This window comes from Lissotriton vulgaris, chromosome 8 (genome assembly GCF_964263255.1).
Source record: "Lissotriton vulgaris chromosome 8, aLisVul1.2, whole genome shotgun sequence".
Lineage (NCBI taxonomy): Eukaryota > Metazoa > Chordata > Amphibia > Caudata > Salamandridae > Lissotriton > Lissotriton vulgaris.
Genome location: NC_141696.1, coordinates 1279277422 through 1279349510, shown reverse-complemented (window position 1 = coordinate 1279349510; position 72089 = coordinate 1279277422). Strand labels below are relative to the sequence as shown.

At 46.8% G+C, this 72089-nt stretch overlaps 1 protein-coding gene across 1 annotated transcript; it reads left to right on the top strand.

Moving 5' to 3' along the window:
• Positions 1-15142: 15142 nt before the first annotated feature.
• Positions 15143-64446, top strand: SAP18 (Sin3A associated protein 18). The gene is made up of 4 exons (XM_086935204.1): positions 15143-15372; positions 35566-35675; positions 63103-63225; positions 64018-64446. The coding sequence occupies exons 1-4, from the start codon at positions 15238-15240 to the stop codon at positions 64172-64174; spliced, it is 525 nt and encodes a 174-aa protein (XP_086791330.1). The 5' UTR covers positions 15143-15237; the 3' UTR covers positions 64175-64446.
• The last annotated feature ends 7643 nt before the right edge of the window (positions 64447-72089 follow it).

Below are 72089 nucleotides of genomic sequence, written 5' to 3'. Positions count from 1 at the left end.
GTCTACATACATGCTAAATTCCATCCTTAATTCTCAAACTATCGAGTGTTTTGTAAACCCTGGCACATACAGAGCTAGTACTGGTCACTCCTAATGCTCGTCGTGTCCCCTCCACCCCCCCTTTTTTCTCATATCTTCCAGCTTATCCAATGCTTGGGGCATTTTTTAATCGGCACTACATCCGGTCATCTCTATGAACCCCTACTGAAATATCTACACAAAACGATATTGGAGGTAACTTCCAGGACTTTTTTATGTCGAACCAACTAAGTACTTTAAGCCTTATGAGCTGCATCACTATGTTTTTCTTTGAAAAACAGATATGTAATAGAAACGATCTATGATCTATTTATATCTTTTTATGTATTTGCCCACAGTTATTCTTTCCATCCATTGAACACCAACATGAAGGCATTGTAAGCCAGTACTTCTATGCGGTAACATTAATAGGTAACTGTTTTTCTATCTGACAGTAAACCCATCTATCCACCTACTTAGGATATTACCCTTAGAGTAATGGGTTCTCTTTCAATATCACTATGGGCGAAAAAATCCCCCTGCCTTCTTTATATATGCTAAAACGGTTTGATTTACCGGCAACAATGTATCCAGATACGAGATTGGCTGTATTTAAGTGCTCAACAGAATGGTATATACAATCACCTAACATAGACACCCCATTCCCTTCTATACAAGACCACATTCGGTGACACTAAGTAACTGGCCTTTTTAACCTATTGTGAGCAAAGCGCTCTCCGCATTTTTTTAAACATGTAGCTTATCCCATCATAATATTCATTTATAATCAGGTACCAATCTTACCACCTGGCTCTCTGTACTGGTTGGCACTATCTGCGAGAATCAAAAGGAAGTTATCATCGATTACTTTGCCATGAGCACTATATGATATAACATCATCAATGTAAGTGAATTGACATATATGAACCCTATGTCTAGTTTATGCTCACAATATGTAAAGAATCTGTGAATTGAAATCAACATTGAGAAAGTGTATGTGAAATTTATTTATGACAATTACCTATATCTACAATGTAGCCAACTTATGTTGTTGGCCTTCTCTGTTTTAGCTGAAGTACTGCACTAAAGATGTAACTTGCATCAGTCTAGTAAAGGACACTAAGTGACTAATCAGTATGTCTGGACCTCGGCTAGATAAAGAGTTGTCATGGATTATGTAGTTTGTAAATATGCAAAGGGATATATAATCAGATAAGTGTGAAAATGTACAAGAATATATATGCACTGTTATGTATAACATCCTTTCTTTATAAAATTCTTTACAGAGTTCCACCAACGACTCCTGAGGAAGGCAGTTCTCCTACTGCCGAAACGCGCGTCGAGTCCTTTGTATAACTTTCTAATAAATGCAACTGTCGTCTTTGTATAATATTGTTAAAATCAGTCAGGGTCTACACTGTTTCTAAGATGTAATTGCTTTTTAATGAATGTATTTGATGTTTTTGCTTCAGTAATATATATGTAACTGTTTTACTGTATCATATAGTTTGACTTATTAGTTTGAGTCTCTATATGATTTTTATCTATGTTTAATTAAATTTATAATTTTTTAATATACACGTTATCTTTTGGCAATTCTTCTTCTCCATTGGTCTCAGCATGTATGGTCACTTATTGTGGATGGCCTAGGTTTTTGAATTCATATTGGTTTATACCCTGCCCTAGGAATCTGTGTATTATCGATACCCAGGGGGTCCTTGTTTTTCTCGCCAGTCCTCGCAGACACTCCACAGCCAGCCCTTCCCCGGGACAGCTGCTACCAGGCCAGATACCAAAAAAAGTACGACAGAAAACACTGATGACTTAAAAGACTGATCGGAACACACTCAAGAGTGAGTATACGTGTTTCTGGTACTCTACTGTGTGAAGGGGTTTGGCTGTGCGATTATGTCAGCGCTGGATTGGTCATGTGTGTGGCTTAGCTGTTAAGCTTCCACATACCAGGCGTGACTGCTTCAGACAGCTGAGGCTTTTTAAACTAACGGCATCTTGCATTCTGGGGATTGTAGTTTAACTTTTGTCGAAATACGTCTGAGCCTCAATTCCGGCCTGCCAAGTGTTGGTGAATGAACAGCTGCAGGTGTCACGCACGAGACCGACCATGTAACTTGTGGTGTTTGAGATAGTGTCTGCCATATAAGACAGTGCGAGTGTGTGCTCGACAGTATGAGACTGTGTGAATTTGTGTTTTAATATTGATAGTATCTCAGTGCGACTGTGTGTTAGGTTTTAACACTGTGAGTACACAAGATAGCGTGTATGTCAAAGAGACATGAGAGTGCATAGGACTGTTAAAGTGGCTTTGACAGTGAGTGTCACTGTAGTGCATGACCGTGTCTGGGGCAGTGTGCCCCAGGCAGAATGGAATCATCTTTTGACAGCGTTAGGTCCTGTGCTAAATTTGTGCCGGTGTTTGCAACTGGTGGGCATCGACTATGAGTTTTTAGGGCCCAAACTTAAATTTCATCATCAATGTTTGACCCAGAGCGACATGAAGAAAAAGGAGAAAAAATGAGGAAAAGAAGGGTAGGCAAACATCGACAAGTGGAGGAAGCAGGGAAGAAAAAAGAATGCAAGTGTGAGACAAAGTGTAGGGTAGAAATCAAAACTAGGCAAATCTTGCACTTGTATATTTTTTTTAATTTTAATAGATTAAGTTCTTGTGAGATAGTAATTGCATTTCAAAAGGACTCACTTAATACCCCTTGTATGGCGTTGAAGCACTTTACACAGTACTGCTCCCAAACTCAATATTATTAATTATTCCACTATTATTGATTATTGTTAGTTATTGATTGGAATTATTCTTGTGCGCTCAACAAACCATTCCATGTATTCATTCAAGTTTTTGGGTGAATATATCAATAAAAGTTAGGGTTGATCATTAGTTGGGGGTGGGCGTATGTGCGCTCATGCAGATAGTTGGTAGGATAAACAGATGGGATTGAGGAAACCTTAGATTACAGGGATACGACTGTCAACAAAGAAGAGGATGTAGGCTTTGATATGAGTTGTGAGCAGTTTTCAGAAATGCAATCCTAGAGGTTATGGAAACGTACATGTGACTTTGGGAAGGTTGTGCTCAGAGAGAGGGTGGAGGCAGGACAGGATGGAAGAGAAGGAGAGGGCCAGTTGAAAGAACAAGCATTGGCATAGCCAATAGGTCTTGCCTTTGGGACCATCCAAATCAGAATACTGGAGCCAGGTATGCTGTTTGACAATATCTTCAATACTTTCCTTTATTTCTATTTCCCCACCCTATTCCCATTATCTTTGTGTGCACGTGACTACCCCCGTCCTGTTCATTATGTTTTCGATAAACGTTCCATGAACGTGCAAGTTGTTATTTCTCCTGTGAATAAACTTGTTGCTGCGTCACCCTTGCATAAAGGCCAAGATTTTGGAAGAAGAAAGTGGGAGATTTTTAAAAAGTAATCAGGAGGTTGTATTTTCCCCATTGAATCAGAGACAATTTCAGCGGGAGACAGTCAAAGTAAAGCCATTTTTACCGTTACAAATTAGGAGTCGTCCTTCTGAATCGGGTCTTTTGGCATGTATGACTGTATCCCGTTTGCTAACATACTAGTATGGGCTTTCTATTTTCTAAAAATGGTTTTGCTGTGTCAGTGAGGTTTGTTGGTGTATAGTCCCACTAAACACGTTCCCTGTATTGGTATGGTTAATATTTGATAATAATTAATTAAATTGAACTATTTAAGCAGGGCTTTAAGTGGGCCGTGTCTCACCGGTGCTGAGCACCCCAGCACTTTTTTAAATGGGGCATCAAAACGGGTCTCTGCCAGGCTCTGTTTTGCGCCCCGGCACAGGCGGTCCGTTTTTTTCAGCAGGCACATCGATGTGTGCTGCTCGCAATGCTCACTTCTCACTAGTGGAGAAGCTATGGCATGATGTCATGCCAGGTGAGCGTTGTAGTGGAAGGGACATCCTTTAAAGAGAGTCATTTTCTCTCTGGATTTCCCTTCTCTTTTTGAAACTCAGCAGCAGCAACACTGTTGTGGCTTTAAGTAGAAGCTTTTTCAATAGTATATACAAGTCATAGTTGCTGCTTATTTATCTTCTGCAAGTAACAACCACTGACAAAGCCAATAATCTTACATCCTTGTAGGTATGATGTTACTTGTTGTATTATATATCTGGATCCAATGACAGAAACAGCAAAATACAAGTCTGGTGGCATATTATGCTAAGCACACATTTATAGTTTAAGCCACACCCTTAAGTACATTGGCCACTCCCCTTTGAGAGACCCCGAGTTTTTTAATCCCACTCAAAGCCATGTATTTAAGTATTTTTTTTTATTTATTTTGATTTTATGCGTTTTTTTTTGTTTTTTTGTTTTGTTTTTTGGAAAACCTTTATTTACAACACAGTAGTACACAGCTATTCAGCCATACATCCCGGAGGCTAGGCAGCAAGACTTTACGTAGTATAAATGGTGCACATAGAATACAGTACAGAATCACATGAGGTTTATTTTATAGTGTGAAAAGAAAAGAAACAGTGTAAAAAACGGAAAAGCACTTATAACGGTGCAAGAGGGCAAGGCAAAGGAAGTGAATACGGCATCGCCCCACTTCGGGGCAGGATGGACCTATATGCGGAATAGTATACATGAACAGGTCACATGCACGGATATCGGGGGGGGGGAGGAGACAGGACAATGTGTATTGTTAAGTCAGCTGGACTCAAGGGCTAAGGGGACAGTCGCTCCTCCAAGGGCGCTGTGTCCGGCGGGAGGCAAATATCACCTCTATACTCATTCCAGGGCCCCCAAATCTTATTCCATTGTTTGGGCCTACCTCTGGCAACATACACAGTTTTCTCCCGGAACATGCACCAATCCATGTTAGCCTTCCACATTTCTACTGTGGGGGGCAGAGCCGCTCCCCATTTCTGTGCAATGTCCCTTTTAGCCGCCATGGTGCCTAGGGTGACCCATTGAGTTTGTGAATTGGTGTAGTCTGTGGGGCCCCATACATTTAACAGACAGCGCCGGGCTTCAGCAGGCAAGTCAACTCCAGTCACTTCATCCATCACTATGTGTATACGCCTCCAATATGCAGCTACCGCCCTACATTCCCATATAATATGCATGAAGGTCGCTAGGGAACCACACCCCCGTCTACAGAGACCATCCTCCGAGTGACCCATGTGGACCAGTCGGGGGCCAGTGACATAGACCCTATGCAGGATTTTCAGTTGTACAAGTCGCAGTCTGGCCGGAATTGCCACCTCCTTCGGAGACGAGACCGCACACTGCCAATCCTCGTCGTCCAACTTAATCCCGTCACGGGTCCACTGATCTCGCACCCCTAGAAGAAGGTCTGTACGAACGTTAATGAGTTTCTTATAGGTCAGTGTGATAGCGCTGTCGGGCATGTAGCAGTCCAGCAACCTGTCCTCCAGCGGGGAAGATTCAGGGATCTTTTCACCTTCCGGCATAACTGCCAGGAGGGCGTGTTTTAACTGAGCATACCTGAAAAACTCCCTTTCCCCCAACAGAAATTCTCTCTGCAGTACCTCGAAGGGCTTGATCTGTCCCTTGGTAATCATGTCTTCCACCCTGGAGATGCCTATCAAGTCCCAGCGGTCGAACCCCTTTGTATGCCACAAGCTACCCAGCAGATCGGAGTCATAGAGTGGAGTCACCATTGTGAGTTTGCCTTTCCATCCCTGCGCCTTCGTCACCGCTCTCCAGATGTGGACCGATGTCTTAGTGGGACCCGTCATTCTTCCATCCAGAGACCTAGAGTACAGAGCCCTGTAATATTTCCCATCACCCAGGAGCCACCGGTCCATAGCAAAGCCCGGATTTACGGCTGGTCCATAGAAGCCGTGATTAATGGATACCACTTGAGACGCCCAATAATATCTGCGGATGTCAGGCAGCGCAATCCCTCCGTCATACCACGGGAGAGTCAGTTTAGTGATAGCAATGCGGGGCCTACCATCCCAAAGTAGGGCCCGCTGGAGGCCCTCAACCTCTCTGAAATATCCAGACGGGACCAGATCCTGGGTGTTCTGGAGCACGTATAGAAACCGGGGCAGGGATATCATTTTGAACAAAGCCGCCCGTCCGAGCAAGGAAAGCGGCAACTTCCGCCACCCCTCCACATCACGCCGAAGGCGCGCAAGAGGGGGAAGCAAGTTGTTTGCGTAACGTACCGTGGGATCAACAGAAATGTAGATGCCCAGGTATTTGAACCCCTGCCTCGCGACCTGTATGTTACAGTCCCGCGGGAGTCTCGGGACCTCACCCCTCAGGACATATAAATGAGACTTCGACCAATTAATGACGAGTCCAGAATGTCTACCGAAGGTACACAGAACATCACACACACAATAAGGGACATACACGGCGAGGTGAGGTACAGGAGAATGTCATCTGCTTACAGAGACACCCTATCCTCAAAGCCCGGGGACCACTTGATTCCCCTAATGTCCGGATGCCCTCTCAACCACGCCGCCAGTGGTTCCAGTGCCAATGCAAACAAAAGGGGGGACAGGGGGCATCCCTGCCTGGTGCCCCTGCCAAGGGCAAATGGAGCCGATGCGCGGCCGTTAACCGTCACCTTGGCAAGCGGGTTGGCGTATAGGAGCTTGACCCATCCTATGAACCTCGGACCAAACCCAAACTTCTCCAGCACCGCCCACAAATATGGCCACTCAAGGGAGTCGAAGGCCATCGTGGCATCCAGGGACGCCAAGATGGCCGGCTCCTGAAGGGTGCGGACCCTCGCGAGGGCTCCGTGAAGTCTTCTCAAATTGAGGGCGGTGTTACGATGTGGAATAAAACCAGACTGGTCCGGGTGCACCAAATCGCCAATCGCTCCAACCAGCCGGTTGGCTAGCACTTTAGCCAAGATCTTGGGCTCGGCATTCAGTAACGAGATGGAGCGGTACGACCGACACAAATCTCTGGGCTTCCCTTCCTTATGAATGACCACAATGGTGGACAGCCTCGGATCAGGCGAAGTGCACCCGACTCCCGCGCCTCAAGGAACATAGCCCGCAATGGCGAAGCAACGAGGTCCGGTTTAATCTTGTACAGCTCCATTGGGATACCGTTGGGGCCAGGAGCCTAGCCGGATCTCAGGGAGCGTATCGCCTGAGCGATCTCGTCCATCGCGATGTCCCTATCCATGTCCTCTCTCTCAGTCTCCGACAGGCATGGGACCTCTATGCCTTGCAGCAAGGTGCCAGAGTCTTCTTCCGACATCTCTGAGGCCGAAGCATAAACGGATGAAAAGTATTCAGCGAAGGTCAGAGCAATAGCGCTAGGGTCGGTGACAGCCGGGCCATCTTCCCCCAATACCTCCGGGACAACGCGGCTGGCCCTTTCCTTCTTATCAAGCCAGGCAATAAGCTTACCGGCTTTGTCTCCAACCTCATAGATTCGCCCCTGCTGCTCCCTACCCATGGCCTTCGCCGCCTCCGTAACTGTGGCGCGATACTCCAACTGTTTGAGTGAGAGAGCGTGTAGGAGATCCGGCATCGGGCCGGCCTCCAACTGGGTGTCTATCGCCGCTATATCGGACTCGATAGTCACCACGTCCACGTCTCTGCGTCTCCACACCTCAGCAATTAGTGAGAACGCCTCCCCCCTCAGGACAGTCTTGAATGCTTCCCATAAGGAGACAGTGGAGGCAACCGAGCCCGTGTTTTCGGAGAAGTAGAGCTCCATGGCTTTGGCCAGGAGTCCGCGGATCTCGGGATCACGAAAGTACCACGGGTTAATCGGTGCCACCCTCTCGGCCGCTCCAACATCAAAATCGAAGGACACCCAGACCGGAGAGTGGTCCGAGATGCCCCTCGCCATCAATCTGGCCTCCGAAACCGCCGATGCGTGGGCCGCTAATGTCAGGACATAGTCAATCCTGGAGAGGCTACCATGAGCCCCTGAGTGAAACGAGTATTGGCGCTGGGTAGGATGCAGAAGCCTCCAGCAGTCAACAAGTCCTAAGGTGTCAAGAAAGTCGGGAAGCCAGGTCTGCGCACCTCGTAGGTCTCTGGATGGGTATCGATCCAATATCCCTGAACCTACTGCGTTGAAGTCGCCTCCCATAAGAAGCAGCCCCTCGGGAAGACCTAAAATGGTGCCCCCAAGATCTTTGAAGGTATTTATGTATTTGTATCGCGCCTGAATCAGCCCCGAAGGGGTATCTCCGCCTGTAACCCAGGGGGGACGTAGATCGAAACTAGAGCCAGGTTACGCCCCTCCCATCTCCCTGTGACGGGGACGTAGCGTCCTCGCTCATCGACCACTTTCGAGTTAATCTCCAAGGGGTGGGTCGAGCGCACCATAATCCCCACCCCCCGGGACCCAGAGGAGAACCCCGAGTGTGCCACCATTTTGAAGCCCTTTCTATTAAGTGCGTGGCATGAGTTCCCCACCAAATGCGTTTCCTGCAACAGTATTACGTCCGGCACACACCTCTTAAACATTTGCAGTACAATACCCCTCTTGCTACGGTCCCCCAGCCCGTTGACATTCCAGCTTAAAACATTCAATTTCCTACCCCCCATCATCGAAATCCACACCCATCCCACCCTCGATGGGCACCGCCATTACATGAACAGAATAATACAACCAATTGCCTTGCCAAAAAGGGAACAAAGAATAAAGGAATTCAACCCAAGAACAAAAACAAAGAACCCGTCCGCCCCCCACCCTGCACCCCTGCATCAGACTAAAAAGCCCACCCAACTCGCAGTGTGCCTGTCGCCCCTAGAAAACTAGTCTACGAGAAGCCCCTGAGGAGAAAGGAGGTAACCCTATCCCCCCCCCATCCTCCAAATAGAAAAGTACAGGGGAAACCCCCTTATGAGTACAGGATTACCAAACCAAACAGCTGATGGTAGACCCATTGTCCAAAAAAAAGTCCTGTAGCCAGTCATCACTCCTGCCGGTCGTGGCCACCAGTAGCTTCTTCTGACCGTTCCTCGGTGTCGTCACGCCGCTGGGGCAAAGTGTCAAGCCAGTCCGATACCACCTCCGGCAAGTCAAAAAACAAAGCCCGACCGCCATGTTCGATCCTCAGTTTTGCAGGAAACAGCATAGCATATTTCATGCCCATATCCCGCAATCGCCGTTTCACTCCCATGAAGCTCTGTCTCCGTTTCTGCACGGACTGGGTGAAATCCGGAAAGAAGTTAATGGCCGCGTTCTGGAACTGCAGAGGCCCACCGCTCCTTGAGGCCTGTAGAATGGAGTCACGGTCCCTAAAGTTAAACACGCTGTAGGAGAGTAGGGTCTGCAATCCTATGATCACCCAGATTTTTTTGCTTTTGTTTCACTGGTTTACGACTTTCTCTGGCTGTGGGCCTGCCAATCAGACCCACAGCCTGGCTGTTCTCTCTCTAAATTACAACATGTACCCTAGGTGCATTTACCAATTGGTACTGGGCCACCTTATCAGACCCTGTAACTCAGGGCATAGGTGTACCCAGGGCCTACCAGGGGCTGAAGCATGTATTATGCCACCCCTGGCTGGTCTCCTAAATTTGACACAACTGGCTGCATGACAGCTGGGGCAAAGTCGTGTAATCACCCTTTGCTGTAGATATAGTATACCTATATCTAACCCTAAAAATGGACACACAGATTCCTATCAGTCACTCCTATGGCAGGCCTTGACAATCCTGAAGGCAGAGTGCTTGGAATCGTGTGAGATGGTGCTCTGGCATGAGCTGAGCCTGTCTGCAGCTTGCGGAACCAAGTCCTAATAGCTGTTCCATGATAACGCATACCATATACTCTTAAGTGCATTATAATCCTCGCGGTTAAATGCTATCTTTGGTATTGCTTTATCAAAACATGTAGAGTAAGGTGTCATACGAATTGGAATACTAACCCCTCGCCAATTCTGGCGACGGGGTTAGCATTCCACCCTTCTAGAGGGACACAACATGTATGTAACTGTGAACCCCGGTTAAAGTTAAACGAGGCCTCAGCTCCACAAAATGGATGCTGCCACCACAGACACGAGTCTGACCTCCTGCTGCTGGGAGTCCTTCCAGCGAGGAGAGCTGGGACAAAGGGTTTCCTGTCCGGGGCAGTGCTAGCACCATCCCAGACAGGGTTTTGTGTATCCTGGGTAGGCAGGGCTTTACAGGAAGGTGACTGCTGAGCGGCACCCCGGTGCTCACTACGCATAGGCCGGTCAGAACCAGTTCCAGGGGCACACCAGCCCCTGGCCTGGGGAAAGTCCGGCATGGGAGAGGGGTGTAACCACCCCCCTCCTAGTCCCACCCATAGGCAGGACCTAGTCACCGGGTCAGCCCCTTTTTTTTAGTATAAAGATAGGAGCGGGCCCCCTGTTCAAATTAGATCATCTTTGGAATCAAGACACGACTTTCTGCGAAAGGACTTCAAGATTTCTTCTTCAAGATTCTCCCTTGTGACTAAGGAGTAGTCACCCTGCATCCGCAGGCACCATCTTAAGAACACTGCGGTCTGCTGCAAGTCCTTCCTCAGGAATCCGACGACACAGCTCGACGAGACCCGGCTTCCCTGGCACCTCTGACCTCTACTCACCTCTACAGCCAAGCTGAGAACCGTGAGTGCGACGAGACCTCGAGGGACCGGCTATCGCCAAGACTGCACGACTTCTTTACAGCACGCCCGCCGAGCGACCCTCTGGTGAGTGCTTTGGGGTCCGAGAAGCCCCGACCCTGAGCAGCTCCAGCACCGAAGTTCAGCCTCCCAGCATCTCCACGATCTGCGTGGGGCCCTTCTGCTTTTTGCTGCTCACCGCGTTGTTTGGCTACTAGCCCGCTGGCTTGTGGCCTTCTGAACGACGCCCGACGACATCACTGCTGCTGGTCTGGTTGCTCCAGACTGGCCCTTGCTCCCTTCCAAGAGAGGAGCACCCCGGACCCTCCTGGTCCACTCCAGACGCCATTTTGAGTCCACCGTGTGGGCTTGAATTAGCCAAGGCTTTGTTGCCCAATCCTGGGTCCAGCGACGCCGACAGCTTCATCCATTGTGGGACAGCTCGCTCCTCCATCCTGGTCGCCAACAACGCCTCCTGGTCCGTGAGATCTGCAGAGCACAGCGTCGCCCACTCACCTAGTCGAGGTGACTACCATCCAGTGCCCTCCTGGTGCCACCTGACTACTGGCTAGTAGTCACGAACTTGGTCCCCTCTGCTTTCAGGTGTCATCTATCTTCAAGATCCAGGCTTGGATCACTTCGAACTCTCTTCACTGATCGCCTGCCAGCATCTTTCTTCCAGGCTCCTGGTCCGTCTACGAGGATTCCCGACGTCTTTTGAGACCTATGCAGCTGCAGCCCCTGGGCTAGGTAACTTCGGCATTTCGGTGCCCCAGCATAGCCTCACTATCCAAGGGTCAGATTCCACTTTAGTTTTCCTCCTACCAGGTTGGGTTCGCCCGAGAACACTAACTCTGTGAAATCTAGCTACCATAGACTTTGTCCCGCATCACGCGTGAGAGTGCACACTCTGCACCCGAGTCCCCTGGGTCTCCTAGAAGTAATCTAACGATTCTATAGTCAAGTCCTAGCGATTCCAAAGCCTATTAGTACTGTACTTACCTGCTAGTAATTTCGCATTCCACTTTCAGAGTATATGGTTTTCCATGCCCCTCGGGCATTTGTGTATACTGTGCTAACTTAAGTATTTTCGTAAGAGTTTTTGTTTTGTGCTTAGTACCCTGTCCTCATAAAGAGTACAGGGCTGTTGTGATTCTAATAAATACATTGTTTATTTTCATAACACTTGTGTGGTGTCCTTTCACTTGGTGTTCAAGGAGTATATGTGTGGTATAACAGCTGGCTTAACACGCCCTCTCGAGTCTTTAGCCTTAGACTGCTCGTATCCACGCTACTAGGATAGCTGGTCTATAAGGTTGACTTACAACCAATCATCAATAAGGGTTGCTGGACTGATACATAGTGTTCACTAGAATAGTGAGCACTGCATATCAGGCCACCTTCTCACACACGCGGGCGATGATAGGTCTTGGAGGGGCACCTTCCTTCGGCCGGCCCCCAGGCATCCTGTGCGCCCGTTCCACGGAGAAGAACTTACTAAGTCCTTTAGGGGCAAGATGGTTCTGGACCAGGTCTTCAACGAAGAGGTCCACAGCCGAGTCTTCGGCCCCCTCCGGCACACCAATAATGCGGACGTTCTGATGCCTGGCCCGACCCTCATAGTGCTCAAGCCTCCTAGCAAAAAGGTTGTTGGCCGACTTCAGGTTCCGGACCTCGGTTTGCAGGTCCGAGACGTCCGTAGTTAGGCTAGAAGTCTTGATGTCTAGCGACTTGACTCGCTCGTTCGTTTTGCCCAAGTCCGCTCTGGTCAGGTTGACGTCAATCGCCAGAGTGTCCACCTTGTGCGCCATCACTTCGTGTTGCTGGTGCATCTCGGCCTTCATGCCTTCAATGGCGCCCATTATGTCGCTGAGAGTGGGTTCTTGAACCTCAGGCGACACTTCCCGAGGCAGGTCCTTGGGCCTCGTGGAGGCACCAGGCGAGCCCCTCGGCTGAGTGTAGCGCTCCATGTTGTTTGACTGCGAGTACGTAGTCTTCCTGCTGACCCGAGGCTGCGTTTAACAGCGCCACCTTTGCCAGCCATAGTTGGTCCCCGGGCCACCTCGTCCGTCCACACAACGGGCCTCACCGATTCACCTGCATCAGGGATGAGTTATCCCGCACTTCGTCTGGTATGCGCTCACTCCGCCACTACGCTAGCTCCGTTGTGAGCCGGAGCAGCCAGATCCGTGCCTCGTCACCTCCGTCTGGCAGTGTCGCAATGACTGGCCCCGGCCTGAATATTGGTCCCACTGCAGTCCGCGAACTTCCACACGGTGTAACTGCGCCCAGGAATGTCGGATTTGAAATCGGACAACGGGATCCGTGTCAGCGTCGGTTCACCTTCAATATTTCACGAACATCGATGAGGATATGTGACAGGATTAATACGGAGGATCGGAGGGTCTTCGGAGCTCCGAGCTCACGCGGCCATCTTGGTTGCCCGCGAAGCTCCTCCCCCATTTTATGTGTTTTTATATAGCGCAGACTTTACCCGAAGGTGTCAGAGCGCTTCACAATAGGAACAGTAATGATACATAAGGTGAGAATTACATAAGAACAAATTACACAAAAGCAAACGTTAAGTTACATGAGGCAAAAGTGACAATTGTGAGCAAACAAAATACAAGAGGTAGCAAACGGTACATGACATGAGGAAAAAGTGACATGTGTGCAAGTTACAAAAGCGTACAAAGTACAAGTAGAGTTATAATACTGCAAAAAATGGCAGACACTCAAGCACATGAACAAACATTACGTAGGCAATAGTGGCACTTGTGCAAGTGTCTAAAGCAAACAAAATGTAAGGGGTAGCAACCAGTATGTTACACAGTGCTTTAAATGGGCCGGTACTCACTGGTACTGAGTACCGGCACTTCTTATATTTTCCAAGCTGAGTTACTCAGGGTTAGATTGAGGAGTTGGGCACAAGACTGGGGCATTCCCTTTTTTTGGCAGCATGTTGGCCGTTAGCCGTCTTTCTATATTATTCAGCTGTGGCAAGCGGCCCAATGGGGTTTGAACGGCCTACTGGAGGCCTGTCGCAGGGGGAAGAGGGCCTCTGCTCCGTTTCTAGCCAAATGCAAGCTCTTATTGTCCTCAGCCCCCCCCCCCCCGGTCCCCAGTCAGGCGTCGATTCTGGGTCGTTTTGTTAATTGTGGGTCATTGACGAGGGCCTGTGCCTGCATGTGGCCGGACGAGCCCAGGTAAAAAGGGCCATTTTCACACCTTGGCCCCCACTGAGTGTGACTGTCTTTCACCTGACTCACTTGGCCCTTCAAATCCACCCCCACCCGCCTGCTGGGACATTGAGTCCATGATGGGCGGGGATGAGGTGGTGAAGATAGCTTAAGCTGCCACCTTGGTGGGGAGATGAGGTGGGAGGAGGTCAACTGAACTTCCCATCGGAGGCCAGTATTGTTATTTACCTGCCCTCTACCCTGCTGGAATTTGCACGTGCTCAAGATCCAGCACAGTTCACTGTCTGCCAATGCCAGCTCTACGGCCTTGGGGCCTTCCGTCAAGCGGAGAGGAGGGAGAATGGTGGTGGAGGAGTGAAGGTGAAGAGTGAGGGGGAGGGAACAGAGAGTTTAAAGTAGGAAACGGTAGAGAGGCAGAAGGTGTAAACGCAGATAGAGATAGGGAAGAGATCCAGACGGCTATGGAAAGCAGAAGAGAGGTGCGGAGAGGGCAGATTACAAATAGAAAGAGTAATGAGAGAGAGTGATAGGATATAATTGGGGTAACGAGAGTGGGACAGATTTAGCTACAAACGGGAGAGCAGTGAGTGCGGGAGGGATCTTGTGCTTAGAGATGTGAAGACAGATCGAGAGTGTATGTTTGTTCGTGAGAGACAAACAAAACCAGATAGGAAGAGAATCAGCAGGTATTGGAAAAGAAATGTGTGGAAGGCTTTTTAGCGTGTGTGCACTCCTGAATATATAAGGATTCATTGCACCAAATGCAGGAAAGTAGTAAGTTTATAATGATTATGATATGAAGAAGCTGCAAATATTACAAAACAAAGAAACATGAACATTTGTTGTTTGGCCTTCATTTTGTGTAACAAGCACATTTTGTTGATACGGATACATTTCTCACATGTTTTGTTCTTGCCTGCAATCAGTGTAAGTGCCAGAGTGTCTCCAATCCTAGAAATCGATTATTAGCTTGAAAGTGCTAATAGTGCTGTTGATTGCTTGGCTCAATCGGGGTTTTAGCTGTTAATCTGGGCAAATCATAAATTTGAGACCACTATCCAGGGCAATGCAAGGTTAAAAGCCACGCCCCTAGCTGAATTTAATGAGTACCTGCACTTATTTGTTTCCCGTTTAAAGCGCTGATGTTACTAGAGAAAAGTGATGTGTGCATGTTACAATGGAATACCAAACAGAGGTACAAGGAGTTGCTGGATGTGCCTCCCCGACCGTCATCTTTTCAGCTCATCTCTCTTTTGTTTGGTTGCTGAACACGCCCACATTCGTGAGACCAACCAGCTAAACCCGGGAGAGGCGCGAGCAGTCCTGTGCGAACTCTCGCGTGTTTAACGGCCAGTCCCCGCAGTGACGTGTTTAATACGCTGCGGAGGCGACGCAGCTGCTTTTTGGTTCGGATTCTGTGTGATGGGAGGGAGCCGCTCCCCGGCGGCAGGCGCAGAGGTGGCGCTCGCGGCGCGAAGAGATAAGATGGCGGTGGAGTCCCGGGTCACCCAGGAGGAGATCAAGAAGGAGCCCGAGAAACCCATCGACCGCGAGAAGGTACCGTGTTCCCTGAGGGACGGACTGCAACGGGAGGAAAGACTCTCCACTGGCCGTGTACTCCTCTGTTTTTTGCGTAGCGCAGAGTATGCTAGACGCTTAATCCCATTCGTTGATCCGTTTATTGGGATAGAGCGAGAGTTGGTATATACTTCATTAGATTATCATGGTGCTATGGGCATGTTTAAAGTATATGTGTGTCTTGTTTGCTAAACATTCTTTTGTGGGCACATTCTAGATCGTAGGCCCCCAACCTTTTCTGTTTTATGAACTACTTATTTCCAATTAAAATCTTATTTTCAATTAAATAATCCTGAACCGCTATTACTCATATACTTGCAATAGCGGCCAAATCTGATTGCATTAGTGACCATCATAGTCCAGGTTACCAGCAGTGATCACCTTGGTCCAGCAGACACGGTAACCAGCAATAATGTAAACATATGCTATGTCAAAGTGGAACACCTCATGTGTAATATATAACAACCATAACTGCAAATTACCTATTCCCAGAGTTAGAACCGACGTTTTTTTTACTGATTAAGAGGCAAGCTTGTGGAATAAAGTGCCTGAATACTAAAGATATATCTCTGAGGAAGCTATATGCTAATGAATTGGTTACAATCCTATTTAGACTCTAGTAATCAGACCCCCCAGGATATAGTGGCATGGATTTGCAAATTTAGCGGCACAAATATGGAAATTTAGCGGCACAAATATGGAAATTTAGCGGCATTTTTGCGGCACTTTATTTTACCCCATAATCATTCCTTTTCTGCCATAAATCAATGGAAACTGTTTTAGCAGAGTATTCCACTTTGAATAGGCAACCTGGAATATGGAATAGAGGAAGCAGCCCACAGGTGAAGGCTGTTATCCCTTGGAATTGCAATTCTTCATCTGAAATCGCGTAATCCTAGAGGGTCTGCTGCCAATGCACTCCCTCCCTGAAACACTACACTGCCGCGTGGGTGCCCAGCACTGCCGTTAAAAGGCGTGCTGGCAGGACTGGGGGAGCAGTGATGGAGGCGTACCGGTACCTCAGTACTGGAACAGCAATGGCTGAGTATGTACACCCTCCTATGGCTGTGCTGCCACAGGCGCTGCAGAGGCACCGGGGCCTGCACCACCCCTGCTGATACCCAAGTGATTGATCCGCAGAGGTCATTATTAATAGATATCCTCCATTAATGCCCACAGTTGTCTACTACTGTTTAATCCACTACAAGGTCCCTGGATAAAAAGCATGAAAGGTCTCTTCGATACCGTTAGACTAATCCCCCTAACCAGTGGATTAACCACTAACATTGGGTCTGGAGTAGCGTGCTACTCGCCGCAAAGCGCTTCAATGCCTCGTCAGGGGTGTTAAGCACTATTTAAAGACAGTTATAATACAATATGTTTGCGTGTCTCTGCTAGAATTAAAACAGAAGCGGTGTTCATAGCCAGGACTGAAACACATCTGAAAAAGTACTCTAGTACTTAACAAGAGAACCTGGTAGAGTAAATACAGTCCCTGAGTTCACATGGCACCGAACATAGATAGTGAAATGACACTCGTGACCATCAGACTGCATGCAAATCCTCTCTTGCTGAATAACTAAAATGCATAGCATATTCACCTTACAAATCACAAAACAAAAAAAACGGAGAGGTGTGACTCCTAATAAACAAGAAAAGAGAATGAGCGATGACGGCCGATAGCTTTGCTTCTGTGAGAGAAATAAGATCTGAAGCTGAATAAATCGAATGTATTAGAGGGAAGTGAACGGTTAAAAAAGCAGTGATCTATCGACGGCCTCACCGAAGCAGCGACCAGTGTGAAATACATTTAACCTGCTACCTGAGCTATAAACCCAGAAACTGCGAGAAGCGACCTCTGTTTCACAACACCATTGAAATCCTGTGGTCTGTTCATCACAACACCATTGAAATCCTGTGGATTTCAATGGTGTTGTGATGAACAGAGGTAGTTTCTGGGTTTATAGCTCAGGTAGCAGGTTAAATTAATTTCACACTGGTCGCTGCTTCTTTTATTTGCCTATGAAAATTCTTCTAATGTTTCCATTTTATATATCACGGGGCCAATCACGAAGGAAGGCATGTAAGACGGCTTCAATACTATTATAGGCAAATTGCTTAATGAATAGGCCCCTATATGTGCAAGGTTACTCAACACTATTTCGTTCGTCCAAATAATGTTTTTTTTTTCTAGGTGCTTTCCGCTCTTACTTTATTGCTCCCTTGCTAATTTTGGCAAGGGGTGAAGTACTACTGCACGCTCACAACTTTTTTGTGATAACATTCATAGCTGAGATTTAGAGATTTTTTTATTTAAATACAGGTTGGCGTTCAGCCCGCGCACACCATGTCCTGAGAAGGCAGCACGTGTAACCTGACTCCTGTGTTCTCTCTACCGTCTGCGCGCGCCACCTGGTGATCTCTGCCCGAAGAAGAGGCGCCTCCTCCGTTGCGTCATTAAAGCTTAGAAAAGAAGCTCATGGCTGGACTGACTGGGAAACTAATTTTTATTATATAGTACTGGCTTCTCATTTTTTTTTAAACATCGAAAACAATTGTCCACATTTTCGTGCAGCTCACGACGAAGTGTCTACTGCTGTACGTAGAACTCTTACAGAGACAACAAAGGGGAATGTCCTTCTGTTCGTTGGGTTCTCTCGTGGCAAAGAACACCTTTCAGACCCCCAGGATATAGCGGCTTTTGTAAAAATGCCTCGATTTCTACAAAAGTGCAGATTTCGCGGCAAATCGCGAAATCCTGGAGGGTCTGTAGTAATGAGTTTGGGTGGACAACCTGGGTTCCATTATGTATTGCAGAACACATTCGACCCTGTACCGACCCACTATTTTAAAGAAATTAAAGGTCTCCAGAGGGACTTGTTGTGGGATGGCAAAGCTCGCATCGCCCTTTATAAGCTGACACTCACTTGGTACGACGAGGGCATTAGCCTCCCAGACATTAAAAAATACTACTGGGCTACACATTTAGCGGCCATCAATCATGGAATGTACAGCTGTATTGATGACCCTGGCTATGCCATGGATAGATGGCTATTTCCCGGAGGCAACTATAACAGGGCACTATATTCACATCCCAAAAGGAACACCTTGACAGGCCCCACCAACCATGCCGCCAACTTTTGGCACAACACCACTATTATTTATTTATTTATTTTGAAAGTTTTATATAGCGCGAACAAGATCTTCGCAGATATCAGAGCGCTTTACAGAGGAGGGGAGCAAATATACACAGATACATCAATCGTGTTAAAAGTACAGTGAAGTGATATCATAAACAATCAAGTAAGTCAATTTCAAAGTCAAATAAAAATGCAAAGGGTTCGAACAAGTAGTACAGATGAGTATCGAGTCTTTGAAGTTGATCCCCAGTAGTGGTTCAAGTGTATTTAGCCATGAGGATCGCCTTTACTTCTTTCTTGAAAAGTATGGTAGAGGGGATGAGCCTGGTTTCAGGGGGGAGTGAGTTCCAAATCCTGGGAGCCATTCCTGAGAGAGCGTTTATAGGTTTTTTCCTTGCGGAATCTTTTGGGCTTTAGCAAAAGATTGTTTGTGCCTCTAGTGTTTCTGGAGCCTCCAGAGATCGTCAGCTTCTGAGCGAGGTATCTAGGTGAGCTCAGGTGGACAGCCTTGTGCGTCAAACAAGCGATTTTCAGGTGTATTCTGGCTTCAAACGGCAGCCAGTTCAGGGATTTGAAGTCAGGGGAAATGTGTGAGTGTTTTTTTGTTCCAGTGATAAGTCTCGCTGCGGCGTTTAAAGAGGCTCTTATGGGTGCCGTAGTAGCTAGGGGGAGACCGCAGAGGGCGGTGCTGCCGTATTCTATTCGAGTTATGACTAGTGATTGTACCGCAGTTTGGAAGTCTTTGGCTGGAAGGAAAGGTTTAAGTTTCCTAAGGGTGTTGATTTGGTAGTTCGCTCCCCTAGTTGCTTTGTTGATGTGTTCCTGCATGCTGAGATTGGTGTCAAGTGTTATGCCCAAAGATTTCGCGGAGTCCACGATGGTGGGTTGAACATTGAGTGCCGTTAGGTGTTTAAGCCACATTTGTGCGGTAGTGATCTTCGCAGGAGGTGAGATCAGAAGGAACTCTGTTTTAAGGGCATTGAGTTTGAGATGATTAGCGGCCAGCCAGGATTGGGTGCTTCTGATTGTTGAGTTCAAGAGCGTGATGTCTTTGGGCGATTGTAGTTTGAGATAAAGTTGGGTGTCATCAGCATACATGTGGAAGTGAACATTGGATTCTTGCAGCAAGGTGGTGAGAGGTTCCATAACTAGGTTGAACAAAGTTGGGGATAGGGAGGATCCTTGTGGTACGCCTAGCGATACAGGTCTTGGCGCGGACATCAAGTTGTTGCTCTTGAATTTCTGCGACCTGTTATGCAGAAAGGACGTGAACCATTTGAGCACAGTTCCAGATAGGCCCATTCTTGTGTTTAATAGCTCGAGTAAATTCTCATGTTTGACGGTGTCAAATGCGGAGGAGAGATCAAGGAGGATGAGGAGGCAGGTATCGTTATGATCTAGGATTTGGAGGGCGTCGTCGATTATGTGAGTCATAGCAGTTTCAGTACTGTGATTTGCTCGGAAGCCTGATTGGTGAGAGTTGAGGAGATCAAACTGAGTAATGTGTTTAGTCAATTGTATTTGTGCGCATTTTTCCAGCAGTTTGGCAAGGGTCGGAATGTTGGTAATGGGACGGTAGTTGTTTAGGTCAGAGGGGTCGGCTGTAGGTTTCTTTAGCAAAGGTGTGACTTGTCCAACTTTGAGGGAGTCGGGAATGGTCCCTTGTTGAAGTGAGCTGTTAATGATTTTAGTCCAGAGTGGAAGTAGCGACGGGGTAAGGACTTTGACAGCGTTAGCATGAAGGGGGTCCGTGAGGTGATTGGATGGTTTCAGAGTGCTGAGCAGTCTGCCAATTTCTTCTTCCGTGTAGGTGACAAAAGTTGACCAGGTGGCATTGTTTTTTGGTTTAGTGGGTGCTATGCAGTGGGGTTTGGGATAGAGGCTTGCGTCCATGAGGAGATCATTCTTTATGTTGTCAGTTTTTTGGTTAAAGAAAGAGGCGAAGTCTTCGCAGGAGGGAGCTTCGCACATAGTGTTGAGAGGTTGGGGTTGTTCTTTGGATTGTGTTCGGATAAGCTCAAACAGCTTTCTCGGACGATTTTTGGCTTGGTCGAGCTGACGGCTGAAGAAGTCTGATTTTGATCGTTTTATTTTCCTGAAGTAGGCACTTCTCTTTTTCTTCAGGGTTTTTAGGTTCAGTGCAGAGGGAGCTGATCTCCAGGTGCGCTCTGCCAATCGCATGGCGCGTCTATCATCATTGAGACTCCCGTCGTACCAGGGATTGGAGATTTTTGCGGAGGCTTTTTTTTAGCTGCAAGGGTGCGACTTCATTAATTATTGAGGTCATAGTGTTAAGGTAATGATCAGTCAAGGATTGGACGTCCTTAACGCCAGCAGGAGGAAGTAGTAAGTTGCAGCTGTTGGGGGGCAGAGAGTTTGAGTTAAGTTTTTTCATGTCTCGTTTCCAGACTTTGGGTCTGGCGGATTGAACAGGGTTAAATTTAACTTTTTCATTGATGAAGAATGTGATAATATTATGATCCGACCAGTCACAGGGTTGGATAGATTCGAGTTGGATAGAGGCCTCTTTGGAGATGATAAGGTCGAGGATAGAGCCTTTCTCGTGTGTTGGACTGTTGCAAATTTGAGTGAGGTCAAGGGCGTTAAGGAAATTCTTCAGACTTTTTACCACCGCATCATTATGATCGTTCCAGTGGAGGTTGAAGTCACCAAGGTATATTTGTGTGAGTTGTCGCCCGGAGTTGGTTGAGATCATATCCATGATTTGTTGGGAGAAGGTAAGGCTGTCGCCGGGTGGGTGGTAAACGCCGTAAAGAGTGCAGATCGGTTTGCCTTCGCTGATAATATCGAGGCAGATGTATTCACAGGAGGTTGGGGAGGGTAGGGAAGGGGAAGTTACTTTCAAGACAGAGAGGTTGCTCCTGTATATACATGCGATTCCGTCACCTTTTTTATCGCCAGACCTGTCAAGTCTAGTGATGTGGTAGTTGGGGGGAACCAGAATGTCCATTATAGGTGTAGAAGATTCTGTTAGCCATGTTTCAGTCATGATGATTAAGTCAAGATCCAATTTTAGGATGAGATCGGCGATAGCGGAGGAGTGTCTAGCGGCTGATCTGCAGTTGAGGAGAGTGCATTTGAGACGGGGTGTGTCGAGGGTGGAAGGGGGTTCTAGAGCGAGGGGGACTTTACTCAGGTTACTATGGATAGCGATTCTGTTGTTCAGTGTGGGGGGTCTAAGGGGATTGGAGTGAATCGTAGGAATGGCAGCGAGAGTGTCGGGTGTGTTGCTATGGGGAGCTGAGTCGTAGGAGCGGAGGAGGGTGATTGTGTCGAGGTCCGTGAGAGGGTTGCAGGAGCGATGGGGGCGGTTTTCACGGTTGTGAACAGGGATTGAGGTCCAGTGCGGTGGGAGTCGAGTGCGAGAGTTCGCCGCCCGGGTGGAGGACCAGTTGGGAGGGGAGGTGATGGTGGAGGCGCGTGTGTGGTGTCTGGGGTGTGTGCTGAGTAATTGTTTGATGATGTGAATGTCTTGTTTGATCTGGTGGAGGGTGTTGGGTGAGGGGTGACTGGAGCGTGATAGACAGAGTAGTTGTTGTTTGATGATGTGCATGTCTTCTTTGAGCTGGAGGAGGGAGGCCGTAAAGTGGTCCAGTGTGGGAAATGTGTTGGGGGAGGGGATGGGAGGGTCGGGCGTGGATGACATAGGGGGGAGGTTGGTGTTGTGGATGAGAGTATTGGTGGTAGGCGTAGAGTGCAGGGTGGAGGATGGGCGTTTATTAGTGGTGAGGGGGGTGGAGGTTGGGTAGTGGGGGGTGAGACTGGGGGGGGGGAGTGGGATTGTAGATGGTTCTTTTTTGAGGGGGTGGAGTTGAGTTGATGGAGGTGGTGTGTCCTGTTTGATTAGTTAATGGGTGGAAGTGGGGGCTGAGAATGGGGGGGATAAAGGGTGGGGTTTGCCTTTGTGTATGTCGGTCTGATGTTGATCTAGGTTAGGCGGGTTGCGGGTGGGAGCTGTGGTATCAGGGGTGAGAGGAACGGGGATGAGGGCTGGTGTGTAGGGGGAAGGGGTGAGGTGGTTGGTGTAAGAGGGAGAGAGATCTATGTCTGTGCTTGAGGGGTGTGGGGTAGCTACGGTAGGTGGGTGAAAGACGAAGGTGCCGGGAGTAAAGGAGTGGTGCATGTCGTTTTGGGTGGGAGCTGTGGTATCAGGGGTGAGAGGTAAGGGGATGAGGGCTGGTGTGTGAGGGGAAGGGGTGAGGTGGTTGGTGTAAGAGGGGGAGTGATCTATGTCTGTGCTCGACGGGAGTGGGGTAGCTACGGTAGGTGGGTGAATGACTAGGGTGTCGGGAGTAAAGGAGAGGTGCATGTCGTTTTGGGGCTGGGCTAGGTTAGAATGAATGTGGTTTGAGGCTGTGGTGTCAGGGGTGACAGGAATGGGTGTGGTATGAGAGGATGACAAGGTGAGGTTGGGGGGGGGAGGGGGTACCGCTGGAATGTGTGGGTGAGGGATCTATGTCTGTAAATGTGTAGTGCGAGGTAGCTACATTAGGTGGGTGAATGTCTAAGGTGCCGGGGGTGGAGGAAAGGTGCGTGTCGTTTTGGGGTTGAGCTAGGTTAGAAGGGTTGTGATTGGGGGCTGTGATTTCAAGGGTGATAGGCCTGAGGGTGCTATGAGTGGGGGTCCGATGAATGGCTAGGTGTTGTTTGAACGTGGGGAACAGGTTGTCTAGTAGTTCCAGGTTCTTGTCTGTGGATTGAATTAGGATAATCCCGTTATTGTATATAGTGATGGTGGTTCTGCCCGGGAAGAGTTGGGATGGTGTGATGGAGAGTTTTAGGCCATGCGTGAAATTCCTGGAGGTGGAGACTGTGAGTAAGGTGAAGAACGCTTTTCTCCATTGGGCTCTGCGTGTGGTGTGGAAGATGATATCAATGTTCAGTGAACCATTGACTGGTGAGAAGTAGGTGTCTGCACAGGGAGTTTCAGGGTGGGACCTCAGGAAGTTGTGTTTAAAGCGTTTAGCGGCTTTTTTAGTGAGTGAGGGTGGGTAGTTGATTCTATATGTGTGCTTGCCGACGGGTTCCATGATGGGAGGACAGTCTAGGTAGGTGTAGTAGGGAGGGTGCACTGTCCTCAACAGTTGCGTGGGCCTAAAGTGACACTAGTGAGTGCACAATAATGCTATACGCAGAGTACAGATGCAGACAATAATAGTGAGATAATGGGAAGTGACACTATTGAGTTGCCAAGGTATTTGAGGTAGTAATCGGTGCATACAGGACTAACACTTGATATGGGTGCGAGTTGCACAAGTGTAGGGTGCACAATAAAGATATAAGGGAGCAGAATACTGCGAGCAGCTAGTAAATATGAGGTAGTAATCAGTGTATACGGGAAGGAACAATGTAAGTGCAGGTTACATCAGTGACAAGTCTATGTGGGATATTCGTCAGTACATTTTAGGAATAGGAGTGAATTCGATGTAGGTTATAAACAAGTGGCGAACAAGTAGAAATATAATACTGACAAAAAACTGGAATAAAATAACTGTGCAAACCATCAAAATATCTAATCGAAGGTGACAATAGGAGAAGTGTGGCTCAAGTGGTTGGAGCGGCAGACCCGGATGCAGAGGTCTGGCCCGGACCAGGGTTCAATTCCCCGCCTCGGCGGGTCTTGGGCTCAAATTTCCCCGGACCTGACAATTCTCGCCTCGGTGCCTATTCCAATCATGGAGTCCCACTCTGTAACTCTGGGCAATAGCTTGCTTAATCTCCACAACGGCCCCTCGCAGCGGGATGCCTGGCTTTCACCTTGGGGATGCCCTGTAATGGGTTATCTCGCAGGGGAATACCAGGACGGGTTCCCTAAGCAAGCGCTGGGACGCTCTCGGGCAGCCATGCGCTCTACAAATCAAATTTCATTTCATTTCATAGTGAGTAGTCAAAAATATGTAAGGTACAGGAGTCCGTGACACAATTGCACACACAAATTATATGAAACAACAAGTGGCATTAGTGTGCAGCAACGAAAAATATATGGGGTATAATATATGAAATATAAAACTGACCAAATACTTGAACAAAATAACTGTGCAGACCATAAATAATATCTAAATCGAAGGTGACAATAGTAAGTAGTCAAAACTATGTAGGGTACAGGAGTCAGTGACAGAATACAATTGCACACACAGATTAAACGTTAGCTTTGGCGTTAGCGAGCAACAAAAGAAAAATATATGAGGTAGCAAACGGTGCATTACCGGTGACGATAAAGTGGGACGTGCAAGATACAATTGGGAATATAGAATATAATGCCACTGTAAGAGGCAATAATATACGGGTAGCAATAGGTGCAGAAAAAGTGAAATGTGCTGGATACAATTAGGAATATATTAATAAATATCACTGTGGAAAAGCAGACTATCTAACTCCGACGTGAAAACGCCAAGCTGTGCAGCCGGTAAAAGTAGTCTGAGAGTCTAAGAGGCCTTGGGTCTTTAGGTCGGAGGTAGAAATGACTAGTCCATGATGGTCTCCCAAAGTTAGACAAACTAAGATGGCCGAACCGATAGGGGAGATAGAAATATTGGTCCTTTGTCTGTTGTTGTTACTTTGGGCTCATAGCAGGACCATTTCACTTTCTATTCGAGCAGGCACTGCTCATAGCTTGCTGGGAGGGAAAAGTGGGGGAGTTAAAGCTGTGGAGCCTCGTGGACATCAAAGGTACCAGCGAGGATTTATTTCTACAGTTTTATGGCCCCGGCCATGTTGCTCAAGGAGGTAGTTTACGAATGTGCGCAGTTTTATGGCCCCAGCCATTTTGTACAAAGGAGGTAGTCTAAATGTGAGCAGGCGGGTGGGGTGAAATAAATACCTTATGCCTCCATAAGCGTGTTGAGCTTGCCAGCAGAATGTTTGTTGTTGTAATGCATTGATCCAGATTGATCTGACTGCAGCTATGTGTTTGCCTCGATGTTCCAAACCTGCATTTCCCTGCGCGGTGGGGGGCTCAATGACAAATATCCAATCCCGGTGGGGGGCGGCTCCTGTCGGCCCTCTAGCTCTCGTTGGTCCCAGAGCCCAGTACAGCCATTCCCCAGCGCCTCTACACCTTCACATCCATACTATGGGGGCAGAAGTTTGGGACGGGGACAGAAGTTGACTTTGGCTACCCTGCTTTGGGATTCTGGGAAGCCGGGCAACCTATGGAAGTCAAAGGGGTTTGATAGGTGGGACCTTATCAGCATTTCCCATATTAAAGACATTTGTGGAGAGGGAGGGGTCAAATCCTTCCACACACTGCAGACTGAATACGAGCTGGCAAGCACAGAATATTTCAGATATACATAGATCTTGCATTCACTCCAGTCTCAATTACCTAAGGGGAGCTCACCTCCCAAAGCCTCACCTTTAGAGGACAGAATTTTAGATAGTCATCTACCCGAAAAAACGATCTCCCTAATATACAAGAAACTAATTAATAAAGTGGCGGATCCCTCCAATCATTGCGGGAGAAATGGAGGCAAAATGGGGTTGAGCAAGACAACAAGGACTGGCAAGAGGCAGTGTCCTCCCCCAGAGTGGTTGCCATTCCGGTTCGCCTTAGGTTGGTGCAGCTTAAAATTCTTCATATAATATAGATCACTGGGCCCAGTTTGGTACTAATGGCAAGATCTGATAATGGAGAATGTAAGCAGCAATGTGGCCATATAGGGACATTCATGCATACTATCTGGGAGTGCAAACATATCGGCTCATACTGGGGAAAAGTTCACAACACAATCAACGATGTGCTGCATGTCCATCTTTGTCCAGAAGTGCGTAGGTGCCTCTTGAATATATGGCAACCCACGGACCTGGACACTCGTCAGATTCTGTGGGCTACACTAGGGTTCATGATTACCTAAATAAATATTGCACAATTATGGGGTGCAGCCCAATTGCCCACACTTGAAGCTTGGGAAAGAGACCTCGATTTGTTTATGTATAGAGAGAAAACTGTGTACTCGGCCAGCGGATGCCTCAAAAAGTGGTCCCGCATATTGAGTCCCTGGAATGCATACAGTGTCGAATTGTGTGCCGCCCGCTGTGCTGTACAAGATGACTCCCTAGCCCTGTAGCATTCCCCTCTTATACAATGCGATATGATAATTCTCCTCCTATGCCTCTCTACAATGTATAATTTGATTGATACCTCTGTATTGTTTATTGAAACCAATGTATGTTCAATAAAAAAGAGCTATATAAAATAACGGTGTAGTTATGTTAATGTTAGTGACAAAATTAAAGTTTTGAACACACACAAATAACACAAATTACCAGTTGTACAGTAGGCAGAGCCAACTATGACTTGCGCCCCCGCCATGCACTACTGATAACCATACCATACTTAAAGGACAGGTAGCAAAGGCCCTGATTCCTGTAATGGCTAGCAGCAAAATGTTTCTCATGTTGCTGGAAGCCCCTCGGAGCTCTTGCTCCCACAGGATTCTGACTAATTTAAAAGTAGTGTGTTTAGCTGTCTGCCTTTCAATGAAGTTTTAACAGCTAGGCAGGAGTTTGAAGAGGTTTCCACTATAGTCTGTGCACGAAAGTTAGTAATTTCTCTTTTGTAACACAATAATGTTGGTGGTAGCGTTTCTCCGAGGGAGAAAACGTCCGCACCTTCTGTCTAAGACTATTTCCTCTGGGCAAGTCGTGTGTAAGATGTCAAGGAAAGAGGTGCACTAAGAACCTGGTGAGACACCCACCACCCGGGGTGTTACACAGAGCAACTTAATGCTCGTATCAATACTAAAAGGAAGACCAGGTTACACTAAGCACCCTCTTTGAAATTCAAAATCAAGGAACAAGGATTTCCTTTTTGTTTCCAAATGCAAAAATAATATTATAGTTCTTTTTCACCAATTTCAACAGTCAGTTCATAAGTAGTAGGGAAGCTTCAAAGCATGGATCCAAAACCGTGTGTAGTTCTTTCAAGATCTTTATTTTAAACACATTAAAACGTTTTTTCCAGCTTGGCTCTGCCGACACGTGTTTCGCCCTCTAGGGGCTTTTTCAAGGCAATCTAGATGAAGATGCACAGGTCTTATTTTCAAACGGTTCTTGTTAATTGGGTGTAGCAGGTACGATGTAGTTGTAATAGGAATCCTATTAGTTCAGATGCTGACAGTTAAGGTGATGCTGATGTAAGTTCCAGTTTGATTGTCAAAAGAGTCGCGTAAATCACTTTGTGGGGATCATTTCTTTGTGTCCATGTAGTTAGGAATCCCGTAGACCATGATAATTCTTGTCAGTTGAGAATGCGTGTTGCCGATCTCCACTGCTAAGCGCCCAGCAGTGGAGATCGGCAACACGCATTCTCAACTGACAAGACTTATCATGGTCTACGGGATTCCTAACTACATGGACACAAAGAAATGATCTCCACAAAGTGATTTACGCGACTCTTTTGACAATCAAACTGGAACTTACATCAGCATCACCTTAACTGTCAGCATCTGAACTAATAGGATTCCTATTACAACTACATCGTACCTGCTACACCCAATTAACAAGAACCGTTTGAAAATAAGACCTGTGCATCTTCATCTAGATTGCCTTGAAAAAGCCCCTAGAGGGCGAAACACGTGTCGGCAGAGCCAAGCTGGAAAAAACGTTTTAATGTGTTTAAAATAAAGATCTTGAAAGAACTACACACGGTTTTGGATCCATGCTTTGAAGCTTCCCTTCTACTTATGAACTGACTGTTGAAATTGGTGAAAAAGAACTATAATATTATTTTTGCATTTGGAAACAAAAAGGAAATCCTTGTTCCTTGATTTTGAATTTCAAAGAGGGTGCTTAGTGTAACCTGGTCTTCCTTTTAATTTCTCTTTTGTGCCAAGGTGTCTTAAAAGCATCAGTGATATTCAACAGTTCTTTTGAAGTGTACTATTGCCTGGCTGGTTTGATCGTATTTCTGGTGGAAGTGAGTTCCAGATTCTGGCTGCATTTCCCATGAATGCTTGTGCGTATGTGCTTTCTTTCTTGAATCTGGGTGGCTCCCATTGTAGTGTAGTAAACACAAGAAGATGGTGGTAAGAGTGCTGAAACTTTTCAACCATTCGTACCTGGTCGAGATCTTGTTTAAATCCATTGTTTTTCCCACTTTGCCATCCCAGTTTGGACCCGGTCATTTGCAAATCAGTCTTGCCCCTGCTCCTCGTGGGAACATTGCAGCCCGAACTGCCAGGCCAAGTCATCCCAGGTCTGAAAACAAGCATCCTGGGACTGTTTTCGGAGTATCACCCCATAACAGGCAGGCTAGCTTGAATCCAGTGGCACAGCGAGCAAGGGACCCACGTCCTGGCATACCTTTTAGCCGTGGGTTTTTTATATAGCGCTAGAATCGACTCCCGGAGGAGTATCTCCGTGCTTCGACCGCTGGGGAACCCGTCCTGGCTCACCCTGAGAGATGGTCCTTAATGGGTATCTCTAAGGTGCGACCAAGCATCCCCGGCGGTCTGGGGGGGCCTTTGTGAAGATGAGGCAAGCTAATGCCCAGAGTTGCCGAGTGTGGTCCCTGACTGGAGTAGGCACCGAGGCGAGAATTATCGAGCCCGCTGACCCTGGTCCACGACCCTGCCGCGTCTGGAATCGAACCCTGGTCCCGGGTCGTCCTCTGCTTACGGGTCTGCGGCCTCTAAACCAGTGAGCCACACCACTCCACTGTGGCCTCTTTGGCTAACATAGCAAACATGCCAAGATGATGGACAGAGTGCTGGAACTTTTCAAGCACTCACCCCCAGTCAAGCGGTTGGGTTTAATCCATTGTTCCTTTGCTCACCATGCCACCTCAGTTTGGAACTAGTCATGCAAATCTGTGGGAACAATCCAGCCCAATCTGCCAGGTAAGGTCCTCCCTGGACCGGTAACAAGCACCCAACCTGGATATCACCTGGGTTTGCACGAAATTTTAGCGATTTTTCTCTGGGATAATGGGTTTGATATTTTTTAGGCGTTCACAGTTGTATTGTGCATTCCTTACCGTGGAGTTTATGTGCAGTGACAAGCAGGTTTTTTTTCTAGCACAATCCGAAGTGATTTTAATACTATCCATGGTTGTAGGGCTGCAGTTTATGGCCTCTAGGTGTGAGATCTCTTGAATTTTAATGGTGATTGTTCTTGTGGGTAGATTAGAAGCAATTCTATTTTCTGTGGGTTGAACTTTAAGTGGTTGATAAATAGCCAACCTAGTACCTCATTTAGTGTATTAGTCAGGCAGAGGACTTCATTTAGTGATGTGATTCTGACGTAATGCTGGCTATCAACGACGTATAGGTGGTTTGAAAGGTTGACACATTTCAGCATCATTGTTAAAGGTTCCATGAATAGGTAAAGAGAGAAGGCTGAGAGTATTAATCCTTGGAGAACTCCTTTGAGTAAGAGCATTGGAGTGGAACGTGAATCTTCGAGTTTGAATATCTGCAGCCTTTTGTTTAGGTACACTGAGAACCAGTTCACGACTGTCACCAATGCTAATGCATAGTTTTAGTGGTATTAGTATTTTACGGTCTACCGGGTCTAATGTAGAGGACTTTTTCATTATAGCTCGACGTTATGGTGGCCTGCAGATAGTTTTTCGTTGAGGGTTTGTAGATGGGAGCTCAGCCTCTTTGCTAAATCGTCCTTGTATATTTGTTTAGTGTTTCTCACCCATCTCGGAAGTTAATTGACCGTACCATTGCTTCTTTTGGGGGTGGGGGGGCAATTCCATTTTATGTGGAAGAGCATGTAGCGGTGGTCTGTTAGTTAGATGGAGTCGAGGTATAAAAAGTTGTTATTGACAATGGTTATGTTGTGGGTTAACAATGACTAGGATCGTGATTTATCAGGATTTAGAGGTCATTGCTTTCCAGAAAGTGCTTCAGTTGTGCTTGTAGTGTTGGTGAATATTGAAATCCCCTAGGTATATTGTAGTGATCGATAAGAGATTATGAAGTCTATTAGATGGTCTGAGAAGAATTGTTGATCTCCTGGGGAGGGTGGCAGATGATAACTAATTTTGTTGGTTTTGGGCCCAGTGAGATGAAGTTCACTCCTAAGCATTCAAAGGAAGAACATTTGAAAGTTGTCCACATGGGCCCCTCCCAGACGGCTTAGTAAATGCACTAAATGGTGTACTTTTTGTGGGGAGGTGAGGGGGGCACTAAAGATGTATCCAGGTTGCTACAAGGCCGGTTACCAGGTTTCTGTAAGAAATGCAATATCGATCTCGCGTGTAATTTGTTCAGCTATTTGAGTTGCATTTGACTTCAGATCGACAGTTATGGAGCATACATTTGAGGTTGGTTTCTGGTGATTGAATTTCTTTGGTCTGTTTGTATGATAATGTGGTTTGGCGGCTTCTCATATTGACAGTTCCTGTGCTTTTTGTTGAAATGGTTATATGGGCTGCCGGGGGCATAGGACTTGAGCAGTGAGTCTATTTCATCTTGTGAAAGCCTGTTGGTCCATATTGGTCTTTTGTTATTCTTTTAGTGGCCCAGGGTTGTCCATTTACTCCATTCTAGGATTGAGGGTTTCTTTCAGTTAGTGATAAGTATGCTGCCAGATAGTGCGTCTGAGATGCGGTTGTTTGAGATGCCTACGTCTTTTGGCTTGTTTGTCATGTCTATTTCATATAGAACTGTGAGTAGTAAGGAGGGATGCAGGGGCGTTAGTGAGTGAATGGAGTGTGAGTTGTCAGTACAGTGTGAGTGGAAGGCAGAAAATTTAGTATGTTTGGTGTGTGTTGGGTTGCATGTGTGGTGGGATATTCGGAAGTGCTCTGTTGGTTTGTGTGTATTGTTGTCAGTTTGTTTGGAGTGGGTTGAGCTGCCAGGCTCTGTGCATTGTGTAATTTAGCGGTTTCAGTTGGGTGGGTGGGGGCCTCTTTACAGGTTCGGTTTGTGTGTGTGTATGGAGCACTGGTGGATGGGCGAAGTGTGAGTTTAGTTTAGATATCTTGTGGGAGGATCCCAAGTTTTCTTCTGGAGTAGTGTGTGATACTATGTACTCTGGGTAGTATCACGTTGCGAGTTACCTCGAGGGGCATTGGATTATGTGATGGTTTGTTTTGTTTGGGTGTGAATGAGTCTGGGCAAGTGTATACAAGGGGTTTCCTGTAAATACTCACCTACCTGACATGTTGAGTCTGGGGAGTGGTGCCTTTGGTGAGGGGGGGGGGGAGGGGTTACAAATGTATGGGTTAAGGGTTGTCTTGTCAAGTGTTGGTGAGTATGGGTGTTAAATAGTGAGTGGTTTAGCATCTAGCTGTTTTGAGGTTTGTGTGCCAAGGAATAATGATGTGACAGTTTGGGAATGGGGTAGAGTCAGTGTATGAATTATGAGATACCGTGATGTAATAGCAGCTGGTATCTCAGTTGAAAGTGAAAAGTTGTTGCACTAGTCTGTGGTTAGTCGGTGTCTTTCCATGTGTTGTATTGGTCTTATGGAGATTGTGTAATGCTTGGTAGGGAGGTTCTAGAGGAGGCAATGTGTTGCCTGGAGGTGTGGCTGTGAGTTACTGGCTAGAGAGGTAGGTACAGGGGGATGTGGGTTTGTAGTTTAGGGCGGGACTTTTTTAGGTTGTGGATCAAAGGTTTGATGGCTGTGGTCTGCTGATTGTATGAGCAAGTTGGCATTCCTGAATATGGTTGTGAAGACTTCCCCTCTTGCTTTTATTTCATTTGCTTATGTAGCTGGCAGCATTTGTTTTTTGATAAATTTTGAGTGTTCTGTAGACTCCTTTTTAGGTCTTGCCTAGCATAGCAGCGCATGCGTTGCTCACTTTCTGAGGCATGCTGTAATAGGGTATTTTTTTGGAAGTGGGGTGGAAGTCCCGCCCATATTTTTCATTGACTGGCGTCATCGTCCATGGTAAACACTGGCTTCCGATTGAGAATGAGGCTTCTTAGTCGCTCCTTGGGACCGCCCATCAGGACTGGATCTTTTACTTGGGCGTTATACTGTCGCCTTCAATTAATCAGTGATAGCTCTTTAGGTCGAGGACTCCGTCGCACTGCGTAAGCAGTGGACAGAGCTCCGAGATTTTATGTTTCTTAGTGTAGGGGGCTTGAACCTGCCCCTCTTCTCCGTTGGCTGGCCTTGTAAATGCTGGCCAGCCATTGGAGGAGAGGGGCGTCACTCCCTTTAAGCCCTGTCTTTTTCGGATTCTGGGTCATTTTTTTTAGGTTCTTTCTACCTGTGATGTCATCCGTCAATCATACCTAAAAAACACGTCCCCCCCCCCCCACTCTGAAAAGGACAGGGGGCGCTATACTTTTCGAAGTATTCGGCACTGCTCCTGTCTCTCCTTCCCGCTGGGTCTCTAGGGGTTTTAAAGAGTTGGTGCGTATTGATCCAGCTTTCCTCTATCTGGATCGCCCGCCGCGGTAGGAAGGTAGGCTTCCATCGATCTGCTCTTCTGGAGGGCAAACCTGGTCCTTTTTGATGCCCCCCCCACCTCCTGCTCCGGATCAGGCTGCATCGACCGGGCTCTCCCAAATACACAGCACTGACGTGGAATAAAAAATATTAACACCGTATTAACCCCTGCTCCCGACCCGTCCTCTGCTCTCCAGATGTAAGGCAGGCGCCGGGATGGGGCAGGAAGCTGGGTGTGCAGACGCCGGGCACGCGGCTCCTGCCCCGGCTCACGCTAACTAAGCTCTTTGGCTCCCAGCGGCGGACGCGCATCGATGCAGCAAGGCCGGACTTTGATCTTCTTACCAAAAATTAACTAACTGTGGAGTGAGTGATCAATGGGCCAGAAAAGGAGATCATTCGCCATTAAGCTCGATACGAACAACTGCTAAGTCCTCATAAATCCGGCGATAATCACTGCCAAGAGTCAGTGGCGTACTGCAAGACGATAGGCACCCCCTGTGCATCCTGGGCTCCAGGAACTTCCAAACTCAGATATTCATCAACTCAGATTGATTGGGTATTGGGGGCCTGCACTGCAGGGGCTCCAGGGGGCCCCTGCCAAGAGCACCCTCTCTTGGACACTAGGAGGAATGCCAGATGTGAGTCGGAGGGGATGTTGAACCCTCATCCTCCTGGAGAGGCCAGTTCCAGCAACGCCGGTCCATGCTGCACTGGATGTGCCTCTCTGCTCAGCCACTTGTGCGGTGCCTGCCACACTGTAAGGCATGCTCACATTTAATCTGAACGCCTCCAGGGGCCATTCTACGACAGCGCGGCCTAAACACACCCCATGTAAGATGATCTGCGTTTCACGGAGCACTGTTCCGTGCTTATTGCAAGAACCCTAAAAACCAGCCTCCCATCTTGCGGGTTCTAGGACTTTTCACTTACAAGAAAGCCATCTACTCACGCTCTACATAGTGCTTAATTTGTTAAAGAATAAGTATTTGGGCCCTCAGCCCAAGGTTTTGCTCAGAAGCCTGCCGACCACGATATCGCAGGTTGGGGATCTCTTTCCTCTACAACTCACACTTTAAAGGTCTTTTTAATCCCAGCGCTCTGCTTTTGTCACTCTTTTCCCATCTTTCTATTCCTTCTTTCGCTCTTTTATGTTTGTTTTTCTCTCTCTTGCTTAGGGTCAAAGCGTATTGAGGAAAAATAAGTGTTTGTCCCCAAATTAAGCACTGCTGCTGACTGTCTCTGCCCTAGTGGTCTCACCCCCGCCTCAATCGATGCGAATACTTTTTTCACCTATTGGTGCTGTGCCTCCCAATGTGATTTTTGTTCAGGAAGAGCAGCTCTCTTGATTTTAAGCCAGATGGGACAGGCTGTGACTAGACATGAAGAGGTGATTGGCTTCTGCACCCTGCCCTTCTGTCCTGCCTCCATCTTGTGTCGAAGATACGGTGAAGTCGAGCTTGAGAGCTGATTTAATTTAAGTCCATGTAAAGGGGCCCACGAGGAGTAATCTTAGAGGAGCTGCCCGGTTCAGTTTCTGTTAGGAGGCAGGCTAGGAATTAATGGCAGGTGCTCCCTGACGTCAGTGGCACTCGCAAACTGGGCACAAATGGCATTAAGAAGAACAAGGACGCATCGAGAGGACCATCATACAAAACACTCTTTTTATACCACCTACACCTGGCCTCATCTTATCTACAGAGCTGCGCTCCAAGGACATGGCGAGATTCCTTTTTACAAGATTTGGTTGGACAGAAGTTAGGCACTTATGGTGGTAAATGCCGATTACAATCAATTCAGTAGGCCTAAGTTGTTTATGACTCACCAGTGATCTAGGCTGTAGGCCTGCTTGGTGCATTGGGAAAAGTCACACCAGAAGCCATAGGTCTCATCTGTTTATTGTAGAAAGATAAGACTTCGACAACAGTTTGGCATATGTTTTGTGAAAAGCACATCTTAAAACCAAAACGCCCTTGAGGTTCGATTGGTAATATTGCGCTTCATTACATTGTTAAATCGCCACACAGGTATTTTGTTGCATGGAATTTGCTGAGAAAACCACAACAGAACACTTCAGTTCAATAAAATTATGGAGCACCTAGTTTTTTACCCATCTGGCTGCAATTTACTTTATTATTGTTTTTGCTTAGTGACACAAAGCAATTTCACCTGAATGAAACTAGTTCTTGTCCTACACCTAGATTAACATGGTTTTCAATAACATTGCAAGTATCCTTGTGTATAGATATCATGTATTCAAACTAAACATGTATTTCTAGATAGGAGTTACGTGATGAAGGCTTGTAACAGCCGAAATGCATTGGATGATTTATTAACATGCATTTGAACTAACAATGGATTTAAAAAGGAGTGAATAACAACTCTATGAAAACCATCAAATAAAAAATAAACTGAATTAAACAAAGAGACGAGGAAGTTTCGAGTTATTCAGTACAACCAAGGATCGTAATATTACAGCCCCTACGGGGGACAGAGCAGCGACCAGGAGACGTTCCCCAATTCAGGGGCACGCATTTCTAAATCCTTTCAGATGTTACCATATCACAAAATGCTCTTCACACTTTTTTTTCGTTGAATGTCTACAGTGACAAACTGTTTCAGCTGAATATTTTTTTTTTTGTGGTTGTTTTTCTAGACTTGTCCCCTTCTGTTGAGAGTGTTCACCACCAATAATGGACGGCATCACCGCCTGGAAGAATTCTCCAGAGGCAATGTTCCATCAAGCGAACTTCAAATATACACCTGGTGAGTATCTCCATGCTATTTTACAATATTTTTACAGGAAAATAAATCCATAATATAGTGTGTCCACCAAGCTAATCACCTTTCCAGAACATGGCAATGATTACAACCTTGGTAATGCATGTATGTTCTGTGTACGTAGCGATTGTTGAGGTGCGAGCTACACAGTTAGACATTTATTGGCAGTAAATGATTGAAGAGAGAGCTGGGTTCTGGGAGCAAAGAACGTGCTGTTAATGCATTGTGGTGTCTTTTTAAACGGGTGTCTTCTCATCTTTCTTAAATTGGAGCAGAATTGATGTCCATATGAATATAGGATGCTTCTTTCATATCCTGGTTAAGGACCTGTTGCTTTTATTTTGATACTACTTTACTCCCCGATAATAATTGCTAGTGTACTGGGGGCCACAGGTGATGAACATGTCACACAGACGGATAGATGTTGGCTGTAACAGCCTTGCAGATGATGTAGGTGGTCATGAAGGTAGAGAGGGGAGCCATTGGAGTTCTATCAACGTATGCTCATGTTTCATGAGACATGCTGCAGCGTGTAGGGTGCTCTTAAGGGAAGCCCACTGTGGAGTCAAGGAAGCCATGGAGCAGGATAATGTCCCCATCAAGATGCAAGCTGGAGTTCTTAAACCTTTCTAAAGAAACTCACTCGAGACTGGATAGTTAGTACCGGGACACTTTTGTTTTTTTGCCAATGTGTTTGTGGCGAGGTTTGTTTAGGGGGTGAATTCAAGTGAATTTTCATTGGGTGAAAGTTAGGGCTCCAGGCTGTCATGGTCCATGTAATTGAGCCGGGTGTGGACTAGTTGCTTGTTTTTGCTAGCAAATAAGAATTGGGGAGACCTAATAAGAGAGAGAACATCACTAGCGAGGATAAGCCCCACACCTCTTCTCCATTGGCTGTCCTCCTAAACGGTGGCCAGCCATTGGAGAAGAGGTCCTAATGACGTTGTTCTTTCTCTTTAAGCCCTGTCTTTTTCAGATTGACTTTCCCGACTGCTGGCATAAAAGGTTTCTTATCTTCTTTATGGGTCCAGATGGCCCCATAAAGAACCTTTTATGCCAGCAGGAAGTCGGGGCGTCCAGTTTGAAAGGGACAGGGCTAAAAAATTTAAGGCAGCGCCCCCTTTACCACCGCCACACCCACATGGCTGAGCCTGCACAGGAAATACATGGCCCCATACGCGCTTGTTTGCTCTATGCCTTGGTCTGGTTCCTTCGCGGCAAAGGTGAGGTGTCCTTCCTTTGTGTCCAGGAGCACACATAACGTCACGTCTCCTGCACACCCCACAAGAACCCCCCTCCCACCCATAGCCAGCAGCACCCTTACACCATCACAGAATACAGCAGGCACCATCCTCTCTCACAGCCGGCGCCCTACAACACCCGCAGCCACCAGCACCCTTACACCATCACAGAATGCAGCAGGCACCACCCTCTCTCACAGCCGGCGCCCTACAACACCCGCCGCTGTCACCGCCCCTCCACACCCCACAGCAACACTCCCACCACTCTCACCACACCCCACCCCACAGCAAGTCCCCCATCACCCGCAGCACTCGCACCGCCACTCGAGTGTTGGCACAGCTCCTGCACACCCAATAGGAAGCTCCCTCCCACCCATAGCCAGCAGCACCCTTACACCATCAGAGTGCAGCGCGCAGCACCCACTCTCACAGCCGGCGCTCTACAGCACCCGCCACTGTCACTGCCCCTCCACACCCCACAGCAACACCCCCATTACCCGCCACTCTCACCACACCCCGCAGCACTCACATCCCCACCCGAGTGTAGCGCCCGACACCGGAGTGCTGACAGCCCTGTGCCCCCGGGGCATGCCTTAGAAGCTGGCACCCCCTGGGAGGGCCCTCTCCACCCTCAGCCGGGGCAGACATCTCCGTGCCCTCAGTGCTGGTGCCCAACGGAAGAGGGGGGGGGGGGGCTCTGTGTTTGTTTGTGTTTTTATTTGCATGCACACATATGCATGTGTAAATGTATTCCTGAATGTTTTTGGAAACTTGGATCAAACATGCATTCTACTATAGATGTGAGAAATGTTGTCTAATACGAAACACTTAGTCTTACCAGTAAAGCGGTCTTGAATTGTGTTGTTTGCGCTTGTTTGTAGCAGTTTAAACACTTCCCCGTTTTTCTGAAGTCTCAAACGACTTTCGTATTTCTCTTAATTGCACAATTTCTTGTCTTACTTAAGAATCATGTATCTACCGTCCCCATACATCTTTTACCGAAGATTCAAACTCCTATTAATAATAGTAGCTGCAATACTTGGTGCATTGTCTAACTTCAAGATTATAGTAAAACTATAGTACGAAAAAAAAATCCAGATTTTCATAGCGATTGCTCTGTGCTGTATAATTAGGGCTGTTGCCCACCAGTGTGAGAGACTGTGTGTTCTAGGGAGACACAGCAGTGTGAGAGACATTTTAATTATGTTTGCGTTTTTGAAACCTAAATAAAACGCATTGTTATTTGCAATGTCAATAGCTAAAAACTCTCATAAATACGCGACCTATTGCATTGCAAATGCAATAGGTCTCGCATTTGCGAGAGATTAAGCTATTGGCATTGTAAATGACAATGCCATTTATTTATCTGTTTTCAAAATGAACACATAAATTAAAGTTGTCATTTACGATGCCAATAGCTCAACTTTTGCAAAGGCGAGACCGGTGCATTGTAAATACTTGTTGAACATATGTCGTACATGCCAAATGGTCACGCAAGCATCTTCAAAGGAACCACAAGCAAGCCTTACCACATATTCAAAATGTTACATAGGAGACATGACCATAATTAATTTAAGGGGTGAGTAAAATGGATTACTCCCTATTGGGACAGATTTGAGCTATTGCCCCCATCTGCCACCTGGGGGCGGGGGGTGGGCAGAAAGACTGACTTTCCCCAAATTCCTATCTGGGTAGCAAAAGCCCTTGCCTTAGGGGCTTCTCCCCTCCCTGGTGCCGAGTGGGTGGATCCCTGCTTGAGGATCCACTAGGCGAGATTCTCCCCTTCCCTATGGTACCTATCCCATGTGATTCAGTGCTCGGGGGGGGGGGGGGGGGGCCTCGAGCACTGATACTGAAGAAAGCCGATCTGCTCGTTTCAGTTTCATATGTAATGACGTCCGCACGCTATATTCATTACATATGAAAAGAAAGCTTTAGGTGTTTGGGGAAGCTCTTCTCCACCTCCTGAGGCCCCAAAAAATTTAAGGAAATCAGCAGAGTGATTCTGTGGTGGTGTCTAGGACGTCCATGGCGCACCAGCGCTGCAGCCATGGACGTAACCGTTGCGTACATGGCATGGAAAGGGTTCAACCTATGAATAAGTTCCTGCCTTGGGATTCTAGTGTAGATTACAATGTTATTCAAACCACAGCAATTATAATCATGGGCCCAATAAGCACTGCTGCAATCAGTCATGCATTTCCATGTATGCAATACTAATAATGGTCGAGCAGGTTGTCATCCTGCAAAATTCCCTCCTGATTAGGAAAACTTTTAAAACCATCTGTACAGGTAGGCATTCGACTTTATTCATTATTGACTACTAACAAATCTCATAATTTATGTGTCTACTGATGTGATCATCTAACCTGTTGCCCAACCCATCCCAAAACCTATATAGCAACTTTAAGTGTATTGACACTACTCAACAATAAAACGTTTCTAACTCTAAAAAAATATATATATATATATATATATATATATATATTTTTTTTTTAATCTATCGGAGGACGCGAAGCAGGGAGCAGCTTCTGCCTCACACGAGCGGTGAGTTAAATGCACATCATAACACGGCAGCGAAGTTAGTCAGCAGCGCTATTTCATTGAGACAGACACTACACGTTATCTGCCTAAAATCTATAACTCACAAAGCCATCATGAATAATGACGAAATCGACAAAATGCGGGAAGAAGCCGCATCTACCATGTTCAACAGGGCTGCTAACCATTTGGACAGATCACCATCACGTAGCGATATTAACACCACACAACAAAGAAACTTGCAGCAGTTGTTTAAAGAATTGGAAAAACTTTGCAAGTCAGAATGCACCAAATGGTGGGAGCACAAATCGCTTAGTAAATATGAAGAGGTGGGCCGCGTCCCCCGTGGGTTGCGTATCTTACTAGCGCCCAGCTTTGACAAACCGGACCCGGCCATGTTACTGGAGTGGGGGGAGAGCAACTTGGCGGCTTCGATGAACTTGGTCTGTATATTGATTAAATATGCTGCAAGTGATCGCCTTAAACTGCTAGACCAAATAAAAGCTCTGGAACTTGAAATCAATGCCCACCAAGATCAACAAGAAGTCCAGAAACTCACTGAGAAAATGTCTGAGCGTCTTCGGAAACACGAAGAAAAGATAAAGGAGCGAAAGGCCTCTAAATTTGCACGGGACGCAGACGACTATAGCCAAGGCCGCATCTTCACATTTTCCAGGAAATACGATAATGCCAAGCGACAGGCTCATTCCAACAAAAAATCCGGGGAATGTCCTAACAAGAGTGCTTTACCTGCTCCCACCCAGCAAACCAGCTCTGGCAATGCAACAGCTTCTATTTCCAATGACAATAGTAATGATTCCACACCACTGCAAAGTGATTATAGTAGCGACGCTTCATCCAGGAGCTCCTCCACATCAGATTTAAACTTACAAGGACTTGCGAGATTGAACTTACAGCAAGAAATGGATTTTGTAGTGAAGGAGAGACTTCAGACTCTACGATCATGGCAGTCCAATCCACAAACAGACAAAGGCGAAACCAACGCCGAAAGGCAAGGAAACGTAAGTGGAAGCAACGCCGGAGGGCAGCCACAGAAAAAGAAAAAGAAAACCTGGGGGAAACGCCGATAGTGGATAACACTATCGTAAACTTATCCAACATCGTTTTGAACAAAGCAGAGGAACAACTTCTCTCCCTAGGTTTAAACTTCTCACCTATACAGAGCTTTAACTATGCAATGACTAGAGTGGATTTATTTTGCTTTATACGTAAATTAAAGTTAAAAAAGCATTTTGCCTCTAAACCCACTAAAACAACGGATGAAATTAACATTGCTAATCCTGTGACCACCACTGATGGCATCGCCCTCTTAAATGCAGCAGACACTCACACTTTCTTGGATACCTATGAGTTGGCAGCCGACGTGGATCCATCTGAAACAGATCCTGACATAGCAACACAAAATCGTCTGCGCAGAATATCCATTGAACAAACAGGAGCTGGACTAAGTCCATTTCGCAGCAAGTCCAAATATATCCCAATGATGCCGAGAGATGCTGTGGATGTGTTCCATGACTGTGTTGTCAATGATGTGAAAAAACTATATACAAGATCTAACAACAAGTTTCCCAAAAAAGAAATACATAGAAAAAAAGCGTTTGATGCATTAATGAAAAAATTAAGCAAGAACCATGAAATAGTCATCAAAAAATCGGACAAGGGGGGCAATTTGGTGATATGGCCTAAAGCAGATTATATTTTGGAGGCCAAACGACAACTCTATGATTCCAGCTGCTACGCGAGAAGCTCGCATAAAGACTACGAAAGTGCTAAAAACAAACTGCACAAAATGCTAGGCCAATGGAAGTGAGAAGGCCTCATCTCGTCTGAAGAATTTAAATTTATGTGCATTAACCACCCGGTACTGCCCTCTTTGTACCCGATACCAAAAATTCACAAAGCCGTCACACCCGTGCCTGGCAGACCTATTGTGTCCGCCATTGGAAGTGTAGGGGAAAAGGTGGGAGAATACATCGACTTCTTTCTCCAAGACTTTGTCAAGGAATTACCCAGCTTCGTAAGACACCAGTGATTTTATCAGGAAAATTGAGAATATCGCATGGAATCCAGACATGTGGCTCATCTCTCTTGATGTGGAAGCGCTTTACACCAGTATAAATCATGAGCAAGGACTTTCGGCTGTAAAACACTTTTTATCTAAGCGCTCCATCAAACTCTACGAACATAACAAAGTCATACTTAAATTGATGGAATGGTGTCTCCATCACAATTTCTTTTCTTTTGGCAAGGACATATTTAGGCAGCTTAGGGGTGTGGCAATGGGGGCCTGCTTCTCTCCCAGCTATGCGTGTCTACACGTAGGCTGGTGGGAGGAGCAGGTCCTCATGACACGCCACAAAGCTTGGATGGACAATCATGTCATCAGTTTCCTACGTTATATTGACGACATTTTTATAGCCTGGCAGGGTACTAGGGCTGAAGCAATCAAATTTATTGATGACATCAATCAGAACAATCTCAACCTTAATTTTACTGCACATGTAGAAAAAGAGAAAATCCAATTTCTAGATGTAGAAGTGTACATAAAAAATAACAAAGTCAATACCACTCTACACAGGAAAAAAACAGCTGGAAATGCCACATTACATTCTACCAGTATGCACCCAAGACACACTATCACAGGCATCCCTTACGGTGAAATGTTAAGGCTTAAAAGAATATGCAGCTCCACCTCTGATTGCGAACTATGTTTAACGGATCTCAATTCCCGCCTTAAAGCTAGGGGATATTCAGAGGCAGTGCTAGAAAAAGCCTACAAAAAATCCTTATCCCGCACAAGAGAGAGCCTGTTTCCAGACAACAATCCTGATATTGAGAACCCCACTACCAGTAAGTCCCTAGATTCGGGCCCTCGAATGATCACTACGTTTAGTAGGGAAGAAAAAAAGATTAAGGCTATCCTCAACAAGAATTGGCCAATAGTCTTAAGTGATCATGTTCTCAATTCAGTATTACCTCCTACTCCTCAAGTGACCTTTAGGAGAGCAAAAACCATGGGTAGCTACTTAGACACTCCTGCGCCTGAATTAAAAACTAAAGCTAGTTGGCTACAACCCTCTAGGGGTTTTTTCAAATGTTCCAGCTGCCGGGCATGCAAATTCGGCTTGTCCACCACCCACTACACGACTCCTTTTAGTTCTGTAGATAAACCTATATTGGGCAATTACTCCTGCAAAACTGATTATGCCGCGTACGTTTTGGTATGCGCCTGCGGACTTCGGTACGTGGGGAGTACCAAACTCCAGGTACATATGCGCATACTATAGCATTTACGAGCCATACTCCATAACGACCCGACTTATCCGGTCGCCAGGCATTTCGACCACATCCATAAAAGAGATTTGTCTTGCCTCTTATTTTGTAATCGGCTCTGTACCCTTGTTAAGAAAAGGCGGCAATAGAGTTGTTATTGAGGAAGTTGGAATCTAGATTCATCTTAGAGTTAGATAGCCGTTGGCCCAATGGGCTCAATAATATTGAAGAGATGCATCACTATCTAGAATAAATTTCCATCCTCAATATTTCTTTCATCTCCTATTGACATCTGCTGCAGGGGTATTAATATCGCAATTTAGGTTCCCTATTTGTGATATTCAGATGCATGTGCCCATATCTCATTATATAGTTTGGTTATCTACTAGACTGTTTATTTTACACACGTTAGGTTCCCTATGTGTGTACTTAAAAATTAACACCTTTTTTCATTTCAGTCGTGCTGTAAATATGTAAATACTTATTCCTGTGTATTTATATGACAACTATTTGACTTTGCACTTTACTTGCACTTCATGAATTTGCATTTTTGCACATCTGCGCGAACTATCTATGTATTTATGATAATGTGATTGGTCCTTTTGGTTTGTAAATACTGATAGTTTTACCAACTTTTGTATACATTCACACCAGTTTTTTAACACTTTTTTACACTTTTGATATGAACTTTTACCATTTATGATACTTTCTCCCCAAGAAGGTTGTCGAACCGAAGGCCGTAGAGCCAAAGGTCGTGGAACCAAAGAAGGTGGTCGAACCAAAGAAGGTTGCCCAACCCAAAAAGGTTATCGAGTCGATGAAAAGCCTCAAACCAAAAAGCAGGTCGTCGATCCAAAAGGAACACACGACCCAAAGAAGGCCGTTGATCCTAAAGAGTGTGGATCAGCAAACAGGATCACACCACAAAACCCATCGAACCGAAAAAAGACATCGAGTCGACAAAAAACATTGAGCCTAAGAAACAGGCTAGCATAAAAAGCGTATCGAACCAAAAGCTCCGGTCGATCCGAAACAGGTCGTCGACCCAAAGAAAGCCGGCGAGCCAAAAAAGACGGCTAAACCTACAAAAGACGTCGAACCGAAAAAGGTTACCGACCCCAAAGCAAGTCGAGCCGAAAAAGACTCCACAACCAAAGGACCTCGAGCCAAAAAGTCACAAACAAGTCAGTAAGCCAAAAGCATTGGCGCCAAAGACACGGGCAGTGGAAGAAGAACTCTTCCATCCTGATCCAGAATCTAAACTGTCCCTGAGACTGGCAAAGTTGGTTTATTACCGGAAAAATAGACCATTGGACACAGACACTCCTTCCCCTGTTCCTCCGAAGAAAAAGGACTTGGGGACTTCTCCCTCTAGGCCTTTTACTCCTCCTCCTTGCTATCCCAATATGCCTTTTGTACCCTACTCCCCCACACATTCAGACTAAAATGATGAGGATAACATGGGGGAAGATCCTCAAGATGACTTTAACGAACCAGAGGATCCACATCCATACAATGACACATGAGAGGATCCGAATGATCCATATGACCCACATCCCATCCCTGATACCTCCCCATACCCTACAAAGCAGTCGCCTACCGATGACACCATTGTGTTTAACCAACTGCTAGATAGATCAGCAAAATACCACAAGGTCGACATGCAAACTGACCAAATTAGAAGATTTTCTATTTGACACTTTTCCTAACTCTGAGAAAAATGTCAGGACACTTCCTATGCTGAAAGGGGTACTAAAACACGCGCCAGATATATTCAAAGATCCAGCCAGAGCACGTGTACTCAATCCCGGGATTGAAAAGAAATATATGGCGGCCCCTACAGACCCTGCTTACATTAAAGGCCAGTTGCCTTTAGACTCACTGGTAGTAGCAAACTCTTGCAAAAGAGCAAACTCGCAAACGACAGGAGATGCTCCACCCCCTGACAAGGAGTCTAAGATATTGGAAGCCTCAGGCAAGAGTGGCTTCACAGGCTTCTAATTCATGGAGGATTGCAAACACACAGGCTCTACTAGCTCGCTACGATAGAGCACACTATGACTAGCTTGAGGGTTTATTGCAACACCGGCCAGAACCTAACGACCTCATACAAGAATGCAAATTTATTACCAATGCTTCCATTAAATGTGCACTTGACGCAGCCGACACAGTAGCCAGGTCCATTAATACTAGCGTATTACTACGCAGACACGCGTGGCTACGCATATCTGGTTTTAAGAATAAGGTGCAATCCACCATCCTCAATCAACCGGTTAATCAAGACTTCTTGTTTGGCCCTGCAGTAGATACCATTTTAAATAAAATGAAAAAAGTTGCAGATTTACAAAATTTATGGGAGCACCTGCAGTTTCAACTACACAGAGGTCGCTCCTCCTACAGAGGCACCGCACAAGGCAACACTTCAGACTTCCTCTACATATAAAGGCAACACCCAAAGTTCCTTTAACAAAGGCTCTAACAGGGGAGGTTAGAGGGGCAATAATAACAAGGGCAGAGGACGTGGCAGCAATAACACCAGAGCCTCCACTGCCACCAAACAGTGACTTCATCACACTCCTCCAGACCATCTAACACCAGTCGGAGGCAGAGTCAAACTATTCCTACCAGTCTGGAACGCAATTACCACAGACAGGTGGGTGAGACAAATTATCCAGTATGGTTATTGCCTGGAACTCACTCCTACTCCACCCGACATACCACCCAAACACCGTCCTATGTCCAAAGAGCACATCACCCTGTCACAACAAGAGGTGAAATCCATGCTAGAAAAAAGGGGGGTCATGTAGGCAGTCCCTATTCAACACCAAGGGACAGGAGTATACTCACTATACTTCTTTATTCCCCAAAAGGATGGGTCCCTCAGACCAATATTGGATGTCAGACTGCTGAACCAATACATACTCTCGGAGCACTTCCATATGATCACGCTACAACAAGTACTCCCGTTACTCCAGCAAGGCGACTTCCTAGCAACATTAGACCTCAAGGGCGCATATTTTCACATACCTATACATCCAGCTCACAGGAAATACCTCCGGTTCACAATAGAAGGTCAACCGTATCAGTTCAAGGTTCTCCCCTTCGGGGTAACCACAGCCCCAAGAGTATTCACAAAATGTCTAGCGGTAGTAGCTGCACACCTCAGAAGGCAATACATTCACGTGTTTCCATACCTGGACGATTGGCTCATAAAAGCAAACTCGTAGGCACAGTGTGCATGCCATACATCACAGACACTCCAGCTGCTACACAGCCTGGGTTTTTCCCTAAACCACCCAAAATCGCATCTATAGCCCTCCTACATACAGCAATATCTGGGAGCTACAATAGATACCTTTAGTAGCAAAGGCATATCCAAATTCAGCCAGGATAGCCAACATGCAGACTCTCATTCAAAGATTTCAGCCACAACACACTTTGCCAGCTCGAGTGTTCATGCAGCTCATAGGCATGATGGCCTCCTGCATATTCATTGTCCCTCATGCCCGACTTCAAATGCGTTCACTGCAAGAATGCCTAGCACGGCAGTGAAACAAAGCTCAAGGACAACTGAAGGACCTAGTGTTGGTAGACAGTCGCGCTTACAACTCTCTGCAGTGGTGGAACCCACTAAACATTTCCAAGGGGTGACTGTTCCAAGAGCCGGCTCCACAACTAGTACTAACAGCTGGCGCATCACTGACAGGTTGGGGAGCCCACTTACTTCAATACACAGTGCAAGGGCTCTGGATAATCAAACAAAAGAAACTGCACATCAACCAACTAGAGTTGCTAGTAATATTTCTGGCACTAAAAGCATTCTAGAAATACTTGTTCAAAAAGGCTGTGTTGATCCGGACGGACAACATGACAGCCATGTACTACAGCCAGAACCAAGGAGGGACACACTCTCCACAGCTGTCCCACTTAGCACAGAGCATATGGAGGTGGACAATTCCAAGAAACATTTTTCTCCTAGCAGAACACCTGCCAGGGAAAGACAATCAAGTAGCGGATCTACTAAGGAGGCACAGCCAACAGCTACACGAATGGGAGATTCACCCCCAAGTTCTCCAACCATTCTTCCGGAAATGGGGGCACCCAGAGTTAGATTTGTTTGCCACAAACAAACTCAAAATGCCAGTACTTTGCCGCCAGGTTCCCACATCTGTTGTCACAGGGCAATGCAATATGGATGAACTGGTCCGGCAGATTTCCGTACGCTTTTCCACCAGCTCCACTGATTCCGCTGGTGGCACGCAAACTACGTCAGTGTTATGTCGGAAGACGTATGATGTAATTACTGCAAACACACAGGTACGACTATTCATCGTCCTGGCCGAACCAGGACCCTTTTATTGGTCAAGCAAACCCCACCCCCAACAAACCAATTAACATCAATCCGTATATATACATCAGCTGTGACATCGCAATCTCTTTTGGCGCCATTCTCCTTCAGGTAAGACCAGCGACCACATTACATTCCTCCCCAATTTACAACAAGGAAAACAAAATAAAAAGTAAACATCTGACATAGTCTCTCAAACGTGTAGAACGAACAGGACATTGCCTCAACTGATAACGGCCTGCGCCCCTCCGTTGGTATTCAGGGCCTGAAAGCAGATCACTAGCAGGAGACATAAGAATAGACCCAGACCCCACAGCCGTAGGTGACACAGGTGGCACATCACATTGTCCAGATGCTTCATCCCCCCCCCTTACCGGGACTAAAGGAGTTAAAGATACCGGGCCAACGTCCTCATAATCTGACTAAACTGAAACAGAGTCTGATGGTATCACATAATCACTTTCCTGAGCATTACCAGATGTATGGAACATTTTAAATAAAGATACATTCCTCTAGATGGTTGTCCCACCCCTCACCACCGTAATATTAGTGCCATGGACAGATTTCACCACCCAGGGCTCAGGCTCAAATGGCAAACTAAACTTCCCTTACCGATGCCTATTTCTCATCATTACAGCATCACCAACAGAAAATGTTTGGGGAAAAAGCCCCCGGCTAAGTGCCACTTTGTCGTTCTTCAGCTGCCGACTCTTCAGCTCCCCTGCCACGACAGCATAACTTGCAGGAGGGGACCCCAGTACTGGCACAAAATCTCCCATAGGACGATTCATACACAAAGATATAGGACTGACTTTCGTGGTCGAATGTGGATTCATCAGATATTACTTAAAGAGCAAAATTATAGCGCAATCTAAATCCTGACTATCGGTGACAGCAATCCTGAGGGTCTTATTGAGGGTAGGCATGAAACGTTCAACCTCCACATTGGCTTGAGGCCATAAAGGAGTCACTTTACGATGAAACACACCCCTGGACTGCAAATACGAGAAACTCATGGCTGGAAAAAGGAGGTCCATTGTTGGTACGTAATTCAGAAATCAAACCATAATTTTATCAAACAAAGGAATCGTGCGACATGCTGTGGTAGTATCCATGATCTCCACCTCCAGATACTTGGAGAAATCATCGATCACCACTAGCATATGTCGACCATCGGGTAGACATCCAAAATCAGCACTAGCCCTCTGCCAAGGAAAAAAGGGAACATCTTCCGTAATGATGGGAGCAGGAGCATCCCCTCAACCCAGCAGCCTGACACAGCGCACAAACCAATACAGGGTTTTCCACCAAAGCGTCCAAACCAGGAAACCACACTTTGGATCTCAAACGGGACTTGGTTTTCACCACCCCATGATGAACCTCATGAGCCAAGTCCACCACCCTCTGTTGTAGACAAGCAGGGATCACCAACCTTGATCCCGCAGCAGACATCCTTCCGGGGAACGGGTCAATTCATCCTGGACCTGAAAAAGATGCCAAAGTAGATCTAGCACAGGGGTCTCCAACCTTTTGTGTAGTGTGAGCTACTTCTGGTCAGTGAAAATCGTCGTGAGCTACTAAACCCCAAGCAACTCGCACATTTTTCGAGCGACCTTCCCCGCCCAGTTTTATTGACGTTAAGCCTATTTCTTCAGAGCCCATGGCCCCATACTGTGGATTCAACACAATAACACTGAAAGAAACAACTTTTTTTCCCTTTTTACATGTGCACTGCCTTCTGCAGCACAGTGAGACAAAAAGCTAAAGCACAAGCCACAACAGTGACACAACAAAAGCACAAGCGGAGGCTGATGCTTGTCGGAATGGGACAGAAAAGAGGCTCTGGCACCAAATTAAAAGCAGCCCCATAAGCCGGGTCTGATGGCTCACTGCACTAAAGCAGCCACTGCAGGGTCCTGTGCTTGACCTCATGGTCACAGGTTTAAATCCCAGCAGGTACACTCATCCTTTCATCCATTTGAGGTCGTTATAATGAATAGCCTTGAGTTGGGTAACAATAAACATCTGCTATTCAGCCCCAGGACACCTTCGGGTAATCTTGCGCTTTGCAACTAGACCGGTTATGTTATTAAATATAGGGCAGGCAAATCAAATAGCTAAAAAAAAGTGGGCCAGATTTGCAAAATAAGTAAAACTTAGACATGGAAGACTACTTGGCTATTTGTGCTTGCAGCAGGCAATGTTTGGTACTATCAGAAAATTTTACAATAAAAAGCAGCCCATCAGCCAATAAAATCGGCACACAAATAGCCAAAAACCCACAGACAAGCATTGGCACAGACTACCAACCAATAAAATTGTCACACAAACAGACCACAAAACAACCATACATAACATCCTGAGTGGCCACACGACACCATGAAACAGTCATGGCCTCACTGTGGAGAGGCCAGAGCTGCCTGTGTCCCTGAAGAGCACACAGAGGCCAGTGAAAAGGCACATTGTGGTCCAGCCCACCTCTGGTTCAGTCAGCACAGGCTAAGAATGGACCAGCTTGAGAAGCTTAAATGGGGCATGGCAGGGGAGGTTGGTGACAACTATTGGATGTTATATTGAAGTGAAGGCAAGAGCCAGAAAGCTAGCATCAGTGTAACAACAACCTTTTTTGTCAAAAAGCGTCCTGCACCTCTATCTGACTTGTTCCCACACACAGCTGTGTTGCACAGGTCCATCAATCGAGCCTCTTTGCTAAGGGCGAACCGGGTGTCTTCAGTCAGAGGGGTCTCGACATTCAGAGCAGTCTTATCCTCCGAGTAGTTCTCAATGTGTAAAAACCATCATTACGATGTTAACTGCTAACTGCTCGCAATGGTGAGGTGATCAGCATAATATTCCCTGCCCACTCTCACCATGTGCTTTCGATGCCCTCTCCCTACCCGGCTCCATGCCCATGCTATCGCCCCATGCACCCTGTCCCCTGTTTCTGCTCTGTCCTCCCCTGCTATCATTCCGTGCTTCCGGTACCCCCTGTCTGTCCGGTTCTGTGCCACAGGACCCTGCCTCTGTCCCACTCCCTACTCACTGCATCTCCATGGCTAAGGTCCCTGCACCTGTCCCTGCCCTGCTCACCACTGTCCTCTATCGCTGCACTCCCCCCTGCCCCTTGTTCTGCCCAACATGTCTGCCTTTCTGCCACTGCTCCCTGTCCCAACCCCTGCACTCTGTCCTGGCTCCCAGACACGCTCTTTGTTACTGCACCTTGCCCATGCTCCCTGCCCCTTCTCAAACACTACACTGCCCTTGCTCCTGTCCTGAGCCCGGTTCACTGTCTCTGGCTCTCCCTCACTCTTTCCTTGCCCCCCCCCCTTTCCCCCGTGTACGCCCTCAGTCTGTCGGTGACATCTCGACAATCTTCTCGTCGAATCCTCTGTCTCTCCCCAGCCCCTCTCTCTCCTCCTACGCCTACTGTCTCCCCCAGGCCCCCTCTCCGTCCTGCCTCTCACGGTATCTCTGGGCCTCCACTGTCTCTCTTGAGCCCCTCTCTCTTGCTCCTCGCTGTCTCTGTCAGTACAGCGGCCCCTCTCTCTCTCTCACTCTTTCCAGCGCCCCAGTCTCTCCCTAGCACCACGGTCTCCTCCTGCCCCTGTCTGTCCTGCCCCTCACCGTGTCTCTCCAGCGGCCCCTCTCTGTTTCTCTCCGGCTCCTCTGTCCCTCCCCATCCCCTCCCTCTCTTTCTTTCCAGCCCCTCTCGTAACACCTCTTCAATCTCGTAGTCACAAAACCAGAGATTATCAGGTCACCACCCAGATGGCAAGAACTGAGAGCAAAGACCTACTTTGCTCCAGCATCGCTCTCGTTCCCCCGCCCCTCTCTGGATCTGTCCCGCCGTTGCTTTGGTCACAGAGCCGATAGTGCCCGAGCCCGACCTGTGCAAAGGGGGAGGAGGGTGTGTGTGGGGGGGGGGGGGGGGGGGGGGGGGGGGAAGGTGTGAACAACTCTTGCACCGGCTGCAAAATCGCCTCCTCCGCTTCATCTGACCCTCCTCGATGACCTCCGCTGATCGACCCTCTCGCAGCTCTGACCCTCCCCCCTGCCCATTGTTTCTCCCTTACCGGGCCCAAGCATTTTTCCAACACCACTCAGTAATTCCTTCGGTGCGCCCGGCCCTCGTCACCATTCCACCGCGAGACTGCAGCAAAGGAACGTCATCCTCTTTGGCCCGCCCACCCCATCTAAGGGCAAGCCAATTGGAGCAGCTGCGTTGGGTGAGGGCGGGCAACAGACACGGAAATAAGCCTAAATAGCCCAAATAAAACTAATGTGCTACTAAATTGAGCAGCACTCGGCGAGCTACTCCCAGGGTCTCGGCGAGCTACCGGTAGCTCGCGATCGACCGGTTGGAGACCGTGGATCTAGCATCATCAGTACGACACTTGGCGGCACTCAGGAGTCCACTCCACTTCCCAGTGCCAATAGCAGACAGGCATAGCTGGAGACACACATCATGAACAGTGGCGCCCACAACCTCCTCCATAGAAATTGGGAGAGGCTGAGAACGCTCAACCACCAACCGTACATATTCCTCAATCTCCTCAGCAGCAGTTTCCTCTGCAACAGATGCAGGACGGTAATGCCGAGATAAATAATCAGCAGGATTTAACGCCCCAGGACGAAAAACCACCGTCAAACAATAGTCCTGCAGCTGCAAAATTCATTTTTCAAATTGCGGCGGAGGCTTTGAGGCAGACCCCATAAACCAAGGGATGAGTAGTTTGTGGTCAGTATATACCACGAAAGGCTGACCGTACAAGTACAAATGGAAATGACGTCCTCCCCAATGCACCACAATGGCCTCCTTTTCTATGTGGGACTATCGCTGTTCAGTAGCAGTCCAAGCACGACTGGCATATGCCACAGGAGCCAATTTACCATTTATCTGGTGCTGGGACAACACAGCCCCCAGACCACTTCGACTTGCGTCCACAGCAGGTTCAGAGTCCAGTGCCGGATTGAAGTAAGCCAGGGAAGTATCAGCGGAAAGTGCCCGTTTAGTAGCTTGGAAGGCAGGTTCCTGTTCAGGGCCCCAATCACACGGAACATTAGATTTCGTAAGTTCTCGCAAAGGAGCTGTCAAATTAGACAATCCAGGGATAAAGCGACCACAATAGTTGACCATACCCATGAAAATCCTCACACCGGACACATTAACAGGGGCAGAGGCAGTCTGTATATCACACACCTTCAACGGATCAGGAGACACACCATTTTGTGAAAAGTGATAACCAAAGAATGAAATGTCAGTTTTTAGAAATTCATACTTTTCTTTATGTAAGGTCAAACCATGATCCAGCAAACATTGAAATATGCCCTTAAGGCGAATAAGATGTCCATCCAGAGTGGGGGAATGAACTATGTCGTCACTGACATTTATTACTCCATCCAACCCTGCCAACACCCCACAAATTCTTTCCTGAAACACTTTGGCAGCACTAGAAATGCCAAAGCTTAAACGTTTAGAACGCCGTAATCCGACATGTGTGGAAAAAGTGGTGACTCCCCGGGAAGCAGTGTCAAGCATCAACTAGTGGTAACCAGCATGGAGATCCATTTTGGAAAACCACCTGGACCCACTAACTTCCACCACAATGTCATCAACAGTAGGAGTAAGGTGACGTTCACGTTTGATTGCCAAGTTAGGTAAGCGCATGTCCACACAAATCCGAACTTCACCAGGTTTGTTAGGTTTATGGGCAACCACAATCGGTGAGACCCAAGGAGTTGGGCCCTCCACCTTTTCAATAATGTCAGCATCTTCCAACTTTGCTAATTCTGCCTCCTCCTTCGGCCGAAGATGGAAAGCCACTCGCCTATGACTGAATGCCACTGGTTGAACAGACTCGTCAATGTGCAATTGATCATCCGATCCTTCAGACAACCTATACCATTAAACAATTGTGAGTACTGTAATAAGTCATCATCAGTCCACTGATGTATGGCCAATGCAAAAACCACCAGGCGTAAACTCTCAGCTGTCTGGCAGCTCAGCAACATCCCATGACCATCCTTGGTGACACACAGGCGTTTTCACTAGATGGGAACCATGAGAAATCACAGCAGTAAAAATACCAGCCAATGGAAGGGGTTCACGGGCTCCAAAAGCAAACACCTTAATGGATGTCCCACTCAGTACTGGTATATTTGGTAGTCCCATCGTCATGGATTCAGCCATCACCTTAATGGACGCCCCAGTGTCAATCAAAGCAGGCACTAAATGACCATCCACCTGGACATCACATTTAGGCAAACCCCTCCGTACTGTACCCCCAGGTTGTAAAGCATGTAGAACATGAACAACCTCTTCATCGTCATCCATATCTTCCGGCTCTGGAAGAGCGGCATAGACCTGGGCCGAGGACACAGGAACAGACCTACGGACAGGAGCAGAACGGCACACCTTCGCAAAACGATTTGCTTTGTTGCAATTGGAACACCGTTTCCCAACCGCAGGACAAGTCCCATTATGAGGAAACCAGCCCCTGCAGCCGTAGCATGTCCGAGGTTGCTCCGCCTTGCGAGGAGGCATTTTCTGTTTGTCAAAACCTCGAACCATCACAGCATTCACTGGTTCTACCTTCACAGAATGTTGAAGAGCAGCATCCATATGGGCCGCCCTAACCCTCTCAAGCTCTTTAGACCGGCCACGGGTCAACATATCCTCCATCGGCATATTGGGCACCTGGAGTATCGCTTCACGAAGTTTGCTGGAATAACAGCCCTGTATAAATTGGGCCCTTATCTCATCTGCAGCGACAGATAATCTACAGGTACTAGCCAATACTCGTAACGAGCAAAGAAAACATCAACAGACTCATTAGGCAACTGCCTTGCTTGACGTAACTAGTCCTGTCCTGTGCTGGTAGCTATACTAGCCACATCAGTCTAGATTTCCATGGATCTGTACATTTTAGAAGAGTATTGGGTTGGTAGGTTTATCTTGCTGCCAACCCACTTTGGACCCAAATCTTGACTTTTCTTAGAAGCTCCAGTCTCAAAACATTCTCTAGTACATGGGTACTCATAGTACGGCCCGTAGGCCGCTGGTGTCCCGCCCGGCCTTAATTGGCGGCCCGCGGTCCTTGCTGCCAGACCAGTCCTTCATGTAAAGTTTAAACCGAGAAGATGGCCTCAGGCGCATTCGTTGTGAAAACGTAATCACAATGTTTGCTCCTGCGACCATCTTCTCTGCTTATGCTTGCCTCTGATTGGCCTGAACCTCTGGGACGTCACACCTGGCGCAAAGCATAGGCCCTTTAAAAGTCAGCTGTAACTAGCGCTTTTACAGCTGACTTTTAAAGGACCTGTTAAGAACCTTCCTGTGTCCGTGGTGATGACGACGTCTTCTCAGCCCCTGAGAATCTTCACTGCAGCCGGAAAACCTTCAGCGTCACTAGTTTAGCTGCAGGTAAGTGTAACCGCGGACAGTACTATGGGTCATAGACCTTGTTGGCTAATAGGTTGAATTTATCACCACAATTATTTGTATCAATCAAGCTGACCTGGAATCGCATACGCTTGTGCGTTTCCTTTTCAGCTACTCCATTGGCCTTCGCGTGCGTCTTTTAATGAAAGGCTGCACGCATTGCTCTGCCCACGGCCTATTGTTGTCTACTACGCACTTGGTGCGCGTAATAGACACCAGTAGGCCGGCACGTGGTTTCAATTATCGTGCACACACATGGGCGCGATAATTGAAACGCATGGCTCGCAGTGGTGCGCTCGCCTTCATTTTTAGATCCATTTCACACGGAAACAACAAAAGCTGTTTTGTTTCCTTGCGAAACGGAGAGCTGCATATCTCTTGTTGTGCAAGAAGGCACAGGTTCTTGTTTAAATCTCTCTTCATTTTTGCCCCGTTGGATAAATCTTCATGACATTTCCCAAAAGGATGCACATAATTTAAGATTGTTTTTGGCACATTTCATGAACTTTAATCCGGGCATGTGTGGAGCGATTATTTATAGCGGATGTCCCTAATTCTGTATTTCCCATTCATAGTCCCTAATGAAATTTCCCAAGTGCACAGCAAAAAACTGTTGAAAGGATTTTAAAACAATCTTGCAATGGTTAGGTTTGGGAACATTGAAATCCTTTCGTGGTTTGGTGGAAATCTTTACGATGATTGCTTTAACTATATGTGAATCTGTTGATGAACTGCTTACAAGAGCAAATCACTTTAGCTCTGTTGGCCAAAATGCAGTACACAAACTGCTTCTCTCCCGGTATGGGGCCCTCTACTGTGAAACTATATGGTGGTGTCTTGTGGGTCAAAGTGAACACCTCTGTAGCAGCGGTCTTCTTTTCCCTGGTTCGCAAACATGTATTTGTTTTTTTATTTTAATGATCTTTATTCAAGTTTCACTGTAAACAATTTACAATGGCAATCATTTAGTCAATAAACTGCAAGAAGATTACATAAGCAGTCCCCAACTACTCTCCACCCCCCTGCTCTGGTACATAGCTTCATAGACAATTTAGAGAATCATAGCTGCATAAGGGTAAATCAGTCATTGACATCAAAGTACATTGCCATAGGGGACCCAGTACCCGTCCCTACCATCACACAGACGGGTCCCCAGGTGACACATCTTTTGGCGTTTTTTTCAGGTCCGACAACCTGGCCACCTACAACCTTAAATAGTCTTCCAGTTTTTCATCTTTACAATGTTTCATCCAGATTTCCTCAGCAGTTGCCCACTCGAAGACATCACTCAGCAGCACCAACTAAGCATCACTCAGCAGCACCAGAGCACATTCTCAGCCCCAGTACTGCACCATCTGAGCACCAGCAAAGCTCTGCATCCGTGCAGCACCACCTCACTACCAGCGCTGTTTGTCCCCTCCCAATAACAAAACAAGCATTTACAATGCAATAGGTCTCGCATTATTAAAGTTTGAGCTATTGGCATTGTTAAAGAATGCAACACCAATAGCTCAAACTTTAATAATGCGAGACCTATTGCATTGTAAATGCTTGTTCCTTTTGTAAGGTATCGTTGGCTACCTTTTGTATTTTGTTTACCTGCCCTGGTCCTGGCAGGGGTGCTGCGCTGTCCTCCTCTGAAGCTGCCAACAGTCCCAGACCAGCTTTCTGGTTCCAGTGTGGTATAATCACCCCTTCCATGCGCTTTAAATGTTTACATTTCTGTTTGTCCGGCTGAGACCTTGCCCCCCCCCCCCCCCCCCCCCCCCCCCCGCAAACACTTATCTGGATAGGGGGCTTTGTTTAAAAGTTATTACATGAGTGTCTTTAACTGATTAAGTTGTGCATTGTGTGATATACAAACAAGTTGATGTGGACTAACAGCTAGAGCTGTCGACCTCCAGGCTAAGCAACCAGGTTCGTGTCTCAGCTGAGCTCAAAATATTGTGATTCTGGGCAATTACTTAATCTCCTGTGCCTAACAAAATGAATGTGTTCGTGTAAAGCGCTCTGGGACCTTCGGGTCGAGGTTGCGATATATAAAACTCCCTAAAAAATACATTTTAAAAAAAGCGATCTCTCGCTCCCCTTTGCTCCACTTAATGCACAAGTGCTGCTATAAGAGTGATGTGACACAATATGAACAGCCAATCACAAACCACCCCAAAACACTCCCCATATAGGTCAAAGCATACATCCTCGCCGTTTCAACCAAACATATAAATGACTTATATTTACTTCCTTTCATATTCAATCTCATTGACATATAATAACATAACAAGATCAAAGGTCTGGTAAAACCACACATCGGAACACATTCTCCAAGGGCCTCGCTACAAACCTACAGGCTTCAGACTAAGCAAAGCCAATGAAGAGGTATACACACCATCCACAGTGCACTTCAGTGCCTGGTTAGTGGTATGAAGTGCTGTGTGTGTGTGTGTGTGTATATATAATATATATATTTACAGTGCAACCAAGATGGAAACATCTTATGAACCTTGGCTCTGTTGGTTCCAGTCCAATCCTTCTTTTCTGTTATACACTTTTTTTTAAAGGGGGTGGGGTTAGATAGCATACGTGGATTACCTGATGACATCCTCTAAGAATCCAGGTACTGTAAAGAGCAACTGTGTGCTATAAAATAGACCCAGAGTGGAGATTCAAAAAGCCCCGCAGAACTCAACGCCCATTAGGGCTTGGGTGTCATCTCGCTTTCTCCCCACCTGTCTCACATGCCGTTGTAATAATGTTATATCAAAACAGGAACTCGCATATGACAAATGGGAGTGGTGTCACAGACATTACTTGCAGTAATATTAGTGAGCTACTGCTGTTTTACAATATTGAAAACACTGTTACTAGCCATGATTATAAAATGTAAACACATTGAGAATTTAGGCGAGTGTATCTGTGCACTTTAAGTGACTGGGCCAAAGACTGCAGCAAGCTCTCAATTCATTGCAATCTTGCCAAAGCTAGACCTTTTTGGCTTTGCTAATGCTTGCTTCCTTGTTTGTACTCTCATCTTGCTGGAGATATTAAAGAAACTGCATTGGTTGAATTCTATAACTTAATAAGCTTTAACTTGGCAATGAAATGCCAAACAAATACTAAACATTAGGATGTTTTGCTTCTTCTGGCCTCACCTGACTCTGCCCACTGGCCCAATGTTCTGATTATTCCCGCCCTCTGATTTTCCGTCAGTTCTACTAACCCCCACCTGAAACCTGGCCCCTCCCCTCTCTCTACAGGCCTGACCATTGTATCTTTCAGATTCCTTTAGTTTGACAGCTGCTCCACACCAAATAGCACTGTCCAGATTAGCTCCTTCCATATGTGTTTTACTCTGTATCCTTGTACCCTTGTACTGTGTGCATGCCAGGTCTGGTGCTGCAGTGGACTAATGCTGTAGGGGCCTGTGTTCTACCTCATTCTTACAGGTTCAAAATTGTGCCTTTCATCCATCTGAGGTCGATAAAATGAGTTGGGTAGCAATAAACATCTGTTATTCAGCGCCAAGATACCTATGGGTGAACTTGTGCTTGTATATACATGTGTGTGCATGCCATTTATTTCAAATCCCTATTGAGTGACACATTTCATGCATAAACCACTGGCTTTAGGAAAGCCTCCTGTTTACCTATTACTTTGTATGTTTAAACAAAACATTACTTTGGTGTTGCTCACAGATCTGTTGCGAGCAGTGGTGTTGATCCATCGGTCGTGACGTGGTGTCTGTCCAGCAGTCGTGATGCAGTGTTGGTCCATCGGTTGTGGGGCGGTGTCGGTCCATTGGTCATCCGGTGGAAAATCAGATTCCTGGTCCTTGTTACTTGTTGCATAGTAACAAACTAGCTGGAGAGCTCTGCAATGGCCTACAGTCCAGTTTCCAAGCCTTGCAAACGACCCAGATCGATAGAGCGAACGCAGGACCTTCCAGGAAGCATGGGAAGAAGAGTACTTGTTTGTAGAATGTCCAGAAGAAAAAGCCATCTGTTTGCTTTGCAAAGAGAAGTAAATGTTCTTAAGAGGTATATCCTGGAACGGCACTACAAAACGCGGCACTCTGGATACAATGCGAACTTCCCACTGAACTCACAACTGCGAGCTGCAAAAGTGGCATAGTTGAAGCAAATTTCCTTTCCCAGCAGAAGATCTTCCATTGCCAAATGAAGGAATCGGAGGCTGTAACAGAAGCTTCTTTCAAAATATGCTACTTGCTTGTCAAACATAAAAAAAATTCTCAGATGCAGAGCTGGTGAAGCAATGTTTCCTTTCAGTAGCCGAAATTTTATTCGACAACTACACTAATAAAGCCAGCATTTTAAAGGAAATCAGTGCAGTACAGCTATCTGATTCCACACGCAGAATAGAGGCAATGGGACAAAATGTCCAGGAGCAGGTGAATAAAGCAGTGAGAGAGTCACCGTTCTTCAGCATTGCCATGGAGGAGTCCACAGACATAGGCGATGTGGCCCAGTTATTAGTTTGGGTGAGGTATCTGGACCAATCGCTTCATCCCTAAGAAGAGCTCCTGTGCCTTCTACCACTGCAAGGGCACACAAGAGGAGAAGATGTACTGGACAGCATGTGCAACTACTTTAAAACAAATGACATACCACTGAACACTTTTGTCAGCATAACAACGGATGGGGCTCTTGCCATGGTAGGCCATGACAGAGGCTTCGTATCTATGCTTAAAGCTCATAGGACAGCCTGTGATAGACAACCACTGCATTATTCACCAGGAAGTGTTGTGTGCAGAATTAAAGCATGGAGAACTGAATAATGTCCTAAAAGGTGCAGTGAAAATTGTTATTTTTATCCGTGCCAAAGCTCTGAACCATAGACTTTTTAAAGCCATGCTGCAGGAATCTAGCGGAACATAACGACGTCTTGATGCACACTGAGGTGCTTTGGCGAAGCATAGGGAAGGTTCTGGAGCGGTTCATCACATTGCTTCCTGAAATTGAACTCTTTGTGAACAGTACAGGCCAATTGTTCCCAGGACTAACAGATATGAAATGGCTTGTTCATTTTCTTTCAGATCTTTCCACACATTGTAATGCTCTCAATTTGACCCTGCAAGGTAAACCGCTTGTGTGCTCCCTCATGAATAGTATTTATGCTTTTGAAAGTAAGCTTGTGCTATTCAAAGAGCAACTGGATGATAGTGACTTCACCCACTTTCCAAAACTGTTGTCTGTGATGCAGAGGTTTCCAGATGCACAAGAAATTCTGGCAAACCTTGACCCTGGTGCATGTCTTGAGGAAATTTCTGGGTAGATCAAAATGATTATTTTTGCACTTCAGAGCCCTCACCCCTCTGTTCAGGCTGGTTGAAAACCCCTGGATGGTGAGTGCACAGAATCTTGATGTTGCCCTTATTGGCATGGAAAGGGCTCAAGCAAAACTGGAGATCATTGACATGCAGCACAATTCAGCCCTCTAAGCATCTTTTTGGGGACAAGCACCAGAAGAATTCTGGAAAATTGTGCCCCCTGACAAGTTTCCTCTTTTTATAGTGGCCCAGAAGGTACTGTGTATGTTTGGGTCAATATATGCTTGCGAATGTTAATTTTCCCCAATGGGACTGTTGAAGAGCAAACTCAGAAATAAGCTTAGACATACACCTGGAGCAGCTCGTAAGGCTTGCCGTTTCCAACTTGGTACCAAATTACAGCAAACTAATTGGTGACATGAAATGTAAAATAAGTTTGTAGTGTTTGTCTTTAACATATCTATTTTTGGAACTCTGAAGCCTGTGCTGCACTGGGCGTGTGCTGAATATCCAGTTGCTGCTATTTGCCATGCAATCCCACTTAATATTGCTACTGTCTGCTAATAAAAAAATATTATAAACATGTGCTGCATGTAGTTACATCTGCTTTGGAAGTACAACACTGTCTAGTAATGTTTTGAAACGGTAGTGAATCCCCCCACCCCTTCACCCCCGAGAGAAAGTTTGTGAGTACCCATGCTCTAGTATGTAGGGTGTGGATCCTGCTCAAACCCATTGAAACTCATATGACCAACAGTCTGTCCGGAAGAGCTCCAACACTTCAGTGTTATAGTTATATACTCCGTTCTTATTTCTTACCTGTAATCCCAGTTCTCTCTCAGGGGAATCTCCATTGAAGGCATAAGCAACCCCCTGAAACCCCCGTGAAGATGACCGGGGAAATTATTGTTCCTATTTTATATTGCCACATCTCGTAAAAAAACTGAAGCAACTGCCACATGATGGGATGCTGGTAGTCTTTGCACCCTTAAAGGCGCAGGCACTCTTTTTTTTACATTCACATAAAGGCAGCGAACTGGGCTACACTGTCCTTTTTCCTTCATCTTTGTAAAAAAAAGGGGGTTGTGAAAGATTTAAGTATACTACAAAAGTCTCTCTTATATATTTGCAGCTGGGCGTAATAGAGGAAATTGAAGCATCTGAATGGCTGGTGCTAATAGTTCTAGCGCCAAAGGACTTAGAATGTATGAGGACTTAAGGAGGCTAAACCAATGTATCTGGGTAGACTGTCAGCCTTTTACAAACATCAATGAGGCATTGACCATGCTATCAGAGGCAAAAGCTTTTAGGGTTATGGATCTTTCATGCACCCCAGCTTGGTTTTATTCGTTGTACATCAGCACTGGTAAGGATGAAAGTTAATTTCTCGACGTCCCTTGATGTTTATAATGCAGGCTGGTTTCTTGAAATGGAGGTGGATGCTGCAGGTCGTCGCCACTTGTTAAGAAGTGCTTCAACACTTATGTAGTTTGAGTCCTTTATTGCATCCACCTTAAGCCAAGCCTCCAGACCAAATCCTCTTCAACTGCTCCATCTGGAATCTCTGCAACCCAGGATTCCACCTGATGACCCATTGCAGTTCGAGGTAGTGTGCTAGGTTACTAAACCGTCCCTCACATTAAATCATAGGGAATAAAGATGCACACTAGTCCATTGTAGGGATATATTGAAGTATGTTCAAAGCATTGTCCCTGCCAGCTAATCGAGGTAAGGGTTGTCTGGCGCCAAGTGCTATAAACCTTAATGTGTCGATTTGAAAGATCTATGGTTGTGCTAGGTTTCCATACAGCCTGGGGTGATGCTTGAAACCAAAGGATGGGTACCCTAAGCCTTTGGGCAACCCGAAACCGGCACTTTGCTTGTGCCTATTCATTCAAGAGATACAGAAGAACAAGGGGGCTGGAGGGGTAATATAGTGTCAAGGAATTTGGGCTCATTTATCACTTTGGTAGCCTTGGCAGTAGAAACACTAATGTACTAGCCCATCTGACCTGGAGAATCGAGTCGCGTGAGGAGCTCTTTATGCACAGAATGCTTGCAGTGCCCGTTTTAGTACTTGTATTGGTTTCCATTGATGGTCGACCATCACCATCCGGGGCACTGTAGCAGCAGCCTCGTAGTAACACTGTAGATGTCTACTGACGCAAGCCACATACTCTTATTACACTTGTGGTGTCTTCTCTCCATTGCAAAGGAGCGGCACAGGCTTTAACGCATAAGATACTGAACAGCCAAATGAACGAGAAGTAGGGGGGGCGGGGAGGAGAGAGCATTAGCAACCTCTTGGTGTATATTTAGTGTCCTTATGTGATAGGAGGGACCTTTGCCCCATTTCTGGGTAAGATGAAATTACAACGTAATTGAAAAGCTCAACTGGGTTTGAAAGGCAGCAAAGCCATTTTTGTAAAGTAGTTTGCTACACACTACTTCAGCACTGCAACAACGCTTCACTAAGTGCACATAGCAGTGGAAGCGTTTCTTTGTTACTGTTTGACAAATGCACGGATACTTTTGGGGGGGGGGTGGGTGGTGTTGCTGTGTGCTGCATACTGGTCGTTTGTGTGGTAAAATAGTCATTTGGTGTGTTAGAGCAGTGATGTCTCTGACCAATGGAATGTGTATGATGTGGAATGAGTGTTTTGCCAGACATCTGTTTGAGGTGAGCAAGGGACAACATTTTCCGATCGGGTGCTTTGAGAAGTTGTCTTGTGCCTAGCATACTCTGAAATATACATTGGGATTCTTCTAATTCCCTGTGGAAGTTTTTTTTGGAACTTGACGTCATGTAAACTGCATCGAGTCTGGCTAGCTCTGTGATATTTACTTCATGGTTATACATACTATTCCATACACACTTCCTCTCTTGCTACTCTCCTGGTCATAGGAGACCAAAGCAGTAAAGGCAGGAGCGAGGTTCGGGCAGAGTGTCATCTATGCCCAGTCACATTAGTCCTAGCTTTCAAGGAAGTGGAACATTAGGCATTTCTTAGATCGCCTGCCAGTAGTCATTCACATTATTTTTGTTTGTGCTATAAAGGAATAAATCCCGCCCTTCCAGTGGAAGCTGGCGCTAAATGGTGGACTTTGAAAGTGTGGCACCCTCCTTACTCATGGGTACATTTAGTGCACACCTTGCATTCTTATTGGTTTAAATGATAACTATGCGCTGCGTAAAAAGTGTTGATCAGTTTCTTGAAGCGGATTTACACTTCTATTCATATCAGTTTTGTTTTTTGTTGTAGGATGGATGCAACATTGAAAGAGTTAACAAGTTTGGTTAAAGAAGTATATCCAGAAGCTCGCAAAAAGGGCACTCACTTCAATTTTGCTATTGTTTTCCCAGATCCGAAGATGCCCATGTACAGGTCGGTGGAATGCTGAATTTGGTGAACCAGTCTTAATGTTAATTAGCGGTGTTTACGTGTGACTTCATTACAGGGCATCCAACACTACAGGTGGCAAAACAAATAAATATTTATATTTATACACACACACGGCCAATATTACATGCAGACATAGAATAATAAACTGCAGTTTTTGATTTCTGACGCTGCGAAGGTGGATACAGAGCTATAAAGTCACACCTGTAATAAGCAGGCCCTGCAAGTAAAAAAAAAAAAGTGTTGAATTAAAAACTAGAAGAGTAGTTTGTTTGATGTATGCTTCTGAAATGTGTCATCTTACTATAGTAAAACAATTGCAAGACTTGAGACAAAGAAATGGTTTGGCTATTGATAATTGATTGTGGAGTTAAATAAATTAACACTACACCTGCGTCTCCCTTGAACTGTAGTACTACACACTTGCTCGTTTTCAGGGGTTCAACTTATGTGGTAGGAGGGACGCCTGTATGGACTGAAATTTGTTTAAAGTGAATAGTCTTTTGAGAACCCTGTTTGGGTCTTTGTTGTGGCAATGGCAAAACCCAACTAGTGAAAGAGTAAGAACTGAAGTGTACCATAACCCCAAATTATTTCCTTTTGCGTCTTTTTCAAATGTGCGCACACTGGTAGTTTCTATGTGTGGGTGATTGGTTCTGTAAACCACTTTTCTAATGCATATAATCACTCTCTGCATGACTGTTCAAGTAAACATGCATACTGTGCAACATTTGTGCTTGTATCAGTCTAAGGCAGTGTTGTGCTTTCCATCAACAGGGTGAAGTCGATTGGAAGTACAATCTCTGGAAGGAAGGGTACAGAGGATTCAATGACACTTCAGTCACAAAGGTTCCAGATTGGTGATTACCTGGATATTGCAATCACCCCTCCCAACAGAGCACCACCTCCGTCGGCTCGCATGAGACCATATTAAATATATGGGATTCTTGGATTTTATTTTTATTAATCTTATTGGACTCTTCCTAACTTTTTTTTTTTAAATACGTGATGCGCATTCAAGCTGATAGTCCATTGTTCAAAACCAAATCCATAAATGCAATAAAAGTATTGGTTCGATTTTCCTTGCAAGAAAGGGATTTTGAAAATCTTCTAGGTTAAGGAAAATATCATAAAATTGCACATAATTTAATATTAGGCAAAATTTCAGGGTTTATCATTGTAATAAATAGAACATTGTGAAATTGAGCAAGTCTAACGTTGCCACTTATTTTTAAGCTGTTAAACATTTGTTTCCCACCCCAGTAGCTGGCTGAAATGGATGTTGTGCCTGAATTAGACCACTAACCACAGTTTCTCCCATTTAATGTTCCTAAAGGTTAATCTTAGAGTTATGGCTTCCTGTCTCCTGTGAAGGAGTCCATGTTTCTATTTTGTACACATCCATTTGCTTCAAAAATTTCATTTTTCATCTTTTGCACTTCTCTAAACAAGTTCATTTAAATCCTTGTTTTTGTCACTCCAGAAACGTAATTTGACGCAGTCTTTAACTGTTCTTTTTTTACATTCTTTTCTTTAGTCTGCTTCTTGTTTTCCTCCTTGCAATTCCACATCACCTACCTTTATTGCTTTCCCTAAACACTGTAGACATACTGATTTGGTCTCAACACCTCAAATATGTAAGTGCCGCATGTCTGCTTTACAAAAAACTTTTGTTTGATTTCATAGACTATATGTTTGCTCAATGCATAATACAAATCTAGCCCACATATTAGTTACTCTTAGTTCACTCCGCCAACAGATGCAAACACTGCGGCATGCGCACCAATGGATCTCCAACTGGGCCGACATACTGGGACCCCTCGAAGACCAGGTAAGCAACACTCCAAGGAAGCCCCCCCTCCCTGAGTCCAGACTTACCTCTATACGATGCGAAAAGCGATGTAGGAACCAAAAAATTCCGCGAATCCGAACCATGGACTTCACATAGCCTCCTATGCCGCCGACACTCAGCTGATCCTCTCCCTCACCAACAAACCCACAACCGCTACATCCAACTTCCACAGCTGATTGAAGGCTGTTGCTACCTGGATGAAAGTCGGCTGCTTCAAGCTCAACTTAGACAAGACCAAAATACTCATCTTGGGACCCACTGCTTCACCCTGGGACGACTGCTGGTGGCAAGCTGCTCTAGGTTCCTCTTCCACCCCGGTGGATCACGCACTTAAATGTGGCATCATACTAGACTCATTGTTCACAATGAACCACCAAATCAACACATGTTCCTCAGCCTGCTGCCACACGCTCTGCCTGCTCAGAAAGACATTCAAATGGATCACCACAGAATCCTGAAAGATGGTCACCCACGCACTCATCACCAGCAGACTCAACTAGGGCAATGCACTCTACACTGGCGTCACCCAGAAAGTGCTCGAACTATAGACAGCACAAAACTCTGCAGCCAGACTGGTCCTGGACACTCCCTGGACTGGTACTTGACACCCCTTGCCGCAGTTACATCATGCAATAACCCCACAGGCTCCTAGTCAATAGGAGCACTACGGCCTTGCATTCCACATACATGCCGGACAACTCTGTTCTACCCAACTCACTCTAGCTTCAGTCACCAGGATCCACAATACCAGAACCGGAGAAAGTTATTTCTCCTACCTTGCCGCCAAGACCTACAACACCCTACCCCTCCACTTCGGGCAATCCGCGTTGCTGACCCAATTCAAGAAAGGCCTCAAGAGCTAGCTCTTCTGATGATCCCCTACCAAAAGGGACTAGCAGCCTCTTTACTCTCCCCTGAGACCTTCACAGGTGAGTAGCTGCGCTTTATAATCCCCGGATTGATTGAATTTACTGCCTGCCCAGTTGCTGGCAAAACTGATACACTGTGGAGTCGTTTTCCCTACAGCCTCCCTGCTCTCAGAGAACAATGGCTACTTCAAAGGTCCAGCTTTCAAGATTCAGTATACAATAGGGTGATTAGCTGATAGTGTACATGTTTTGATCTATTGGCATTCTTATTGATTGGTTTGATAATGGCAACACGCCAAGGATCTAGCATTTGAATTGTATTAAAAACCTATTTAAACAAACATTGGCATATCCATTTGGTCTCACCTTTGGGACTTTATAAGTGTTTAGCCAGAGCTATTTGCTTTGTCATTAACCCCTTCCAAGCTGATGACGAGCTGGGCTCGTCATGGTGTAGCCTCCTCGTACACTGATGACGAGCCCAGCTCGTCATAAAACAATGAAATAGAGCAAATCCCAGCACAGGAGGGGAATTGCCTTAGCAGCCATGGGGTTAAGAGCGGTTTCTATTTGTGTTCTGTGAGAGTGGACACCCACAAAGCGGGCAATAACCATTTTGCTCCACAGAGACCCGTTCGGAAAAAGCAAAGAAAGGTCACCACGAAAAATCTTAATTAATTTTAAGACTTATACACTAAAAGAAGAAATTCTAAATGAAGGGTTAAAAAATGGAACACTTAAAGACAGCTGGACTTTTAGAATCCGTTCCGATATGTCCAAAGCCACACAGGACAGACAATGGGAACTGGGGCAGTTCATGCAGGAACTAAAATCACTCGGTGCCACAGTACAAACTAAGTTCCCTGCAGCTCTCCGAATCATGTGGCGAAACGAAATGCATAATATAAGGGACCCCAGAGAGGTAGAAACCTTCATTCAACAGATCAAATGCAAACCGAGAAATAAAGGGAGAACTAAAAAGATAAAAAAAAAATATATAAGTGGAAAAATAAATAAGGGGAAAAATAGTAAAACTTTTCTAGGTGAAATAGGAGCTCGAAAAGGGTGAAGAATACCGCCCAAAAAGAAGGGAGGCTTCCTCAGGGTGGGAGAAACTAAACACTACAAAAAAGCACTATTGCAAAGTAAAATTAGAACACGGGTGGGTAGCAAAATAGGGGGAAAAAATGTCCTCTCCAACTAACAAAAAAGGAGTTATCTGGAAATACTCAATTCAATCTAGAACATATAAATTAATGATGACAAATCAGAAAAAAATTAATATTCTCTCATGGAAAATCAACGGCCTTAGAACGGTTAACAGGAGAAATAGAATTCTCGAATACTTGAAGGAATCGAACAGCGAAATAATTATACTACAAGAGACTCATCTCCTGAGCACGGAGTGGGATCAAATAGCGAAAAAACTAAACTGGGTGGATGTCTGTACTAAACAAAATTGTAACATCAAAAAGATAGCAATCCTCATCAAAAAATCTCTTAAAGCAAAAATCGAATATAAAGCCGTAGACAGAAACAGAAGATGGGCCATTACTAAAGTGAGAATAGACAACAATATTCTCTCCATAGTTGGATACTATGGCCCCAATTTAGACGACCTGTTCCCACTGCAAAAATTATATTCGGAGCTTCTATCCAGCTCTGGTCTCTTAATCCTAGGCGGAGACTTAAATATCCTATTGGATCCAAAAACGGACAGATCGCCACCTAGTAAGCATGTGAATCTACCTAAGATGAGGGAATGGCTAGGAGTCTATAAACAAGCATTTACAATGCAATGGTTTCGCCTTTGGAAAAGTTTGAGCTATTGGCATTGTAAATGACAAAGTTTGTATTTATGTGTTGGTTTAAGAAATAGAGAAGTAAATGGCATTGTTATTTACATTGCCATTTGCTTAATTTCTCTCAAATGTGAGACTTATTGTATCCTACGGACGAGTTTAGCAGACAGCAATTACTACCACACACACCTAGAGCCACACACACACAATGCGGCCACACATACACACTCAGATCTACACACAGACACCCAGAGAAACACACATACACACCCAGAGTCCCCCCCCCCCCCACACACACCCAGAGCCACATACACACCCACCCAGAGCCACATACACACACACCCAGAGCCACATACACACCCACCCAGAGCCACATACACACACCCACCCAGAGCCACATACACACACCCACCCAGAGCCACATACACACACCCACCCAGAGCCACATACACACACCCACCCAGAGCCACATACACACACCCACCCAGAGCCACATACATACACCCACCCAGAGCCACATACATACACACACACCCAGAGCCACACACATACAGACACACATCCAGAGCCACACACATACAGACACACATCCAGAGCCACACACATAGACACACATCCAGAGCCACACAAACACACACCCCGAGAGCCATACACACACTTAAAGTCACACATAGACCCAGAGCTACACACACCTAGAGACACACAAACACACAACCAGAGCCACACAGACATCTAGAGCCACACATACACTTAGAGCCACATACACACACTCAGAGCTAGCCACACACACGCTCAGAGCTAGCCACACATACACACCCATAGCCAGCCACACACACACTAAGACTCACACACTCACCCAGAGCCACACACATACACTCAGAGCCACACACATACACTCAGAGCCACACACATACACTCAGAGCCACACACACACCGATAGCCACACACCCACCCAGAGCCACACACCCACCCAGAGCCACACAGACTCACACACCTAGAGCCACAAACACACATGCTGAGCTACACAGACCACCAGAGTCACACACCTACTCAGAGCCACACATACACACACTCAGAGCTAGCCACACACACACACCTAGAGCCATACACACCCAGAGCTACAAACACACACCCAGAGCCACACACACCCACCAGAGGCACACACACCTCGAGTCACACACAGACACACACCCAGAGCCACATACACACCCAGAGCCACACACATACACACCCAGAGCCACACAAACACACACCCAGAGCCACACAAACGCATACTCAGAGCCACACACTTACACTCAGAGCCACACACTTACACTCAGAGCCACACACTTACACTCAGAGCCACACACTTACACTCAGAGCCACACACTTACACTCAGAGCCACACACACACACTCGGAGCCACACACACACACTCGGAGCCACACACACACACTCGGAGCCACACACACACACTCGGAGCCACACACACACACTCTGAGCCACACACACACACTCGGAGCCACACACACACACTCGGAGCCACACACAGAGCCACACACACACTCAGAGCCACACACACACTCAGAGCCACACACACTCAGAGCCACACACACACACTCAGAGCCACACACACACACTCAGAGCCACACACACACACTCAGAGCCACACACACACACTCAGAGCCACACACACACACTCAGAGCCACACACACACTCAGAGCCACACACACACTCAGAGCCACACACACACTCGGAGCCACACACACACTCGGAGCCACACACACACTCAGAGCCACACACACACACTCAGAGCCACACACACACACTCAGAGCCACACACACACACTCAGAGCCACACACACACTCGGAGCCACACACACACTCAGAGCCACACACACACACTCAGAGCCACACACACTCAGAGCCGCACACACACACTCAGAGCCGCACACACACACTCAGAGCCGCACACACACACTCAGAGCCGCACACACACACTCAGAGCCGCACACAAACACTCAGAGCCGCACACACACACTCAGAGCCGCACACACACACTCAGAGCCACACACACACACACACTCAGAGCCACACACACTCAGAGCCACACACACTCAGAGCCACACACACTCAGAGCCACACACACTCAGAGCCACACACACACTCAGAGCCACACACACACTCAGAGCCACACACACACTCAGAGCCACACACACACTCAGAGCCACACACACACTCAGAGCCACACACATACACACTCAGAGCCACACACATACACACCCAGAGCCACACACTCAGAGCCACACACTCAGAGCCATACACACACATACACACCCACTGCTTCACACACATATACACACACCCACTGCTTCACACACATATACACACACCCACTGCTTCACACACATATACACACACTCAGAGCCACACACACTCAGCCACACACACACTCAGAGCCACACACACACACTCAGAGCCACACACACTCAGAGCCACACACACTCAGAGCCACACACACTCAGCCACACACACACACTCAGAGCCACACACACTCAGCCACACACACACACACTCAGAGCCACACACACACACTCAGAGCCACACACACACACTCAGAGCCACACATACACACTCAGAGCCACACATACACACTCAGAGCCACACATACACACTCAGAGCCACACATACACACTCAGAGCCACACACACACACTCAGAGCCACACACACTCAGAGCCCCACACACACTCGGAGCCCCACACACACTCGGAGCCCCACACACTCAGAGCCCCACACACTCAGAGCCCCACACACTCAGAGCCCCACACACTCAGAGCCCCACACACTCAGAGCCCCACACACACTCAGAGCCCCACACACACTCAGAGCCCCACACACACACACTCAGAGCCCCCCACACACACACTCAGAGCCCCCCACACACACACTCAGAGCCCCCCACACACACACTCAGAGCCCCCCACACACACACTCAGAGCCCCCCCACACACACACTCAGAGCCCCCCCACACACACACTCAGAGCCCCCCCACACACACTCAGAGCCCCACACACACTCAGAGCCCCACCCACACTCAGAGCCCCACCCACACTCAGAGCCCCACCCACACTCAGAGCCCCACCCACACTCAGAGCCCCACCCACACTCAGAGCCCCACCCACACTCAGAGCCCCACCCACACTCAGAGCCCCACCCACACTCAGAGCCCCACCCACACTCAGAGCCCCACCCACACTCAGAGCCCCACCCACACTCAGAGCCCCACCCACACTCAGAGCCCCACCCACACTCAGAGCCCCACCCACACTCAGAGCCCCACCCACACTCAGAGCCCCACCCACACTCAGAGCCCCACCCACACTCAGAGCCCCACCCACACTCAGAGCCCCACCCACACTCAGAGCCCCACCCACACTCAGAGCCCCACCCACACTCAGAGCCCCACCCACACTCAGAGCCCCACCCACACTCAGAGCCCCACCCACACTCAGAGCCCCACCCACACACTCAGAGCCCCACACACACACTCAGAGCCCCACACACACACTCAGAGCCCCACACACACACTCAGAGCCCCACACACACACTCAGAGCCCCACACACACACTCAGAGCCCCACACACACACTCAGAGCCCCACACACACACTCAGAGCCCCACACACACACTCAGAGCCCCACACACACACTCAGAGCCACACACACACACTCAGAGCCACACACACACACTCAGAGCCACACACACACACTCAGAGCCACACACACACACACTCAGAGCCACACACACACACACTCAGAGCCACACACACACACACTCAGAGCCACACACACACACACTCAGAGCCACACACACCCACACACTCAGAGCCACACACACCCACAGCCACACACACACTCAGAGCCCCACACACACTCAGAGCCCCACCCACACTCAGAGCCCCACCCACACTCAGAGCCCCACCCACACTCAGAGCCCCACCCACACTCAGAGCCCCACCCACACTCAGAGCCCCACCCACACTCAGAGCCCCACCCACACTCAGAGCCCCACCCACACTCAGAGCCCCACCCACACTCAGAGCCCCACCCACACTCAGAGCCCCACCCACACTCAGAGCCCCACCCACACTCAGAGCCCCACCCACACTCAGAGCCCCACCCACACTCAGAGCCCCACCCACACTCAGAGCCCCACCCACACTCAGAGCCCCACCCACACTCAGAGCCCCACCCACACTCAGAGCCCCACCCACACTCAGAGCCCCACCCACACTCAGAGCCCCACCCACACTCAGAGCCCCACCCACACTCAGAGCCCCACCCAC

What these genes read in the sequence shown, in the direction of transcription:
- SAP18 (XM_086935204.1), top strand. Translation starts at nt 15,238, where the DNA reads ATGGGAGGGAGCCGCTCCCCGGCGGCAGGCGCAGAGGTGGCGCTCGCG. An exon ending in GAACTTCAAATATACACCTG is followed by an intron (nt 35,676 to 63,102) that starts GTGAGTATCTCC and finishes TTTTTGTTGTAG; the next exon opens with GATGGATGCAACATTGAAAG. An exon ending in CCGAAGATGCCCATGTACAG is followed by an intron (nt 63,226 to 64,017) that starts GTCGGTGGAATG and finishes TTCCATCAACAG; the next exon opens with GGTGAAGTCGATTGGAAGTA.